The following is a 65913-nucleotide window of genomic DNA, read 5'->3' on the forward strand; positions in this document are numbered from 1 at the left end:
GAGGTAATTTATTCAAATATTCATGCACACAAATATTACAAGGTACTCGTAAAGAGATGCTGGCCTCCGAGTACAGGGTAACATTTAAAGTACCAGATTTTCAGGAGTTAAAAAGTTGACTCTGATGGTGTACGTCATGGTAATTCATGGACCGACACATTTCTTTCGAGAAGGATTGTTAACAAGACATATCTTACGTCTCGTGTGATCTGTTTTATGTAACACATTATGAAGCTAGGTTAAAAACTGATCCACGAGAATGAAAAGCGGTTGTTCAAAATCTGTGAGCCATTTACATAAATTCTTTGAAATTTTTTTTTTTTAAAGTAGGCTTGGTGGTAATCTCACCATTAATGTACATCATTTTTTGACAATGAAGTATTATATTTCCACCGTTCTGTCGTGATAGCCCGTTTCCCAAAGCTCTGACAAGTAGTTTTTTTTTATTTCTTGACATAAATGAAGATTATTGTTTTTTTTTTTTTTACGATTTAACAAGGCTCCTACACATTAATTTTGGAACTAGTAAAGGACCGTAAACTGGACAATCGGCTTCATAAAGAAAACTTACGAGGCTTAAACCCTCTTCTGGAGAGATTGAGAAATTACTTTTGTGCAAGTTTTATATTTATTTTGATATTTTGTTTATTTATTATAAAAAAAACATTTAGCTTTTGGCTTGTCGCTACAAAAACGTATACATACTTATGTAGTAAGGCCTATTCCTTCTCCACATTGTAAGAAAATAAACATTCAAATATTTGGAGTCGCGTGCCGTAAAAAGTCTCCAAAGTGATTCGATGTGTTGTCCAAGTGGTGACGAAGGAGATGATTGGAAAAACAAGAGTAAACGTTATGGGTTACTCTCCAGGGGGAACATGCGAAACATTGACCTCAAACCTTGCGTACTCAGCAGTTATTTCAGTTTAGAAGCGAAAGCATGGTATCTATGTATAAAAAATTGCTCAGGAGATAAGAAAATTTCATGGTGTTGAATGTAAGTATTAAAGATGTCAGGTTATTTTTACCTACCAATAACTTAAGACCTGTGATATATGATTGCCATTACAACTTTTTTTGCATGAATACATGCGTTCTTTGAAGCTGGATATACAAAAGTAGATGTTCATGAAGATAGGATGGTATGTGTGCTCCTTAAAGGGAAGTACTTGTGATTGCCTCCCTCTTGTGGGAGGTTGAGGTATGGGCTGGATCGTTTCTGAATAGATACCAAATATTGATGAATTCAAGACAATCTTGTCTAGGGGATGAGCTGCCGCTCTCAGGTATTTTGGGGTTCATTTCGATAAATCTAATTATTGCATTAGGATGTTTTATAAAGAATAGTGCGTAAGCGTGGAAGGCAGCGACTTCAATTTGTTGAGTGTTTTTGGTTCTTTTTTTTCGTGTTGTATTTTGTGCGTACGGGTTGAACGTATATTTATTTATTTATTTCCCTCAAAATTGAGGAGTATTTAAAATACAAAAAATAAATACATCAGCAAACAAGACCACTGATTTTAAACAAACAAAATCAAACATCAAACAACGAAACAAACATTAACAAATAAAACAAAACAACTGATTATGAATTAGCTTGATAATATAACTGAATAAATACGTAGAAAAAAAATAATCATACACACACAACAACATAAAATCAAACACTGTTCGAATTCTGGAGAAAAAAGGGAAGAGGTCAGGCACACAAAAAAAGTTTTTGGACTTGTGGTAAAAATTCTTCCTCTTAATCCTTGCCACTTCCAACGGCTTTTTAACTTTAAGTTTCAAAACTAATTCGGTATTCCTAACACAAATTGGAAAATCAAGTAAAAATTTACAGTATTCAAAATAGCAAACGCGAATTGAAGAAAAATCTCATATTTTAAAATCTCGAAAAAGAAGGCCAAGATAGAGAATATGCGGAAGGGCAACTGCGTTAAAAAGAGAATATAAAATATCACGACGATAGATACCTCGAAGTCGTATTATTGAGGCAAATGCATTTCTAATTTTGTCTTGAATATTTAAGATGAACATTAACTTCAAACTTCGAGCTGAAGCACACTAAGGTAACCCCAGATAAAGAACAGTATCAAAAACCGGAAATGAAGTACTCTTGTTGAAAATTAGTTCGACTCGGTTACTGTCATTAATTGGGAAATATTGACATTTTTAACACTAATGGAAAGGCCTCTATCTTTCAGTTTACTGGAAAGAATATTCGATTATACTAGCTTTAGAACGGCTCCACAAAATAGTATCATCAGCATATGCAATAAAAGACTCCCCCCGCCCCGAGAGATAAAGGCTGTGGATAGAGAACGAAGACATCCCGTGAAACATACATTAAAAATTTAAGGGGATAGAACTCCACCTTATCTAACTCCATGACCAACAAAAATTGGATAAGAAAAAGAATCAGAAGCAGCAATTTTTATTCTAAGCCCCCGATACCAGGATCTTCGAACTCTAACAACAGAAAGGGGGATCCCTACCACTGATAAAGGCTGAAAGAGCAGAAGCATGGAAATGCTGTCAAACGCTCCTTTTATATCAATCAAAAGTTTTTTAAAGCGGGGAACCAGAAGACCTTGACTCGTTGATAATTGTATCAAAAGTTGCATGGGCATGGTCACAGCCCATTTCTCTTTTGGGGCCTGCTTGATTAAGACCAACATCCAGATGTTCAAGAAAAAAACGTTATCCATAGCTCGAAGAGCTTACCAATTATAGAACCTTTTTTTTATCGGTCTATAAGAGTCACACGATCGGAGATCTCTTTCGCCGGATTTTTGAATAGGAGTTACCACCCCCACCTTGAAAAAGATGAAGGAACACTACCAGATTTGAGGATAAGATTAAAGAATTTCAAAAGAAGAAGTAGAAAAAAGTGGGAGCCAATTTGACATAATTTGAGTGGATTCCATCCACGTCTTGGAAAAACTGTGGCTTTAGAATGTGACATGCGCCCAATAACGAATTAAAGAAAAATAGAAAAATCATACAAATTCAAAGAACTATTCAATATTTGTTCAACACACAGAAGTTGCTTAGGATAGTCACAGGAATTCGACAGGTCACCAAAATTGGATTCCCACTCCACAAGCGAAGGTCTATTTTTTTAAAGGGTTTATTAATTCTTTTAGTTAAACGTAGAGCTTTCCAAAGTTCATTTTTATTCCCGTCAACCTCAGACGAGGAATCTATTAGCAGAATTTTATTACAACGACGAAGCTCCGACTGGAAAAGTGCTTTCTTTTCCTTCATGCACAGGAAACTGGGTGACGATCCCGCGGCTTTCCGCAATTTTTCAAAAACGAAAAACCAATTTAGATTCATGATTAGCATGAACAAGAGACGGATTTGCCGACCAAAAAGGTTTTTCTATATTTAGTTTACATCGTTTTATTCGACAAGTGTCTCCAGCATCGTATTTTAAGCAATGTAATAATTTGAAAATATAAACAATTAAGCTCAAACTCATTGTTATCACTGTGACAATTCAGGTTATCTGGAACAGCAACCTTACGAGCCAAAGATTCCACTTTATCACGGTATACCGGTATCAAAGTATTATCCCAAATAACTCTGTCAATTACAGAAAACTAAATTGGCAAGTTATCGCTTATTGGGAAATCCGGGATAACTTTTACCAGAAAAGATGGGGCAAAATTAGAAAGAACGTGATCAATATTACTCATACTCCCGCTCCAATGAACATAAGTAAAATCTGAGTGATTTAAATGATTGATTAAAATCTAAATGAAAAATCTGAAAATCTGAATGATTAAAATCTGAGTGAGTATTAAAATGTGGTATAGACGAAAATAAATTGTACTCCGCTCATTTATATTATCAAGATCACAGTTAAAATCCCGACAAATAATAATGCGTAAACTCGAATCTAATTGGGTAATAAAATTACTAAATCTATGGCAAGCAAACGTAAATGCTTCAAAAGACAGATAATGGTGATAATCTGTAGGCAAATAGCAATTGACTGAAACAGTCAAAAAGTTTGCAAGCAAGAAAATATTCATCAGCGCTAGATAAAATAGCACTAAATTCTTTAGGAACAAATGTAGCTACACCACCCGCTGGGCGGCATCTAATAGGGCTTGCAGGAACTGTAAATATATCGTGTAAACTTGAAAGGGAACTTAATATATTCAACGAATGGTCCAACAAATAGTGCTCTTGCAATCATATGATTCATCTATTTCCAGAAACAAATTCCTTTATCACTGCAAGTTTGCCCATATCTCCATTCGAGTTAAAGGACGTAACTGAAGTAATTGTATTCATTTAGAAAACTTCTTCATAGCAGGTCAGTGAAAACTATAGGATAGATCTTCGAGTTGCAGTTGGGGCAACAAATCACGTTATCGCAAGGAGTATCCTTGGTTAATCTATGCTTACCACTGCAAAGAGCGCACTTCAGAGTATCAAAATCACAGATCTTTTCAATGTGAGAGAAATTTTGACATTTAAAACTTCTATAGGAATCACCTTGTCTTTCTCAACTCTGAAGTACTCGTAACCAAACTCGATCCCATGGACGATGTAATACTTTAAAAAACCTTCAGATTCAAATGTTATTTTTACCGTTGTTGACTTTCGAAGCCGGTTGAACTCCAGGATCCCAGGCAAAGGGGTTGCGAGATAGATATATGTATATATGTATACAGAAATGTATAAAACAAACAATACAAGGGGTTTCGAGGGGGGCTTAAAAATATCCCCCGGGTATTTTTTCACTGAAATAAACCCCCTGGGTATTTCATTAATAAAAACTGGTTTTTGGAAAATACGTTTTTTGGTATCTTCATTGAAAAATGACTTTCTTGGTATTTTTTTTTTTAATGGAAAAAACCAACAAAATTGTCCTCCCTTGTAGATTAAAAAAAATATATTTTTCCCCTCTCCCCTACATTTTCGTGAATTGACGCCTCTTAACAATACAAGTTAGAGGTCTTCTCTGTCCCTATGCAATAGTCTCTGCAACGAAAAGGGTTTGTTTAGGTGATTTCAAGCTTACGTTTCGTGATGTTTATTAATATATCTGTGAAATATTGAACTTTTTAAATCAGGAAAAAATAAATCTTTCATTTCCTCAGTGTACATAGCATTGCTTTCATGAACCTGAGAACTTTACGGATCACTTTGACATATTTTATGCATTTTTCCGTTTTGTAAAGTGCAAAACTTTAGAAACACTTTGAAACATTTATTTGTAGAAAGATGAGCTTGTAAGTAGAGATAGGAAAGAAACTGAACAAGAAATGGCACCCGAAGGTTTTTTGGACATGCGCAGTAGCCTAATGGACGCAATTAGACAAGCCGGAGGAGCTGGGAAAGCAAAACTGAAATCTGTTGTTAAAACAACTTCTGAGGTAAGAGCCACGTTGCTATAATTTTTGTCCCGTGTATTAGCAAATAGTGAAATAAGCAGCACCGTTTGTCATTCACCGTGTATGACAAAAACTGATCACATGTGTAGAGAAGGTATTGTGTGAGTCGTGCTGATACGGCGGTAGAGTGGCTACCGGGAGATAGTTGTATTCACGCCATTGTTAGTATCGATGCGCCGAATCGAGTTGCTATATAATTTTTGATACCCTTTGAACTAACACTGTCACAGGGCTGAGACATTCCTCCAATTTAAGTTAAACCAGTTTGTTGGGTTCTATGAATAGGGAGAAGTCTAGTTCCAGAAACGGAGACAGCTCATACTTTACAACCTTCCTCTAGCAATTTTGAGATAGTTGTTTTGTGGACCTCTTCTATCTTCGTGAAGAGATTTCCCCTTGGCCCCTTAGGTCAACCTATGTATCACCTTGTTAATTTGTCTTTCTTTAAGGACATTTACAAATGTATGTCCCACTCATGAGTATGCTAACATCGGATCAGAATACTGCAAGCAATGTAATGAGTCAGTCAGTGGCTACCATTTCTTAAGAGATGAAATAATAGGCAATGGAAAACTTACGGAAAATTCAGCATCAATGTTTCAATGATTTTGGGCGGACTTTTGCTTTAAAACTAACAAATTAAAATGGCCTAGAATTTGTCATTCACTGAGAAAAAAAAACAACAATTTCTCTGTATTTTTCGTTGTCTGTTTCTTAACCACCTTTTGACGTACTGTTGGTCTTTTTGAGTGTTATTAATGAAGCTTGAAATCATTACTTAAAAAATCTGTAATTTCCAAAAAATTTGGAATTTCTTTGGCGATATTTTATTGAAAATGATTTTTTCCCCTCTCATTTCTGTATTCAAAAAAGTTATGAGCTATATCATCTTCCTCTCTCGCTTCATAATCTTCTGTAAATGGTCTTTTGCTAAAAAAAATCGACATTTTCAACTACTGTTTGAAAAAAGTGAGAGTTTTTTCTTTTATTCCTAGAGAGATTCTGTAATTAATGTCCCATTTCACTCCTTTTTTTGTATTATCATTTGGGTACCGACTAATGCTTGTTTTTCATCCTTACCTTTTTTTATGTTTATTTCTGTTTTAAGTTTTGTTTAGCAGAAACACATCCGGAGGCATTCGGAGGCAACATCTTTATAATATTGCTTGTAATTCGTCCGTTGATAATACAACTTGTCCGTTGAAAGGTAATATAAAAGTATTTTGATTTTAACTAGAGTTCAGTTTTCGAAAGATCGGTTGTTTGATTATAAATTCTGAAGTTTAAGCGGAGGAAGATGAATTGAAAAAAAAGAAGCATTAGTTTTTTGCCCTCCTTAATCAATGTAAATAGATTCAGGGCTGAGTCTTGGATTCTGAGCTGAAGTAGGGGGAGGGGCTTTTTTTGGTGGGAGGGGAGTGAGGAGTTTAAGGAAAATGGGTTTTTAAGCTGTTGTATAACCATGAGTATGTATTTATGTATGATTTTTTACATGCCTTTGCGTGTTTCAAGATCATGTCCTTGGTGACTTCAGGTTCATGTTTCAGATGTGTCGGCCGATTAGATCAAGGGTTTATTAGCCTGAAAGAAATGTGGTAACTATTCAATTTACGTCCTACCGTCTTTGAAGCTAAACACAGATCAAAGACAGTAAATATTTGTGTGTTGTTATTTTTTTCTCATAACTTTTTTTCCAAATTAAACTGTTAATTCTAGGAGCCTACTCAAGAAATTACCCGAGGTGACAAGTCGAAGTCTGCTGTTAAACCTGGTGGTGATTTAATGTCAGACCTCATGGCGAAGCTATCTACAAGACGAAAGGTTTATGTCTTTTTTTTATCTCGGTTCCTGTTTAATTTCTTTTTTTTAGCTTAATTTATAGTTCCAGTAGCAGCTGCTCACAACCAATTAGCATTTTATTTACAGGTGCCAAGACATCAATTTGGTTTCAAATATGATGTTTTCTAAAGAACATAGAGCTGGATTGCGCTCAAGACTCATCTTCAAATGCGAATCATGTCATGAGGAAGCCACAATTCACACAGAAAAACCCCTTGCTCCTAGAAGGCTTAAAAAAAAAGACTCAACGAAAACCGTAGTCAAAAAACGGAAAAGGACTGATTTTGATAGTGTGAATACTATCAGAAAGAAACACAAAACAGAAACAGGAACAGTAAGTGTCAACAAAGAGGTAGTGTTTGGTGCAATAAATGGTGGAATGACTCACGCCCAGGTTCAAGAACTTTTCTCTACCATTGGAATAAATACCCCGTCTCAAAAAGTCTTTACGAAATTTGAGAAAGAAATTTGCGTAGAATTGGAAAAAGTTCTCTATGACTATCTTATCGAAAATGGGAAAACCGAGCGAAGGATGGCACTGGAAGCAGGTGAGAAAATTCACCCAAATGGAGCTGTAGAGACATGTGTTATAGTTGATGGAAGCTGGTGTACACGAAGCTATGGGAATAGATATCGTGCACTCTCAGGCTGTGGAGTGGTGATAGGTTTCTATTCGAAGAAACTGTTAAATCTAGGAATTAGGAACAAATATTGCTGTACTTGCGTGAAATACAGGCATCAAGTAAATAGATCTGTTCCTGAACATACATGTTTTATGAACTGGCAGGGGCCCAGTACAGGTATGGAGTCAGATATATTAGTTGACGCATTCCGAATAGCAACATCCATGCACAATCTAAGATATACTCGACGGCGATGTTGCCGACGGCGATTCAAGTACCCATTCTGAAATTATAGCAAGGGTACCATATGGCAGAAATGTAGAAAAAATTGAGTGTGCTAATCATCCGTGCAAATGCTTGAAAAACAGACTATATAAGAAGCAGCATGAAAATGCCGAATGCAGAAGATTTCTTAGTGCCGCAATAATAAAGAAAATGTGTGATTTTGCCAGAAATGCAATTGTATGTGCCACCACAGAGAAGAAAAGCGTGAAGGATCTCATCAGTGCGCTGAAGGCAATTCCTCTACATTTTTCCCGTGGCGACCATAGATTTTGTCCTACACGCTGCTCGTTCTCCGGGAAAGTTCTACAGGTCAATCCTGAAGACACCCCTAGCAACATCTTTCTCAGCCATGTGTATTCAGCCTTTGATGCGCTGACCAGAAGGGCTCGTCTACTGATAGGAAACCACACGAGCAACCTGGCAGAATATTTTATGAGCATAGTTGCAAGGCTTATAGGTGGCAAAAACATCATGGTCAGCCAAAGTGCGCGATATACCACCCGTGTTAAAGCAGCAGGAATCCGATTTACGAAAGGTCACTCAGCTCGCCTTGAAATATTTCGAAGAACTGTAGGATCTACACCAAGTAGGCAGTTGAAAAAACTTGCACAGCAGCGGGCCATGACTACTGCTCGACGTAAAAAACTGTCTGCTAAAAAGCGCCTTTTCACTAATGCTTCCACAAAACTCCCTTCAAAAGAAATCAGGGAGCCAACCGGAGCAGACAAAAACTACGGCTCGAACGCAACTGCTCCGGATCTTGATTGCAGTGCGCTCGAAATTTCAAAAACAGATTTTTTGACTCGTCTCCAATGTACTGCAACAGATATCCTCAGTATCGAAAAAGCCACTAGGCTTCAGAGAAATTCTATCGATAATAGCTGGATAGAATACAGAAAAAACAGAATTACAGCTTCCGTAGCTGGTGCTGTTTGTAAAAGGCGGTTGAAGACTGTGGGCTCATTAGTTCGGCAGCTGCTGTATCCCAGAAACCGCCAAACAAAGGCAATGGAGCATGGTCAGATGTATGAGCCTGTAGCTATTGCAGCTTTTGCAAAGAAAATGGGTTGCATTGTGAACTCTGCTGGGCTTTTCATTCACAAGGAATATGGGTTTCTAGGGGTCAGTCCGGACGGGATAGCAATTTTTCCTTCGGGTGAGAAGACTCTTTTGGAGGTGAAGTGCCCTTTGACAGCAAAAGGGCTTACATTGGAAGAGTGGATAGCGCTTAAAAAAAATACATGTCTAGAAAAGAAAGTTAATAGTGAAATAAAGCTGAAAAGAACACATGACTACTATTACCAAGTTCAAATGCAATTGGAATGTTGTGACATTGATTTTGTATACTTTGTAATATTTTTAGGGGAAGAGGAATTATATTATGAAAAGATTGGTCGTGAACGTGAATTCTGGTCTAACAAAATGCTGCCAAATCTACAAAAATTTTATTTTGAGGCACTGTTACCAGAAATTGTCGACGGAAGGTTGCCAAGAAGTATGGAGATACGAGAACCGTTTATATAAATCCAACTGTGCTAGGTATGGGTAGTTATCATGTGTCATTACAGTCTTATCCGAATACAAATTCAGATATACAAATACTCAAGCAACAATCGAACTTTAGAATATTTTTTAATGAACCCGTATGGATAAGCTAAATAAAAAAAAACAAGTTTTTTTTTTAACTGAAAGTAAGGAGCGACATTAAAACTTAAACGATCAGAAATCACTTCGTATATGAAAGGGGCTGCTCCCTCCTCAACGCCCCGCTTTTTACGCTAAAGTTTTTTACTGTTTTAAAAAGTAGAATTGAGAGAAAGAGTAAAACTTTAGCGTAAAGAGCGGGGCGTTGAGGAGGGAGCAGCCCCTTTCACATACGAATTAATTTATATTCGTTTTAAGTTTTAATGTTGCTCCTTGCTTTCAGTTAAAAACATGTCTTTTTTTTATTTAATATCTGAACGTTTTTGAACTAATGCATGTTTTGATTTTGGCTCTCCACAGATGAATAATTAAAACGAAATTTCATATTTATATGGCTTTCTCATAATTTTGATAGAATCACTTTGAGAAAAAAGGAGCAGGGGAGGAGGCTTAGTTGCCCTCCAATGTTTTGGTTACTTAAAAAGGCAACTACCTTAAATTACCTTAAATCGCATTTGCCAGCGAGATAAGGTGGTAGATCCTCCTGTAGTTCTCGCTGGTGGTGAGTGATGTAATTATGTTGGCTTAGCTTCCCAGTCCAGCCTCCACTCGGCCCTCTCCCAGTCCCTGTCGACTCCAGCCTTGAAGGAGTGGGGTGTCTCAGCTTGGATGGTAGACTCGGATAGGCTATTCCAGAGGGGGACCACCCGAATGGAAAAGAAACCACGTCGTTCCCTTCTCCGACATCCAGGCAGGTGAAGCTTAAGACTGTGACCTCTTGAATTGTTAGCCAAAGAGGGGGTGAAGATCTGGTTCAGGTGACCGGATTTGAAAATTTTGCGTGCCATGATCACATCTCCTCTATATCTTCGATAGGTGAGGGTTGGAAGTCTCAAAGATCCTAGGCGATCCTGGTAAGGGACATTATTTAAGCCACGGACCAGTTTGGTTGCTCTCCTTTGGACACTTTCAAGGGCTCTTGTGTCCATTTTATTTTGGGGAAAGGCCAAAGTCAAGCCAAACTCAAGGTGGGGACGGACAAGGGATTTATAAAGTTTTATAACCACACATGACTTTCTGGTTACAAAAGAGCGCTTAATGAGTCCGAGAGCTCGATTAGCTTTTGCAACCTGAGCCTGAGTGTGGCTGTGGAATTTTAAATCTTTGTCCACAATGACGCCTAAGTCTCTTTCCTCGGCAACTGCTTCCAACTGATCACACCCTATATGGTAGGGATGGTGGGGGTTATTGTGCCCTAAGTGCAGTACCTTGCATTTTGTTGCATTGAATTGTAGGGCCCAAGTTGATGACCAAGAGGATAGCCTGTCAAGGTCCAGCTGAATGCAGGCTCTTTCTTCTTCAGTTTCAGCAGGCCCAATGAGCTTACAGTCGTCAGCATATAATGTTAAAAGGTTGCATAGATAAGTTGTACAGTCGTTAATATATATGCTGAACAATGTTGGCCCAAGGATGGTTCCCTGTGGGACGCCGCTTATAACCGGGGAAGTGGAGGAGAAAACTGGATCGCCATTATCAGTGTAGATCATGACACGTTGAGATCTGCCAGTTAGGAATGCTCCAACCCAATCAATCACATCCTCATGCACCTGATAAGCTCTAAGCTTCATCAACAGGTATGAGTGTTCAACCTTGTCAAAGGCTTTGGCTTGGTCGAGTACTTTTAATATTTTACGAACGTTTTTGCTAGTAAAAGATCTACGTAACTTACGAGTTAGCTTACGTAACGAACTTCTGTATTCTGTTAGTGTTAAATTTTAATGCTGCTCCTTACTTTCAGTTGAAAAAACTGTTTCATATTTATTTTTGTATTGTTCTATTTTGAAATAAGGCTAGAAAATCCTGCGCTCCCTTCATGGAAATTTTCTTCCCCATGACAAATTCCTCCATGGAAAGTTCCCCCAACATAACCCCCTGTTCTCAACCCCCCCCCCAACCAAAAATCCTCCTGAAAACGTCTGTACATTTCCCAATAACCATTACTATATAAACACCGATCAAAGTTTGTAACTTCTAGCCCCTTCCACGGGGATTCTGGTGGAATAAGTCGTCCCCAAAGACACAGTTATAAGGTTTTTCGACTATGCTGAATAAAATGGCTATCTCACAATTTTAATCGGGTGACTGTGGGAAAATAATTAGCGTGGGAGGAGGCCTAGGTGCCCTCCAATTTTTTAGATCACTTAAAAAGGGTAGTATATACTTCATTTTTTATATATAATTCACTTGTATATAACTTCATTTCCGTTGGAATGAGCCCGCTCGCAACATTCTATGACAACTGGTTCGATATAATCACCCCTGGAAAAAAAATCCATATTTTTGCTGATAGAAGCTTAACACTTCCACGGTAGGGTTCCCTGATAGAATGAATATTTCGGCCCTATGTCCAAGGGTCGTCTTCAGCAATACAAATAAGAAAAAACAACTGACAAGAGGATAATATAAATAAAAATAAAATGAACAGTTTTTCAAAATAGTCCCAGCATCCTTACCTCAGCGAAGTTCAACCAGGACTCTGGTTGAGGCGTTTCCTTTTTGCAATCAATGGCATCTTTTTAGCGGCTTCATCACGGTAGGGTTTATGCCTGTCCACTCTTAGCAAAATCAATTTTTCATTGTCAGCAATTGTCATATTGTTCAAAGTGCTGTTTTGGTGAAAGGACCAATTCTATTGGTGTCAGCTTGTAGGGATTAGCCATTTTTTAGGGAATAGTTTTTAAAAGTCCAGCAATTAACGGCTGTACGAGTGCAAAGAAGCTACTGCCTACTTGAAGGACACTTCCTTTTAAATTTCTTCCCCTTGTTTTTGCCTGCTATGGCACGCACTAGTGAACAATTTAGCTTTGTCTGTTCCTAAAATACTTCTAGCAGCAGAACATCACTCAGTTAAATTTAAACAAAGCTCTGATAAGAGATTAATGAATTCTTTGTCAACCTCATATTTGAGCGTAGCTTTCCTAAGCCTTGGTTTGGAATTACCTAGGACGTAAAATAAATGTCAGTTTTCTTGTAGTTTCTTCAGCATTTTGATGTCAACTAATGACCTTTTACTGTTCAATGGTAAAAATAGGGTAATTTTATTGTCAAAAATGTTGGTGACTACAGTCAAATGCTTGGTTGTTTTCTGATTGAGATACAGCACAATGTAACTATAGGTCTATTTTAAGCCTGATTGTGTGCTGAGAGTAGAAATTTCGATTCACAGGGCTATATTTGTTATTCAAACTTATGAGGGAATGTTAATCACGAACAGTCCTGTAGGTAATATATTTAGTACAATTCAAAGCAAGTGACCTCATAAATTTGTTCTGATGAAAGAGTTTGTGGAGGACAGCTTTTACAGATATTTTTTCATGATGAGATTGGACCTTGAATAATTGTAGCATCTCTTGAGACCATTCTTCAATAGATTCAGATAAATCATTTGGTTCAGTAAAATAGTTTGGTTCAATAACGTTAAATACATCAAGCCTTTGTATGAATTTTGTGTCTGGTGCAATGGTCTTTATTTTATCATACGACTCTTGCCACACGCTATAAAAATAGCAGATATTTTTCGAAGTTTATAAAATATTTTTTAACGATATTGAATGATTTTCGTTAAAAATCTTGTTTTGCCAGATATTGATGGCCCACAAAGAAACGATCTGAATGTAGAGTTTGCTCTTCTCAATTTTAGACTACAACTAACTCTAAAATGCCTCAATCCGTTGAATAAATATTAATTTCCTATGTTTGAGAATACAAAAATTAAGAATAATAAATGGTTTCTTTATTGACAAAAAATTCACTTCAAAAAATATAATGACATTCGAATATCACATTTATTTTTAATAACACACAGTAGGCACTTGGGAAAACAACAAACATTTTTATTTAGATAAAATAGACACTTGGGAGAAAAATAAGCAGCGACACGATATAAAAGTTCTTGAAAGAGGACCTTGGAAAGCACGGTGGTCTTCTCGGTGGCTAAAGGACGGAGCTGAGCAGTGGCAGATTCCAGGGAAATAATAGTATAATATTAAACACTTTTTATGTCAAGATATAGAAAAATTTACCGACACATAAAAAACAACAATAAAAACTCTGCCTTACACGGAACAAACATACACATGTAAAAAAAAGCACTGGTGGAATGAAAAAAAGAACCCCGTCCCACCTACTACTGAATTTATTCCAGACCAAGATGTTGCCTGTATTTGACACATTCATCTCGGTTCGAAGTAAAGTAGTGTCCATGTAGAACTTTCTCACCATCCGCACACACACTGACTTTGTCCGATATGGAATTGGGATTTTCCTCTAGTCTAATCATGTAGTTTTTAAATTTTAAAGAGCAAATTGCCCTGACTCACTCTTGGAACTAGATTATTTTCTACACAGTTTCTATAAACAGTTACACCAAAATTCTCCTTCACATAGAGTATCGGTACTTTCTTAGAGAGTGTGTGAATTTTCTCATCGTGTGTTTGCACAGAGTACACCTTCGAACCTGCAAACACAGCGTGGAAAATCATCACTCCGCGGCTCAGATTTTACAAATAAAACTTTATTTGGGCATGGTGCTTAACTAGCTCCCGGTCAATGGACTCTTTCCAGTGGGTAAAGTCCATTCGAGAGCTAATTTCCCAAATCATCGTATATAGTGTCTGTTTTAACTTTTAACAGTAGTGAATCAGTGTCTCCATAATATACTTGAGCTTCCCCTCCCTCAGCTATTTGAGCCTACACATATTTTAATAAAATTAAAACACGAGTTTATAAAATGGCCACGCCAGTGGCAATATTATTATTTAACGAAATTTTCTTTTTTCTTTTCTATGTAAAAGGACAATATTTAAGCCTATGCTGGAAAACAATGTAAAGCTCAGCTCAACAGTAATTTAAGCACATTCCTTTGAGTCGCTTACAACGTCACAGCAACTGCTATTCCGTACACTCTCGCACCTCTTACCGAAGGCTGAACTGAAAATGAGCTTAAAGATATTTTTTTTCAACCTTCGTTGTGTGCTTAAGAACTTTTGACGGAGGCATCACTAAAATTTTTCACATAGGGCTATTGGTCAGATTATTTGGCTTTATGAATCTTTGTGACCTTGAAACTGTTTCCTAGCATCCATCTCCAAAGAACTTGGTGTAAAAAAAAATTATTCTGTTTCGGACGAAGGTTGGCCATTAATTTTTGTTTTGAAGGTTTCCAGAACATACCCCCATCCTTTAACGTAGACTCAGGGGGTCCTCAGACACCGATCTGTTTTTACACAGGAAAATAAAATTCTTTACCGAGTTTTTATCTTACGGTCCTTGCATTCATCTTTCTTTATGTCAAAACTACAACACTGTTTTTCAAAAATGGCGCTCCTTTCAACATTGAGCTGTAAAATGAACTACCTTTAAACTACAACTCTATCATTCTAGGCTCCTCAACCTGGACCATAAAGTGATAGAGGACTTAAATACATTCAATAGTTGGAACATTTTTTGTTTTGTTTTGGGTTGAAATTTACCAGGTGTTTGCCCTTTATGAAGACTCATTTACCTACTCCTATGTTTCTTTACTCCCTCCCCCCTTTCCTGTGAAACGTGTGACTTAATACTCACTTCATGCTTGATTTATGTCTTGTTCTTGATCTCAAGTGGAGAAGACTACAATAGAAAGTCCACTGGTAAAACACGATGTGTAAATATTTCAAAAATGGTGTTTAGCTTCTCTCAGTGTAGGTATCTAAGAGTGCAACCCACAATACAAATCAATACCAATGGCTATGGGTTTCCTCCATAAAATTAATCTCCGAGCAGTCAATGCTACTGAAATTTAGGAAGGACGACTTATTTCTGGATAGTTATTGCCTCTAGTATAGACTCCGTGTAGCTAGTTGACTCAAGTGTGAGAATTTGAGAAGTATTAATTAGTTAAGCAACAACTTGATTTTAACTTCTTTTTTTTTCAATGGCTACCTTGATTGAAAGGCCATAAAAAGGCTGCTCTAAGGAACTTAATACGGCTTCAAAATATTAATTTTTTCTTATATGTTTTATTTACCTTTTATGTACGTTTGACCTTTTACCAAAAGGAAAAAGTTTAAGACTATTTAAATCTGAAGAATGAAAGAAGAACAAGTTTTAGCTTAGAATATGCCTCTCTCGACATGTCTTGACATTTACATTTTGAGGTTCTTATTTGGATTCTCAGCTAAACTTGAGCTTTATTTCGCATTTTAATGCCTATTTGCAAAGGTCATTTCAAGCCTTTCAAGCAGGAAAAACGAAGACTTAACAGCATTTTCCCAGGGCTTAGCTGGGATGGTAGATCCAATTTTGAAAGTTTTATCCATCTATGCAAAGAATTTTTATTTCATGTAAATGCAATCACCTGGAAGAGGATGGGGGGTGCTTAAAAGATATTTCCTTAATATGATTTTTTAAGCTTGCTCCACTACTCTTAAAAACTTTCCTAGCTAATAAAAGCCTCTAAACTAAAAATTTGTCCTGTATTGAATTTCAGGTTATTCCCCGACTTGCTCTTTCTCTGAAGCAAGCCAATGAATTCATCCTGAGCAGAACAATACTTATGAGTATGAATTCCAAAGTCAACTTACTTGCTAACCGAAAAATGTATGGTTCCTGTTGAGGTCAAAGCACTTGGCAATATCACTGTTGACAACACTGGTCTGGTGAGGAGAGGAAGCAGCATTGGATATGGTACTGTACTGATTACCTCCTTCGAAGGGTCTGATATCATTCAAAAGACTACAGTATTTGTTGAGGTAATTTTTCCCTTTAATTCCTTTTTTTATTTAATTTTTTTATTTTCTCTTCCTTTTTTTTTAATAAAATCTAAAGTTTGTGTACTGACTTTGGAGAACAGGCTGCTGCTTATCAGATTTTATAGGCTGATTTATAAATTTCAAATTTTTTTCTCAACCACAACTTTTGTGTTATAAAATTAGGTGGATTTGGGGTGTTTTAGTCTTAAAAATTGTTAGGGGAGATATTTTTTTCAATGGTCTTATGCCAAATTCAAATTACATTGTCTAGCATTTAAACCGTTTGTGAAACAATTTTTCAGTTTTCTTTATAGAATTTTTTAGGTAAAAAATATAATAATCATCATAATCATGGCATTGAAATCTTTTGGTGCGACGAAAATTCAATTTCCGTTCAGTTTAGAATAAAAGAAGTTCTGTACTCTTAAACGGTTAAACTTATCCAATTACCTTCAGCCTTATTTCTCCAATTCCAAAGGCCCCACAATTTAAAAAAAAATCTAAATATAAATCTTTAGGTAAGCTGCCTTTAAAGTCATTGTTGATTAGTATTATTAGTATTATTCCACTTACTATAGTAGAAAATCCACTTTTAAAGCAATTTGTAAATTCTTTTATAATCGCCAAAACCTTAGAAAAAAGAAAGGCATGCAAAACTAGAATTTAAATACATAATAAATGCATATTTAAGCAATTAAGCATCCTTTGCATACTTTGTTTGGGCTTTGGGATTGAGTTGCTCGATTTGTTTTAGTTTATATATGAGCAGAGATCCCATTTATTCTTCTTGGACAAAAATTGGTTGAATTAGTGGAAAGCTTATGGCGTAAAGAAGGATGTTTAATTTTATCAATCAGTTTTAGGACTATACTGGCAACATAACCTAAGGAAAAGCAAATAGGAAGCCAACTCAAGGAAATACTTTCAGTTGCTGAAAAAATATTTCGAAAATTGGCTAATACGTTGACACATTGACGCCAAATATATCAAGGAGGCACACTCGTGCCTCTATAAAGAGGCGACACACGACAATGTTAAGCGATCTTCGGTTCCAGTGGTCGCAGACGCATGGGGAGGGATGCATTTCGTAGCCCGAGCTCCAACTAAGAAACCTGCAAAATTTCATCCCCCTCCAACTTTTTCTTCATGGGGAAAATCTGGCCGAAAGTTTCGACCTGTCAACCCAAGCCCCCCTTTAACGTTGTCCGATCGGGCTGAAATTCACAAGTTAAGGTCCCCTAGGGCCCAGGAGCTTATCCGCGAAATTTCAGCTTGATCCGATAACTCCTTCCCTGTTTTCCAGAAACCACGCATAGCCACTTAAAATTCATTTACTTTCTTTTTTGCCACGCCTACAGGTCACATCCGACATCGGATCTGGGTGTACGAAGACTCATTCGATGCGGAATTCTCCGAGTAAGTGCCCATGAAAGTTTCGTGGGAAAATCTTAACCCCCCGAAAGTTTCGACCCTCGAACCCCCCCCCCCCACCCCTTTTAACGTTGTCCGATCGGGCTGAAATTCACAAGTTAAGGTCCCCTACGGCCCAGGAGCTTATCCGCGAAATTTCAGCTTGATCCGATAACTCCTTCCCTGTTTTCCAGAAACCACCCATTAGCTATTTAAATTAACGGATTTCTCTCCATAAGAGCCCATGTTAATTTGAAATTTTTAAAAGCTATTGAGAAGTTATATTTACACACATGCAAGTTATTAGCTCAGCTGGTAGAGCGTGAGACTTTTATTCCTCGGGTCAAGGGTTCAAGTCCCTTACGGGCGGTTTTTTTTCACAACACCAAAAAAATTTTGATAACACCTGGACAGCTTATCATTTGAGAGATAACAGAATATTAGCTTCTTATGAGCAAAAGAAACATTTCGGTCATTCTATCTATTTTTTTTTCTATTTTATACAATGATTTAAAAGCGGGGGGGGGGGGTTCCTCTCCTAATTCCTGTACGAGGAGTACAGGAATTATTAAATTACATCCACCATGGATTGTAGAAAAACGTACAGAATTAATATGAAAAAAAATTAAACCTGTACAAAAGAGTCTTTAAAAGCGGGGGGTTTGCCTCTCCTAATAGTCTTCTTATAGTCCTAATAGTCTAATAGTCCCATGTTAATTTTTGAAATTCTTAAAAGTTACGAATATCAACATTCAAGTACATCAAAATAATCAGCTCGGCACGGCGAGAATGACTGCAAGCATCATAAAAATCCAGCTCCATTCCAGAAAATTTTTTGATAACACCTGGACAGCTTATCATTTGAGAGATAACAGAATATTAGCTTCTTATGAGCAAAAGAAAAATTTCGGTCATTCTATCTATTTTTTTTCTATTTTATACAATGATTTAAAAGCGGGGGGGGCGGCAGCCACCCAAGTTCCTCTCCTAATTCCTGTACGAGGAGTACAGGAATTATTAAATTACATCCACCATGGATTGTAGAAAAACGTACAGAAATAATATGAAAAAAACTTCGTTTTCTTAAAGTGTTAAAGAGGCTGCGTCCCAAAGTCGAACCTTAAAACGTACAGGAATTAGAAGAGGCAGTTGGGGGGGGGGCTGCCGCCCCCCAAACCCCCAGCTTTTAAAGACTCTTTTGTACAGGTTTTTTGTTTTTTTTGCTAACCCCCAGCTCTTGGCTTCGGAAAGGCCCTCTTTTAATTAACAAAAAATTGAAATGAATGAATAATGGAATAACTTCGAAAAATGTTAAACACAAGAGGACAGGAGAACCATTGCGCCGAAACTAGTAATTAGTAACAATGAAGTCCCCCCCCCAAAAAAAAAAAACCTGTACAAAAGAGTCTTTAAAAGCTGGGGGTTTGGGGGGCGGCAGCCCCCCAACTGCCTCTTCTAATTCCTGTACGTTTTAAGGTTCGACTTTGGGACGCAGCCTCTTTAACTCTTTAAGAAAACGAAGTTTTTTTCATATTATGTTGAATCAGGTCCTGGTCCCCAAAGGTACAATGTTGGAATTAGCTTTCAATTTCCGCCAAGTTGTGATACAATCTGATGAGCGTATTGGATCTGGATTCTTAAATAGCCCAAGTCCCGAATACTAGCTATTACCTTCAACCAAATTTAATAACCATCTGACAGCCTATTTTGGTGGATATCATGGTGAAAATGATTTGGGTACCCTTTCTGGGGAAGGTAAACAGGAAGAGTGTGTGAAAGAACAGGTTGTCTACCCCCCCCCCCCCCTCCATTGCCCTTCCTGGCTGAAGGGCCATGAAACGGAGATCAGCACTGCCGGTAGGGATTGTAAAATCCAATGACCTATTCTTTACCCTTTTTTCTCTCCAATAGATATTACAATATATATGTATGTATATGGATAAGGAATGGTTGAACTTCAAGGTTGTTTAAAGAACATGAAACTGAACCAGCGACTGGAGTCTGCATCCCACGAATTCTGGATCATCTTTTTTTTTATTCATTTTTAATGATAAGTTCCTCTTTTTAACCTTATTGTCTATGCTTTGACTATTCAGTGAATTGGGTGATTTTTTACAGGAATGTTCTATTCTGTATGAGTTGTTCAGTGATTTGCGATTTCTTTTCTCATCGTCGTCGGATTTTTTGCTGTAAAAATAAAGTCCCTCCACTTTTGCAGAGACACTGATCTATTCTTTTGAGATTTTTTTCGACATTTTTGTCTATGCGCTAGTAATGAAGAGTTAACTTCAAAATGAGAAGTTGAGTGGTCTTTAATTAATTTGCTTGCTAATAGTAAAGGCACTTGACCTCACACTGGGATTAAAACCAAATTATTCTACTAATTCCAATGTAGAAGTGAATCCCACCATTGAATCCTGACAGAAAAATAAAGAAATTTCGTCCCGTTCACGTCTAAAGAGCTTATTTGAACAATTTCACAGTTCCGAGATAATTGTCAAAAAAGGAAATAACAAAAATGAACATGAGGTGAATTAGAAAGAAGAAATGATCATTTTTTTCTTTTTTTTTAATTGACGTTTGATTTGATTGGAATGATTTTCAAAATAAAGCAATGCACCAAGACATGTTTGGTTTCAATTTTTTCCTACTGGGTAGTTTTTACGTCCAACATTTTCAATAATAAAATAAACTAGCAGTTCTACTGATTTAAAAATCAAAATGGAAGTAGAGAATCCAAGGATAAACCGTCAAATTTAAACCAAGCTTTGTGGATTATAATACTTGTATTCTGATTACAACTTTTTGGAGATATTGCCAATTTGAAGAAGGGGGGGGGGGGTTAAGCTCTTGCTTCCAGTGTCCAGACCTATTCAAGGAGGAATGTGTAGTAGGAGGAAAGGGATTGTTGATCCGGTGGTTCTTGTCAACAAGGTATCTTTCAGAGGAAGAGATTGAATCCCAACAAAACGTGCAGAAAAAAAGATCTGGCACCTTGGTTCAGCCTTTTGGATGTATATGCGCAATTCAACCGTTGCAAAGGGGTTTCTAAGTTTCTAGAAATGCCTAATAAATAGTTTTTTTTGTCTTTGGAGACAACATGAAGTGTCTATTTTTAAGAACCTTTTACTAGATAAGAGGAAAGATTTCTTGATAACAGTTTTTAAATTATCAAACACTACATTAAGTGATAAATTAGTATACATTGTCGCAAAATCGAAAGACTCAATTCTTTTAGCTGAAACCATTGTTAAAGAATCTATCACCTGCAGTGAATTATTAACACTCCAATATGGATTAAAATTCGAAAATTTTTAAATACCAGAACAATAGGTTTTAAGTTTCTTTACAATTTCCTTTAAAATTAAAGAGAGGTCAGTAGCAGCAATGCGGGTTGGACATTTAGCTGCTCCAGCAATAAACCGTGGTTTAGGGGGATTCTTATGAAATTTTACAGTCCAATATAGGAAAGGGAACTTTTTATCAGTGTCATTTATTTTGATATTAAAATTTTTAAAAAGTATTTCTTCCGACTTTTCAATTAAATTCTCATCCTCTATATTTACCTTTTCGTAAACATTAGTTGTGCATAACTCCCTTTTTAAGATATCACAATACAGCTTCTGACAAATTATGGCAAAATTATTATTAGCTTTATCCACTGGCACAATAACAAATTCATTCTTTAGATTAGCAATTGCTTGTTTAATCTTCGCATTATAAAATAATGATTTAGTGTTACTATTTTTTAAGTTAGAATATATTTTATTTCTAATTCTACTAATAATTAAATCCTTCCAACTTTGAAAAGTCTCTTTATTTTTATTCTCTTTCTTACACCACTTATCAATAAATAAATCAAAATCATTTCTAAGCCATCAAGAACACTCGATGGTTTCAGATGATGAGAAAGACGGAAATTAGCCCCTTTATTCATTATAATTTGACGATCATTTTGCTTTATTATTGACAAGTCCCCTGTTATAACATGTTTGTAAGTAGGATTTACAAATGGGCCAAGTTGCTTACAATTACAAACCGGTTTCCAATGTCTATCACCATCTAATCTTTTTAGTATTAAATTATAATTAAAAATAATTTGCCCAATAGTTTTTGAAAATTTATAAGTTAAAACTGGACTATCATTATAATTCAAATTACTAAGAAGGGCCTGTTTCAATTGCCGCTGATTTAAAATTTCTGGTAAATTAATATCTTCAATCTGCTTACAAGTAAAATTAATGACAGAGTTTCCCTTCTGAAGCCCGAAATGACATGTTAATGATATGACATGTTGTGACATGAAATGACATGTTAGCAGAATCATCACGAGCCTTTGAGCAGCTGAAGACTTTTCAGCATAGAATGTCAGAAATACTTCGTCAAAGGAGATGCACAAATGAAAGACTAGCTCAGTCTTCAGAAGTGGTAGTCCAAACCCGTGATGAGCTTCGATCGTTTTGACATTATGTAGACGTTTCCCGGAAACAGCTAACTAAATACGATCGACATGAGATGATGGATATATTTATTTTTATGGCACTTGGTATTAACCAAGTGACATATAGCAGTCGCCAATTCTGTCGGTCTGTCGGTATGTCTGTCTGTTGGTCCCAGTTTTGCTACTTTAGGCACTTCCAGGTAAGCCAGGACGATGAAATTTGGCAAGCGTATCAGGGACCAGACCAGATTAAATTAGAAATAGTCATTTTCCCGATTTGACCATCTGGGGGGGATTGGGGGCCGGTTAATTCAGAAAAAATAGAAAAAATGAAGTATTTTTAACTTATGAGCGGGTGATTGGATCTTAATGAAATTTGATGTTTGGAATGATATTGTGTCTCAAAGCTCTTATTTTAAATCCCGACTGGGTCTGGTGACATTGGGGGGAGTTGGAGGGGGGAAACCTAAAATCTTGGAAAACACTTAGAGTAGAGGGATCGGGATGAAACTCGATGGGAAAAATAAGCACAAGTCCCAGATACATGATTGACATAATTGGAACTGATTTGCTCTCTTTGGGGTAGTTTGGGGGGGGGGGGGGGCGGAATAACTCTTAAAAATTAGAAAAATGAGGTATTTTCAAGTTACGAACGGGTGATCGGATCTCAATGAAATTTGATTATTAGAAAGATATCGTGTCTTAGAGCTCTTATTTTAAATCCCGACCGGATCTGGTGATGGGGGCGGGGAGTTGGGAGGGGGAAACCTAAAACTGGGAAAACACTTAGAATGGAGGGATTGGGATGAAACATGGTGGGAAAAATAAAGGCAAGTCTTAGATAGATGATTGACATTAACGGAACGGATCCGCTCTCTTTTGGGTAGTTGGGGGGGGGGGGTATTTCTGAAAAAATAAAAAAAATGAGGTATTTTTAACTTACGAACGGGTGATCGGATCTCAATGAAATTTGATGTTTAGAAGGATATCGTGGCTCAGAGCTCTTATTTTAAACCCGACCGGATCTGGTGACATTGGGGGGGGGGGAGTTGGGAGGGAGAAGCCTAAAAATTGGAAAACACTTAGAGTGGAGGGATCGGGATGAAACTTGGTGGAAAAAAACACGAGTCCTAGATACATGATTGACATAACCACAACGGATCCGCTCTCTTTGTGGTATTTGGGGGGGGGGGGTTAATTCTGAAAAATTAGAAAAAATGAGGTATTTTTAACTTACGAACGGGTGATTGGATCTCCATGAAATTTGATTTTTAGAACGATATCGTGTCTCAAAACTCTTATTTTAAATCCTGACCGGATCTGGTGACATTGGGGGAAGTTCGGGGTGGGGAGACCTAAAATGATGGGAAACGCTTAGATTGGAGGGATTGGGATGAAACTTGGTTGGAAAAATAAGCAGAAGTCTTGCATACGTGATTTACATAATTAGAACGGATCCGCTCAATTGCGGGGGGGGGGGGGGGTAATTCTGAAAAATAAGAAAAATGACGTATTTTTAACTTACGAAGGAGTGATCGGATCTTCTTGAAACTTCATATTTAGAAGGACCTCGCAACTCCGATATCTTATTTTAAATCTCAACTGGATCAAGCGTAATTGGGGGGTGGTAGTTGGGGGGACCGGAAATCTTAGAAAATACTTAAAGCGGTGAAATCAGGGTGAAACTGGATGGGAAGAATAGAAACCTGTCTAAGATACGTGACTGACATAACTGGACCGGATCTGCTCTCTTTGGTGGAATTGGGGGGGGGGGGGTAATTTTGAAAATTAAGGTATCTGTAACTTACGAAAGGGTGACCAGATCTTAATGAAATTTGATATTTAGAAGGATCTTGTGCTTTAAAGTTCTAATTTCAAATTCCGACCTGATCCTGTGACATTCGGGGGAGTTGGAGGGGGGAACCGGAATTCTTGGAAAACATTAAAATTGGAGTATTTATATCTTACGAATAGATGATCGAATCGTAATGAAATTTGATTTTTAGAAGGAATTCATGTCTCAGAGCTCTTATTTCAAATCCCGACCAGATCTTTTGACATTGTGGGGATTTGGAGGGGGAAATCTTGGAAAAACACTTGGAGTGTAGGAATCGGGATGAAGCTTGGTGGATAGAATAAACATATGTCCTTGATACGTGATTGACAGAATCGTACTGGATTCGCTCTCTTTGGGGGAGTTAGGGGGAGGGGTTCAGTGATTTGGCGAGTTCGGTGCTTCTGGACGTGCTAGGGCGATGAAAATTGGTAGGCGTGTCAGGGAGTTGCACAATTTGACTTGATAAAGTCGTTTTCCCAGATTCGACCATCTAAAGGGCAAAAGGGAGCGAAAAAATTAGGTATTTATAACTTACGAGTGGGTGATAGGATCTTAATGAATTTTGATATTTAGAAGGACTTTGTGACTCAGAGCTCTTATTTTAAATCTTGACCGGTATTAAGCCTCTTAATTTCCTTTTAAATCAATCTATCAAACAGTTCGTGGTAACGAACTGTAGTAAGGAGCGACCCGGCTCAATAGTAACCAAAACTCTAAAAAACGGAATTTTGATACCAATAGCTACATCAAAAGAATCGCATTTTAATGCTGGTTTTAAATATATAAGTTTCATCAAGTTTAGTCTTACCCATCAAAAGTTACGAGCCTGAGAAAATTTGTATTATTTTAGAAAAAAGGGGGAAACGCCCCCTAAAAGTCATAGAATCTTAACGAAAATCACACCATCAGATTCAGCGTATCAGAGAACCCTACTGTAGAAGTGTCGAGCTCTTATCTACGAAAAGGTGGAATTTTGCATTTTTTGCCAGAAGGCAGATCACGGATGCGTGTTTATTTGTTTTTTGTTTTTTTTTTTTTTTTTTTCCCAGGGGTGATCGTATCGACCCAGTTGTCCTAGAATGTTGCAAGAGGGCTCATTCTAACGGAAATGAAAAGTTCTAGTGCCCTTTTTAAGTGACAAAAAAATTGGAGGGCACCTAGGCCCCCTCCCACGCTAATTATTTTCCCAAAGTCAACGGATCAAAATTCTGAGATAGCCATTTTATTCAGCATAGTCGAAAAACCTTATAACTATGTCTTTGGGGACGATTTACTCCCCCACAGTCCCCGTGGGAGGGGCAACAAGTTACAAACTTTGACCTGTGCTTACATATAGTAATGGTTATTGGGAAGTATACAGGCGTTTTCAGGAGGATTTTTTTGGTTTGGGGGAGGGGTTGAGAAGAGGGGGATATGCTGGGGGAACTTTCCTTCGAGAATTTGTAATGGGAGAAGAAAATTTCCATGAAGGGAGAGCAGGATTTACTAGCATTATTTAAAAAAAAACAATTAAAAAATAAAAGTGAAAAAGCTTTTTCAGCTGGAAGTAAGGAACAGCAATAAAACTTAAAACAAACAGAAATTATTACCCATATGAGGGGCTCACCTCCTTCTAATACCTCGCTCTTTACGCTAAAGTATTTTCGGTAATTTCAACTACTTATTCTACGGCTTTTGTGATTCAGGGGGTCATTCTTAATGAATTGGGATAAAATTTAAGCTTTAGTGTAAAGAGCGAGGTACTGACGATGGGGCGAATCCCCTCATATATGTAATAAAAACATGAGAATACAAAAGTTCTTTACGTAAGCTAATTTATAAGTTACGTAAATCTTTTACCAATAAAAAGATTCGTAAAAAATTAAAAGTTCTAGTTGCCTTTTTAATTAACCAAAAAATCGGGGGGCAACTAGGCTTTGTCCCCCGCTCTTTCTTTCTCAAAATCATTCGATCAAAATTATGAGAAAGCCATTGAGCCAAAAAAAAAAAAAAATATGCAAATTTCGTTTTGATTATTCCTCTGCGGAGAGCCAAAATCAAAACATGCATTGATTCAAAAACGTTCAGAAATTAAATAAAAAAAACAAGTTTTTTCAACTGAAAGTAAGGAGTGACATCAAAACTTAAAACGCACAGAAATTACTTCGTATATGAAAGAGGCTGCTTCCTCATCAACGCCCCGCTCTTTACGCTAAAGTTTTTTACTGTTTTAGAAAGAAGAATTGAGAGAAAGAGTCAAACTTTAGCGTAAAGAGCGGGGCGTTGATGAGGAAGCAGCCTCTTTCATATACGAAGTAATTTCTGTGCGTTTTAAGTTTTGATGTCACTCCTTACTTTCAGTTGAAAAAACTTGTTTTTTTTATTTAATTTATTCATAGAATTTTGTTAGAGCTCATACCATATGATCTCTTGGCTCTTAACTCTTCTCGTCTCGTCACAAGTGCCACATGAGCTCTTAGCTCTTGTCTTCTTAGCATTCGCATTCTTTTTGGCCTGTTGTTTTTACGTTATTATGAAAAGATGTTTCCGATAAAAAATATAATAGTATTACGGGGGTGGGGGTATATTTTGTGGATGATTATATTACGGAATGCTTATTGCGGAAGGGGATTATTGCAGGGAATTAGTGAGTGAAAGATTAAGGTAGTGATGCACTGTTGATAATATCCAGTATTTTCGACAGGATAATCATATTAGAGGTTGATGTGTCTTATGATGTTTCCTTTATCGCATAGATTCCCTACTGAGCGTTTCGAGAAGTTAAGAGAATACTACCTGGTATCTGGATACATACATAAGCAAAGACTATGTAACACACATTACCTTTATTTTGGTACTTAAATGCAATTTGTCTGATAAATGCACTTAAATAGATTGAGCACTCAGACAAGCGTAAACTCAGGTTTAGATATAAATCTACTGCTTCAAAATCCCCTCAAAGCTATAACTTAACTGTGTACAAAAGCTTTCTGTCCTCACATATATATTTTGTGGTTACGCTTTGTTTGACCTCCCTCTAAATAAGTATATCACAGACCTTATTTTCGTCTTCATAAGATGTTGTCCTCTTATGGAATTGAAAAGACATATGGTGGAATATATTCAAATTCATGCAATTAACATTTGCTTTAAGTCACGACTTTGCTCTTTTCATCTTGATAAGATGTTGTTTTCTTAGGGAGTGTATTCGATATGCAAGTCCCAACTGAAGTCACAAAAAGTTAATCAATTCTAAAAGGCTAGTTTTTTGTCATACTTGTTGGCTAATGTATCTAAATCTTCAAGAAAGAATTTTTTTTCTCACTTTTTCGAATTATGCACGATCCGGATTGCGGCGGTAACTAGCAGCCAGTAAGCAGGTGTAGTTGCTGATTTATTTTCATGGTAAATTTGAGAACATTGACGAAAACGGGGTACTCCCCTGAAAACTTCATAGTTTCAAGCAAGAGAAAAGAAAAATCGCGGTTTTTAAAATTAATTTCTGATCGTTCTCAAACAGTGCAGAGAAATCCACGCCCCCTCCATGGAAAATTCAACCCCCATAAAAATTCCCTCGATGGAAATTTTCTTTGGCGTAAAATACCTCTCCCTCTAAAATTTCCCACGGACAATTCTATCCGGGCTGAAAATTCCCCTGGAAAATTTATTGCAGCCTACTTTATTTAAAAAAAATTTGTCTTCTATTTAATTTTTGATCGTTTTTCAAATCATGCCGTAAATCTCACCCTCCTTGGAAGTTCTCTATTATACAGTCTCAACCCCCCCCCCCTCAGTATAAAGTTTATTTCACGGAAAATTCCCCCGGGGAAATTTCTCCTACGGAAATTTCCTCTGCAGAGAATGTCTCTTCCGTAAAATACCCCCACGGGAAAATCCCCCAAACGATTCCAACCCTGCTGGAAATTTCTCCCGGAAAATTCTCCAGAAACAAAATGGCAAAAGAGAGAGTAAGACAAATAAATAGAGTTTCGTCAAGGAATTTTGGGCAAATTCGAGAGTTCTTCTATTTTGTCTAGGTTCTCCAAGGAAAAATTATGTGAGTGAATTATTTTCACCTCCCCACCCCCTTAATGAAGATATTAATTAGCTAATTTATTTTTCATCTAATAGGCCTCGTCAGATTTTTTGTGTTTATGGCCTCCCTCGAAGCAAGGCTTACACTGTTTCCACCTCCCCCTCCTCTGGAAATGGACGGAAATGGTCTTTATGTAAAAAAAACTTCTTGAGAGAGAGAGAGATCGGTATATTTAAAAACTATCGTAGCATAGAGCTAAATTCAGTTTTTTTCACAAAAATCACACACTACAACTCAGCATTAAAACTGATGTGAAAAAAGGCACAAATGAGTTTGCGTATCGATTGGTTCGTACTTTAGGGGGTACAAGTTTATTTCGTAATCGAGTTCGGCTATTGGGAGGGGCTGGTTCGGGTAGTAAAGATCGGTGGCTCTTATTGGCTAGGATGAATTTTCCAAATTGGTGAATAAGGTGTTCCAGCCGGACTTTAAGTGGAGATAAATTTAATTTAGCGAGGGCTTGATCGTAGGGTATGCCACGGTCTTGGAGTATAATCCTTGTTGCTCTTTTCTGGACGCACTCTATGTCGCGTAATAGGTACGCTGTGCGGATAGCAGATGGACCCCACACCGGGCACGCGTACTCGAGCAACGGGCGAACATAACACGTGTAGGCATGGAGAAGGCTTTTAGTATCACACCCAAAACGCCTCATTTTGGTAAGTGTCTGAAGGCTTGCATTAGCCTTGTGGACGGTTAAATTAATATGGGCACTGAAACTACAGTCACTAGTGAAAGTTACTCCTAAGATTTTTATTTCGTTCACAATCGGGAAAGGGACTAGAGGCATATCTATATTCCGCTTCAGAGGGTTGAAACGAATTATCTTCGACTTGGTTACGTTAATGGTAAGATCATGACTTGAGCATTCGGTCTTTAGCTGATCAAATAACTGGTCTGAAAACTGATTAGTTATGATAGTGTTTTTGACCAGGTTGACCCTGTTGTCTGTGACCCTCTTAAAAGAGCTCATTTCTGTGTTATCGACGCCCAATTGCTTGTTGTTGCTGCTGCTGCTGTTTTTTTTAATGTTTTTAGTAAATATTTCTTACGTTTCTATGGTAGGCAATAAGAATGCTCGCTGCTTTTGCTTTCTAATTTAAAAGGCCTCATAATTTTATATGCTTATAGGCTCTGCTAAAGTTTGTATGACAGTGCTTCTACTCCCTCTCCTTGAAGGAAATGAACTAGATCCTTCTCTAAAAACGATCTTTTTGGTTTTGGTATGTTATTGACGCCCAAGTGTTGTTTTTTCTTCTTTTCACCTTTATTCGATTATTATTGAACAAAAATACAATCACTTAAACAGCAATGTTCCAAATATAGGATTGGCAATCGGGAATAGGCCAAACATTTTTTCTAGGTTCACCAGGGGAAATCATTTTAGTAAATTATTTTCGATCCCTTGCACAATACATAACGCTTACGATTTTTCCAGAGAACCGGAAGAGTCACAGCAATATTCTAAAAAATGCCTATTTTATTGACAATAAAAGTCATCTTTTACAGTATAGTAAATTCCTTCTTTTATTACAGTATAATAAAAGTCATATATACCCTGGCCATAATGCAGACTGAGATAAATAATTATGGGTTTGGGTCTTGTTTTGAGTATTGCTTCAGTCGTGCCTGGAGAACGGATCTGAATAGTTGTTATAATTTTTATTTCTTGGAATTTTCTAAGCCCTTGGTAAGTGACTATGCAATTGAGATTGCAAATAAGTTCTCTTAGAGTACGACTGTCATCTTTATTTGTTTAAATTAGAATATAGATAAAAGATAAGCGAAAATAAATAAATCGATAGGTGATCAGTGTGATTGGTTGAGTTCCATTGTCGTAGACAAAAAGTTCGACCTTTCAGGAAGAAGAAATCGACAAATTTTGGTCGTGCCTGAAGTATGGATCTGAGTGGTTGTTTGAACTTCATTCTTTTCATTCAAGCCATTTTGTATGTTATTCAGTTTAAAAGAAATTGTAATTAAGATCTTTCATGGTTGGTCGGCCATATGTTTTTTTAAAGAAATTGGGCAATATTTCCCAAATATAAATAAATGTATTGGTTTTGATGTGATTGGTGGGGGTAGACGAGAAGTTTGAGTTGTAAGAATCCTAAAATATATAAATTGTAATCCTTCAGGTAAATTTTCCAATCAACGTAATACTGAGATGGCCTAGAAATAGGCATGGGCTTGGAATCAGAATCTCATCCTGAATAATATATATATATAAATATATATATATATATATATATATATATATATATATATATATATATATATATATATATATATATATATATATATATATATATATATATATATATATATATATATATATATATATATATATATATATATATTAGAAAATGTACATTTGGAATGAATCCATGCATTTTGAGCTATAGCATCATTTTGGGGTGGGGGAGGGTAAGAGTACAGTTGCCTCCCCCCCCCAAATAATTTGGAGAAAAATAATAACTCATGAAATAACTTTAAAATTGTTGCTCATTTTAAGCTTCAAATTTGCTCTTTACCTCAACCAGCAATTTTTTTAAATTAATCCCAGCTCGTTTTTCATGCAAAAAAGGCGAAAAATAGTGATCCATTGTGCTTGCTCATTAATATTTATACATATGTACCGCATGTGAAGTCTCATCATTAAGGAAATAGGTCATCTACTTCTTATGAAAGATTAAATATAAAAAAAACTATTTTTTTTAGCTGAAAGTAAGGAGCGACATTAAAACTTAAAACGAACAGAAATTACTCCGTATATGAAATGAGTTGTCCCCTCCACAACCCCTCGCTCTTTACGCTAAAGCTTTTAATTGTTTTAAAAAGTAGAATTGTGGCAAAGAATCAAACTTTAGCGTAAAGTGCAACAACTTACTTTCAGCTAAAAAAATCAGTTTTTTTTATTTAATTTCTGAACGTTTTTGAATTAATGCATGTTTGGTTTTGGCTCTCCGCTCTTAAATTATTAAAATGAAATTTGTATATTAATTCTTTTTTTGGCTAAATGGCTTTCTCTTAGTTTTAATCAGACGATTTTTAGAAATAGGGGGTGGAGAAGGAGGCCTAGTTGCCCTCGAATTTTTTGGTTACTTAAAAAGGCAACTAGAACTTTTAATTTTTAACGAACGTTTTTATTAGTAAAAAATATACGTAACTTAAGAATTAACTTACGTAACAAACTTTCATAACCTTATATTTTTATTATGTATACGAGGGGGTTTGTACCCTCGTTAATACCTCGCTCTTTACACTAAATCGTAAGTTTTGTCCCAATTCTTTAAGAATGACCCCTGAATCAGAAATGCCGTAGCATAAATAGTTGAAATTACTAAAAATACTTTAGCATAAAGAGCAAGGTATTTATCTCCTCCTAAATACCTCGCTCTTTATGCTAAAGTATTTTAGAACCCCTCATATGCGTAATAATCTCTGTTCGTTTTAAGTTTCAATGCTACATCTTCCTTTCATTTGAAAAAACGTTTTCATGTTTATTTTTCATTGTTTTCTTATAGTAATGCTAGAGAATCCTGCGCTCTTGTCATTGAATTTTTCTTCCCCCATGACAGATTCCTCCAAGAAAAGATCCTCCAACATAGCCCCCTCTCCTCAGCCCCCTGAATAAAATCCCCCTGAAAACGTCTGTACACTTCCCAATAACTATTACTATATGTAAACACTGGTCAAAGTTTGTAACTTGCAGCCCCTCCCCAAGGGATTGTGGGGGAGTAAGTCATCCCCAAAGACATAGTTATTATGGTTTCCGACTATGTTGAACAAAATGGCTATCTCAAAAGTTTGATCCGTTGACTTTGGGAAAAATGAGCGTGGGAGGGGGCCTAGATGCCCTCCAATTTTTTTGGTCACTTAAAAAGGGCACTAGAACTTCATTTCCGTTAGACTGAGCCCTCTTGTGACATTTTAGGACCACTTGGTCGATACGATGACCCCTGGGAAAAAAAAAACAAAAAACAAACAAATAAACACGCACCCGTGATTTGTCTTCTGGCAAAAAATACAAAATTCCACATTTTTGTAGATAGGAGCTTGAAACTTCTACAGTAGGGTTCTTTGATACGCTGAATCTGATGGTGTCATTTTCGTTAAAATCCTATGACTTTTAGGGGATGTTTCCCCCTATTTTCCTAAATAAGGCAAATTTTCTCAGGTTCGTAACTTGATGGGTAAGACTAAACTTGATGAAACTTGTATATTTAAAATCAGCATTAAAATGCGATTCTTTTTGATGTAGCTATTGATATCAAAATTCAATTTTTATAGTTTTGGTTACTATTGAGCCGGGTCGCTCGTTACTACAGTTCGTTACCACGAACTGTTTGATTCGTTACCACGAACTGTTTGACTTGAATTATGCACGCTTATCCTAGTCTTGACAAGTTTTTTTTTGCAGGGGGGTAGGAACTAAGGTCCTTGGGGAAAAATTTGGGCCTGGAGAGGGGAGTTGCCCCCCGCCTTATTTTAAATAACGCCCCTGCAGTGGGGGCAGCCCCTCTTCCTATCTTCATAGAGCTCAAAATGTCAAAAATGTTTTCAAAAAAAGGGCGAAATTATTTTATGGGTCTTAAAAAACAATGTAGAAAAGAAAGATACTCTGAAATATTATCCATCCTCCAGAAAAATACCTATTCCCCCTCCATGCGGTAAGCCGCTATTTACACCATTTTAGAAAGGAACATAAATTGCAAGGACCCAGTTTTGTGGTTCTAAGGACCCCCATTACCATCTATCAAATATTCAAAACATCAGTTTCCTTCTTCAGTAATAAAGCCATTTCGTACAGTTTACGAGCACTACAGAGAGTTTTATAGGGGTTTTATCCTTGGGAAAAATGTGACAAACCTAATCATGGAGTTTTGTGGCACTATCATTGATTCTAATTGTGAAGTTTATAAGCTATAAACCTAGTTGAAGGTGGGAAGACTTTGGCAACGTTCGTCGATTTCTTGGTCATCCTTCGAGAATGTTAAGAAAAGGATTTTGTTATGGGTTATGAATTTAAAAATGGAGTAGTGGTTTTGAAAACTTTTACCTTTATTTTTTATATCAAAATCTTCGAGGAAAAAGTTTGAACCTATAATATGTATATCTCAAGCAAGGATTGGTATTATATTTCACCAAAGTAGTGCTTTCTCTCGTTTTTTAGCATCTTGGTGGAAGTTAGAACTTTGACTCTTCAACTAAATAAGACTCCTCAAAGTTTTGTACAACCACCACTTCCATAAAAACCATAAATGTCCCCGAGGCAGAACTCAAAACACTTTCTTCCATGTTTTGGGTGTTTTTGTTTCAACTCCGAAAGCCTTGTTATTTGATATCTGGACAACTTTAAATGAAATGGCTGTCTCAAATTTCTATTAAATGCATTTCTGGACAATACAACGTGCGTGTGGGGATGGAGGGTAGGAGTGGGTAGCTGCCCTCCGATCCCGTTGACTCTTAAAAAGGAAAGTAGAACTTCTGATTACCCATCGAATGAGCTCCTTCCGAAGTTTATCCAAAAAATCGATGAAATGAAAACGGTATTGCTAAAAATTGCGTAAGTAAAGTATTTTTTCCTAAAATAAAGCATTTACATGTTTATATGATTTTTGTACTTTTACACTTAGTCATTTTGTATGAATGTTTTATACGTATTTATTTTGTTTTCGTTAAATTTGATGCTAACTGGTTGCTTTGGAAGTGGTTTACAAAGAGATTTTTTATCTCTTTAGATGAAAATTAGATGCACGGTGCAATTAATCTACGGTATTATAGGTAAATTCCCTGTTATATAAATAATGAGTGTTTTTGCTTTCGAAGAATTATTTTAAGGTAAAATCTAGTCTGCACAAATAGGCTAAGGTAAATAATTAAAATAATTTTCTAAAGCATCAAAATAAAAATATAGAAAAAACGATAACAATATTTCGAATAGGACCATGAAAAATAACAAGTTTTTTTCATTAATAACAGTAAAAGCCTGGATATTTCGACTTTGCATCCGGAAGCCTTTATCAAAAGGGGGCGGGGATCAAACAGAAGTAGGCCAAACTAGGTTGTAACTCTGATATATCACAATGCAGTAAAGTAACAGTAGGAGCACAGTTAGTAGTTGGTTTGATAATGGAACCTAGCAAAATGAAATAGGCCCAGTACATATACCAAAAAAAAATAATAGATAAATATAACCTAGGTTAAAAGAATTATAATTAAATACAGGTCATGAATGGTGGTGACATGATACTGCTTCCTAAACCCTCCCATACATTTTAAAACACCTGACGGAACAAGTCTCTAGCAGTTTAGGGCCAAACAAAAAGTCGAACGCTAGATGGCGCTGCTGGTATTTCCCTTCGGGACTAGCACCAGTTTCCTCTCAAGTATCCCATATTCTATTCTCAACAATAAAGACAAGACTACACATAGGACACGTCCAACTACAAGCTGGCCTGATTTGGCCTAAAAATGCAACTCTCGTCTAGATTTGAAAATGTTAACTAATCAACCAAAGAGTAAGGGTAACTTATAAGAGTGAGAACTGGCGCTAGTGCAGACAAAAAACTATCAGCACCATCTAGCGTCAGGCAAAACTCGGCATTTTCCCAGTGTAATAATAATAATTAACTAATTTTAATAATCAATTTAGTCATTGTTCTTGGTAAAACACGGGTATTCATACCCTAATTAATGAGGATGACAGGTGGTTTCGTATTAAATCGGGATTTAAGCAGGTCTTTGTTCTATCCCTCTTCATAGGGATCATTTTTATGGACTTCGAAGATGAAGATTAGCTGGATGTTTTCCAGAAAAATTGCCTACAGATTGTTCTGGGCACCCGGCTGACTCACCGTATTTCAAACAATAGACCGCACAATAAGTGTAGTTCAATCCCGCTTTCTAGGGCTATATTGAGAGAAACGTTGAGATGGCTAGGGCACGATCTGCGGACAAAGGATGACAGATTGCCGAGGATTGTACTTTTTGGTCAACCCTCTAGGGCTAAACAGAAAGCAGGTTGTCTGCGGTTGGAATGAGACGATGTCACAAAGAAAGATTTAAGGAAAATGAGAACCTCATGGGAGGGTGTAAAGAGGGGGACTTTGAACAGATTGGGACGGAGGAAGAGCGTGCGTAGCTGTGTTGGCCTCAGGCGGCTACTTGCTGCAATGAATTGTTAATAGTGAGTTGTTAGTAGAATATTGATAATGTCTGATTTCAGTTCCTGGCGAAAAATAATTACTAAGTTTAAAAAATGTCAGGTGTTGCCAAACGCTAGATAATGTTGATAGTTTTTTGTTGTTGACTCTAGTGCCAGTTTCCACTCTTTTAAGTTACCCATGCTTTTTGTATTCAAAATTTATTATACAAACTTTAAAAATATTACACCCCCTGCAAAGCATGTGCAGTACTGATGAAATACTTACATTGAGCTCTGTATCTTTTAGCGTAAAGTATGAACAAATTTTTGTTAGTATTGCCACTGCTGCTACTACGTCTGCCATCCATGCTGCCACTACATTTCTGTTGTTGCTCACCACCCATATCGTTATCCTGTAATATAAGAACATATTTAAAATTCACAAGAAAAAACTGAACAAAAATAAAAGGTCCAACCATCTACTTCTATAACCGATGAATTTAAGTAGCTCCTCATCAATCACTAATCTTCAGCTATGAAAACAGTTATATAACATTCTGCAACAGGTACTTAAAAGTTGCAGCCAATTCCTGAGTTTCCTGATTAAACGTCCAGTTTAATCAAGAAATTCCAGTTTCCTGATTAAACATAAAATAAACGGTTCTAATTAAAACGGTAACGGTTGATACGTTCCCAAGATCTTATCTTACCCACGCTAAAAATGGTAGATTTTATTGCATGAATCGGTCACGTTTGAAACCATGATCATGTGCTGGACACTATTCTCAACAGTCTTCAGTATTCACAGGTGATATGAAGCTGCCACCAGAAGTTGACCCGTCTTGGATCCTACTGTCTTCTCCAAAAACTACTGTCCTACAGATTCCAATGATTTGTAGGACCGGGCAAAACTTCCTAGACAGGCCTTATTGAGCCCCAAGAGCTCCAATATCCCCTCCCTCAGCTTACAGTAATAATAGAAATAGAGACGGTTCTCTGCAACCACATATGACAAAAACTGGCTGAGTGGTTAAACTTCTATAACCGATAAATTTAAGTAGCTCCTCACCAATCACTAATCTTCAGCTATGAAAACAGTTATATAACATTCTGCAACAGGTACCCAAAAGTTGTATCCAAGCAAGTTTATTGATTAAACATGAAACAAGAGCTAAGAGCTCATATGGCACTTGTGACGAGGCAAGAAGAGCTAAGAGCCGAGATGTCATATGGTATGAGCTCTAACAAAATTCTATGAATCATTGATTTAAAAGGAAAATAAGAGGCTTAATGCCGGTCAGGATTTAAAATAAGAGCTCTGAGTCACGATGTCCTTCTAAATATCAAAATTCATTAAGATCCGATCACCCACTCATATGTTATAAATACCTAATTTTTTCTAATTTTTCCTCTCCCTTTAGCCCCCCAGATGGTCGAATCTGGGAAAACGACTTTATCAAGTCAAATTGTGCAGCTCCCTGACACGCCTACCAATTTTCATCGTCCTAGCACGTCCAGAAGCACCAAACTCGCCAAATCACTGAACCCCTCCCCCCAACTCCCCCAAAGAGAGCGAATCCAGTACGATTCTGTCAATCACGTATCAAGGACAGTTGTTTCTTCTATCCACCAAGCTTCACCCCGATTCCTCCACTTCCCGATTCCAACTCCCCCCAATGTCAAAAGATCTGGTTGGGATTTGAAATAAGAACTCAGAGACATGAATTCCTTCTAAAAATCAAATTTCATTAAGATCCGATCATCTATTCGTAAGATAAAAATACCCCAATTTTCACGTTTTCCAAGAATTCCGGTTTCCCCCTCCAACTCCCCCCAATGTCACAGGATCTGGTAGGAATTTAAAATTAGAACTTTAAAGCACAAGATCCTTCTAAATATTAAATTTCATTAAAGATCTGGTCACCCTTTCGTTACAAATACCTCAATTTTCAAAATTACCCCCCCCGCCCCAACTACCCCAAAGAGAGCACATCCGTTCCGATTATGTCAATCATGTATCTGGGACTTGTGTTTATTTTTCACATCAAGTTTCATCCCGATCCCTCCAATCTAAGTGTTTTCAAAGATTTTAGGTTTCCCCCCTCCAACTCCCCCCAATGTCATCAGATCCGGTCAGGATTTAAAATAAGAGCTCTGAGGCACAATATCATTCCAAACTTCAAATTTCATTAAGATCCCATTACCCGCTCATAAGTTAAAATGCTTTATTTTTCCTACTTTTTCCGAATTAACCGGCCCCCCACTCCCCCCCCCCCCAGATGGTTAAATCGGGAAAACGACTATTTATAATTTAATCTGGTCCGGTCCCTGATACGCTTGTCAAATTTCATCGTCCTAGCTTACCTGGAAGTGCCTAAAGTAGCAAAACCGGGACCAACAGACAGACAGACCAACAGAATTTGCGATTGCTATATGTCACTTGGTTAATACCAAGTGCCATAAAAAAAAACCTGAAAACGTCCGTACACTTCCCAGTAACCATTACTATACGTAAACACAGGTCAAAGTTTGTAACTTGCAACCCCTCCCACGGGGAATGCAGGGGAGTAAATCGTCCCTGAAGACATTGTTATTAGGTTTTTCGACTATGGTGAATAAAATGGCTATCTCAGAATTTTAATCCGGTGACTTTGGGGAAAAAATGAGCGTGGGAGGGGGCCTAGGTACCCTCCAGTTTTTTGATCACTTAAAAACGGCTCTAGAACTCTAGAACACTTAAAAACGGAAGCCTAGTTGCCCTCTGATTTTTTGGTTACTTAAAAAGCCAAATAGAACTTTTAATTTTTTACGAATCCTTTTATTAGTAAAAGATATACGTAACTTATAAATTATCTTACATAGAATTTTGTATTCTCATGTTTTTATTACATATATGAGGGGGTTCGCCCCCTCGTCAGTACCTCGCTCTTTACACTAAAGCTTAAATGTTGTCCCAATTCATTAAGAATGACCCCTCAATTACAAAAGCCGTAGAATGAATACTTGAAATTACTAAAAATACTTTAGCGTAAAGAGCGAGGTATTAGGAGGAGGTGAGCCCCTCATATGGGTAATAATTTCTGTTTGTTTTAAGTTTTAATGCTGCTCCTTACTTCCCGCTGAAAAAAAATTTCATATTTATTTTTTCATTGTTTTTTTTTAAATAATGCTAGTAAATTCTGCGCTCCCTTCATGGAGATTTTCTTCCCCCATGACAAAATCATCGATGGCAAGTTCCCTCAGCATATCCCCCGCTTCTCAACCCCTCCCCCAACCAAAAAACCCCCCTGAAAACGTCTGTACACTTCCCAATAACCATTACTATATGTAAGCACTGGTCAAAGTTTGTAACTTGTTGCCCCTCCCATGGGGACTGTGGGGGAGTAAGTCGTCCCCAAAGACATAGTTGTAAGGTTTTTCGACTACGCTGAATAAAATGGCTATCTCATAATTTTGATCCGTTTACTTTGAGAAAATAATTAGCGTGGGAGGGGGCCTAGGTGCCCTCAAATTTTTTTGGTCACTTAAAAAGGCCACTAGAACTTTTCATTTTCGTTAGAATGAGCCCTTTTGCAACATTCTGGGACAACTGGGTCGATACGATCACCCCTGGGGAAAAAAAATAAACACGCATCCGTGATCAGCCTTCTGGCAAAAAATACAAAATTCCACATTTTTGTAGATAGGAGCTTGAAAGTTCTACAGTAGGCTTCTCTGATACGCTGAATCTGATGGTGTGACTGTCGTTAAGATTCTATGACTTTTAGGGGGTGTTTCCCCCTATTTTCTAAAATAACGCAAATTTTCTCAGGCTCGTAACTTTTGATGGGTAAGACTAAACTTGATGAAACTTATAGGCTATATTTAAAATCAGCATTAAAATGCGATTCTTTAGATGTAGCTATTGGATCAAAATTCCATTTTTAAGAGTTTTTGGTTACTATTGAGCCGGGTCGGTCCTTACTACAGTTCATTACCACGAACTGTTTGATATATATAGTTTCTCTCTTATTCTTGTATTGTGCTGAAGACGGCCCTTGGACATAGGGCCGAAATATCCACAGAACTTATTTCCACTGTCTTGAAAAGATTTTCCCTATTGTCTCTACTTTGTATTTGTTTGTTATAGAAAGGCAGTGTGGTCTTCGTTGCTATTTTCGTCTAGCTTATGAGGAATTTATAATGAGGGAAGAGAATTTCCATGAAGGGGGCGCAGGATTTTCTAGCATTATTTAAACAAAAACAATGAAAAAATAAATAAATTAAAAAAATTTCACCTGGAATTATAGAGTAGCATTAAAACTTAAAACGAACGTAAAATATTACGTATAAAAGGGGGTTCGTCTCCTCCACAATACCTTGCACTTTACACTAAAGTATTTTTAGTAATTTCAACTATTTATTCTACGGCCTTTATGATTCAGAGGTCATTCTTAAAGATTTGGGATAAAATTCAAGCTTTAGTGTAAAGAGCTAGGTATTGACGAGGGGGCAAACCCCCTCATATACGTAATAAAAACACTTAAATATAGAAGTTCGTTACGTAAGTTAATTCGTAAGGTACGTATGTTTATTACTAACAAAAGCGTTTGTACAAAAAATAAAACAAATCTAGTTGCATTTCTAACTGACCGAAAATTGGAGGGCAGCTAGGCCTTCTCCCCCACCCCTTTTTTTTATCAAAATCACCTGATCAAAACTATGAGAAACCCGTTTAGCAAAAAAAATTAATATTCATGTGCAGTGAGCCAAAATCAAAACATGCATTAATTCAAAAAGTGCAGAAATTAAACAAACAAAAAAGTTTTTTTAACTGCAAGTAAGGAGCAACATTAAAATTTAAACGAACAGAAATCGCTCCGTATATGAAAGAGGTTGTCCCCTCCTTGACGCCTCGCTCTGTGCGCTAAAGTTTTTTGTTGTTTTAAAGAGTAGGTTTGTGAGAAAGAGTCAAACTTCTGTGCAAAAAGCGAGGCGTCGAGGAGGGGACAACCCCTTTCATATATGGAATAATTTCCGCAATAAATTGCTCCTATGATGATCCGTACCAATATGGCTGCATACAAGGCTGTGGCACAGCAATATATCTAGAGCAAATGTATCACTTAATTGTAAGTAAGTAAGACGGCACTAGACCCTTAAGGTCCAAACTGGCAGTGCTGATATCCGTTTCATGGCCCTTCAGCCAGGAAGTGCAATTTACAACAAGAGAAGTAACAAAAAAAGGCTTTCTTACTAAACTCAAAAAAAAAAAAGTTCAAAGACGAAGCAGACCTCTGCAATTTGTATTGAGTATTGAGTATTGTATTGAGGCATTGTATTAAGTATTGTATTTGTATTGAGTATTGTATTGAGGTATTGTATTGAGTACTGAGTATTGTATTTGTATTGAGTATTGTATTGAGTATTGAGTATTGTAGTTGTATTGAGGCATTGTATTGAGTATTGAGTATTGTATTTGTATTGAGTATTGAGGCATTGGAACGCAACAATGGCACCATCTGAAGCAGAGCTTTGAACTGTCTACTAATATTAAACCTCGTCAAATTAGCCCACCCCAAGAGGTTCGACCGCGCATACAGACACCTGATGAAATGATGTCAAAACTGCACCGAAAGTGCCTCCCACTATCTCCATGACATCAAAATCGTCAAATTCATTCGCCTCCAGCCTTTTGTACACGCAAAAGGACAACCTGACGAAATGACATTGAAAGTGCAAAGAAGAGATAAACGTAAAACGAAAAACTTAGCTGGCTTGTATATCTCCTATCAAGATTGACCTGGAACCTCTTAATGGTTTCAGGAAATATGAAGTGCGATGGAATCAGGAATCATTCTCGATTACCGAATCAAAAACCTCGGAAAGAGCCTCCTTGAACCTAATGTACTACTATATCTCGACCACCACCATCAGCAAGGATGCCATTCAAAATACAGCAGAGAACCACCCGCCTATATCTAACTCGTCAGAAACCTCCAGTGTTTTAATCACGTATTGCGATTTCCTAAGAGACGATACAGATGCAGTGCTTGAAGTGCCTCCGGTTATGTTCGTGGAGGACCGAGCCAAAGGTTGCTAATTTCAGGTTCAACCTCCTCCGGTCCTCCGAGTCCTCCGGGCGGTATCAAGAAATAGAGAAATCGAGAACCGCTGCCCCCCTTTATATGGATCATTTAGATGGATTTTATCTTGAGGAGGTTTGTCTTAAGCAGCACAGGAAAGGCAATGGGAGACCATGGAATCAAATGGGGAGAGAGAACTTTCCTAGACTTAGATTATGCTTATGATATAAGCATTAGATGAAAGTATGAGCAAAATGAATGAACTTTTAGAGGTTTTGCGAGTTCAGAGATTTTGCGAGTTCAGAGAGCTAGAATAGGTTTAAAAACCAATGATAAGAACACTAAGTCAATAAGGCTTGGAATCAGTGAAGATGAAAAGGTGACGTTGGGTAACGAAAAAATTGATCAGGTGGACAGCCACACTTACCTTGATAGCATTATTAGCAAAGACTTTGGGAGTGGCGAAGATGTTAAAAATAGAACAGCCAAGGCTCAAGGTGTTTTTTTTTTACATTTAAATAAAGCCTGGAAGAATAAGTCTACAAACCAAGATTACAATTTTGGAAGCTACAGTGATGACAGTGGTCAAATATGGCTCTGAAGCATGAGTGAACCAAAAAGCAGACGAAAGTTTGCTAGATGTTTTCCAGAGAAATTGCCTACGGTTTTTTCTGGGTACCCAGCTGACAGACCGTATTTCAAACAGTAGGCAACACGAAAATTGTGGTTCAATCCTACTTTCTAGGGCTATGATGAAAGGTTGAGATGGCTAGGTCACGTTTTGCGGATGAAGGATGACAGATTGCCGAAGATTGTCCTTTTCGGCCAACCGTCTAGGGTTAAACAGAAAGCAGGTCGCCTGCGCTTGGGATGGGAGGATATCATCAAGAAGGAACTACCTGGGAGGGTGAAAAGAGGGAGGCTTCGAATAGGTTGGGAAGGGGGAGTAGCGTGCGTATCTGTGTTGGCCTCAGGCGACTCGGTACCGCAGTGAGTTGTTAGTAGTGGTAGCAGGAGAACGGCTGTCGATCATCAAACTACCAACTACGCAAAGATCCTCACGTAGCCTAAAATGTCGCAAAATGTCTTAATATAAGCAGTAACCATAATAAAAAAAGAAAAGGGCCTTTCCAGATCCCCCCCCCCCTCCGCTGAACCTTAAGATGTTTTTGTAGTGTTCCTTGAAAAAGCAACGAATCCCCAAAGATTTTGAACAATAAATTTTTGCCCCCCCCCCTCCCCCAACTGTAAAGATTGTAATAAAGTGAAACTCAGGAAATTTAAAGATTTAATCAACCTTGCAATCTAAACAATATGTACGTTTAACCTTTGGTAGTCTAAAAGTTGGTGCGTTTCATGAGGCAAATTTAAAAAGAGCTTGGGGAAAGTGCAAATGTGCCTCGTTTTTTTTTCCACTTTTTATAGCATTTTTTAAAGTAGTTTTTTGCCAAGCAGAAAAGACTCGAACTACTAAATTTCAGCAGTCACATCAATTTCATCCCGAAAATTGATGTCTTGATTTCACTTATCGGTATCCGTATAAAAATGAAGATAAGCGAATTTTTGATGTTTTTTTTACCCCCTCCCCGAAATAAATCCCGGGCACGGCCATGCCAAAGGGTATGAGTTAACAACTCTTACTTCAAAGCAGAAGACTTAATAAAGAAACTTACCCGGTCTCGTTGAAATGTCTTCCTTTACTTGGTTTGTATCCTCTTCTTCTTCTGATGAAACAGGAAGAACTTTATTTTTCCTTCTTGTCCTTAGTTTTCGCGGTTTCCATGAGGGTTCATCTAAGTTAATTGTACCATCTAAAAGTAAATTTATCTTAAAAAACTGCAGTGCGTACTTTTCAGTCAGTAATTGCTGTAATTCAGAGAGAAAGAAAGAAAAAGAAGGGCAAAAATCAAAGAGGGAGACAAAGTATTCAGAAACAAAAACAGTTAATTAAATTATTTTCTTTTCATCTTCTTCTTGCATAAAACTCTTATGACCTCGCCCTCCCCATATCCCTCTTCCTCCCTACCTCTGTCCAGAGGCAGTTTTTGGGGAGGGACAGAGGGGGCACTTGTCCATGGTGCAGAAATTTTAGGGACACAAAACTTTAAATCAATCATGTAACGGCTACAATAACGTAGTCCTTTTTTGTATATTTTGTAGACGGCACAGTTCATAAATCGAAAATATTAATACATTACTAATTATTTAGTAAAATGAAAATAAATAAAAAATGATAATTAAATTAGAGTAATTAATAGTAATTTAAATAAGTTAAACAATACAAAAAAAGTATTAATCAATTAATAAATTTAAAATATTTTGTTAATAAAATCAAAATTCTGTCAAAATTTAGTTTGCACTAATCAAAATTTTGCCCCAGCCACAAGAGATGCGAGAACCAGCACTGCCCCACTTCCAACTGTACGAGCACGATCATACTCACCTTGGCCATACATTTCTATCTTTCCCAGCTGATACCAAGTTCCCTTAAAGAAGTAAAAAGAAAACATTTCTGTTTTTGAGTGGAAGAGGGGGTAGAAAAAACATTTATATCCTGGATTCTAAAAAGGCACTCACTTAAAGCTTCAGCAATATTTCCCACTAGGCTAGCATCATCTGGTCTCCTTAACTTTGCTGTTGATCTTTCGAATTGTAGAGTATTCTTTATTTTATTTGAAGCCGCCTACAAAGGAAAAAATGAGTGATTCAGAAGCCAATCGAAAAAATACATATTTTACATTCTTTCAGGCATCAGCCAGAGGGCATTATTTTTTCGTCCACTGTGTCCCTGACATAACCAAAATACTTGACTAACCTAAAAACAAGATTTATTTCTAAAAAGTATTAAAATTCATTAAAAAAAATAATAATTATCTAAATAATGAAAATAATACAAAGGAAACAAAGGAAAAAGCCGCCTACAAAGGAAAAAAATGAGTGATTCAGAAGCCAATCGAAAAAACACATATTTTACATTCTTTGAGGCATCATCCAGAGGGCATTATTTTTTCGTCCACTGTGTCCCTGACATAACCAAAATACTTGACTAACCTAAAAACAAGATTTATTTCCAAAAAGTATTAAAATTCATTAAAAAAAATAATAATTATCTAAATATTGATAATAATATAAACAACAAAATGATAAATAACATATAAAACTGTAAATTTAATAACATATATGAATTTCATAACGTATCTACATATGATGTAAAAACTGCACAACATAATATAAATTTGATAATAGTATATAAAACTAAATAATTTTTTTTTGGATAATATTTTGACAAATCCCAGTTGAACATGAAGCGTTTTGCGTTCTCCAGGTTGGCGAAGTATCTAAGGTTGGCCACTAAGGCCCAAACTATAGTTTATGCTCTTTAACATCCATATATTTAATCAGCTTTTTGAGTGTGGCTTTTAATATAAAGCACCTTTTTAAGGCAAGTTTTTCTTTTTCAAAGAAGAAAAATCATCACCCTGCATTCACCGTCAAAAAATCTAAGTCACAAAACTTCTCTTTCTTCCTTAAAAGCGTGTTAGTTCGCCAGAAATCCATAAGTGTTTTTTCTTTTTTAGCCAATTTCTTTTTCATTAACCGCCTTATTTAATCCCAAAAATCTTAATAAAATTAAAATCTTATTTCAAATTCTACAACTATATAAATCTAATGTATTTGTTCTAAAAAGAATATAATATATTATAATATACAATAACATAACCGGGTATAATATCAAATAATATACTGTATAATAACAATAATACGCTTAAATAATAACAGTAAAATAATAAGAATAGTTTAAATAGTATAATCTAAAAATATAATCATGAAGAATAATTGATGTAATATTTAATAATAAAATAATATGATAAAAATAATATTTATAATTAAACAGAATTTGAAATTTAATAGAATCATTTTCTTATCCCGATTTATTAAACCAAAGCTACATCAACCCATGAAAGCTAATATAAAATCATTATTACTTTTGAGCATAAACAACTGCGTGTAACAGGTTAATTCCTAAAATCCTTCTTAATTTCAAGTCCAATTAACAGGTTGGAACAGTTTAAGAGTGCCTGAAGTTTGAGCTTGATAGTTTCGAAAAGTATTTGAACTTAACAAAAGGAGGTTCAAAACAGCAGTTATCTCCATTTGACACAAATATGAATCATTGAATGTTCGAGTTGGGCTTTTCATATAAACTAGGAAGTTATAAAGAGAGGATTATTCTTTATAACACTGAATCATTATGACAAAACTTCACTTGTTCTGTTTTATGTAGCAACTGGTATAACTATTCTCTATTAATTTTTTATGGCACTTGGTATTAACCAAGTGACATATAGCAGTCGCCAATTCTGTCGGTCTGTCTGTCGGTCTGTCGGTCTGTCTGTCGGTCCCGGTTTTGCTATAGGCACTTCCAGGTAAGCTAGGACGATGAAATTTGGCAAGCGTATCAGGGACCGGACCAGATTAAATTAAAAATAGTCGTTTTCCCGATTTGACCATCTGGGGGGGAGTGGGGGCCCGGTTAATTCGCAAAAAATAGAAAAAATTAAGTATTTTTAACTTATCAGCGGGTATTTGGATATTAATGAAATTTAATGTTTGGAATGATATTGTGTCTTAGAGCTTTTATTTTAAATCGCGACCGGATCTGATGACATTGGGGGGAGTTGGAGGGAGAAAACCTAAAGTCCCGGTTCTGCTACTTTAGGCACTTCCAGGTAAGCTAGGACGATGAAATTTGGCAAGCGTATCAGGGACCGGACCAGATTAAATTAGAAATAGTCATTTTCCCGATTTGACCATCGGGGGGGGGGGGAGTAGGGGCCGGTTAATTCGGAAAAATAGAAAAAATGAAGTATTTTTAACTTATGAGCGGGTGATTGGATCTTAATGAAATTTGATGTTTGGAATGATATTGTGTCTCAGAGCTCTTATTTTAAATCCCGACTGGGTCTGATGACATTGGGGGGAGTTGGAGGGGGGAAACCTAAAATCTTGGAAAACACTTAGAGTAGAGGGATCGGGATGAAACTTGATGGGAAAAATAAGCGCAAGTCCTAGATACATGATTGACATGATCGGAACTTATTTGCTCTCTTAGGGGTAGTTGGGGGGGGGGGGAGTAAGTCTTAAAAATTGGAAAAATGAGGTATTTTCAACTTACGAACGGGTGATCGGATCTCAATGAAATTTGATGTTTAGAAGGATATCGTGTCTTAGAGCTCTTATTTTAAATCCCGACCGGATCTGGTGATGGGGGCGGTGAGTTGGGAGGGGGAAACCTAAAACTTGGAAAACACTTAGAGTGGAGGGATCGGGATGAAACATGGTGGGAAAAATAAACACAAGTCCTAGATAGATGATTGACATAAACGGAACGGATCCGCTCTCTTTTGGGTAGTTGGGGGGGGGGGGGTTAATCCTGAAAAATTAGAAAAAATGAGGTATTTTTAATTTACGAACAGGTGATTGGATCTCCATGAAATTTGATTTTTAGAAGGATATCGTGGCTCAAAGCTCTTATTTTAAATCCTGACCGGATCTGGTGACATTGGGGGAAGTTTGGGGTGGGGAGACCTAAAATGATGGGAAACGCTTAGATTGGAGGGATTGGGATGAAACTTGGTTGGAAAAATAAGCAAAAGTCTTGCATACGTAATTTACATAATTGGAACGGATCCGCTCAATTGCGGGGGGGGGGTAATTCTGAAAAATAAGAAAAATAACGTATTTTTAACTTACGAAGGAGTGATCGGATCTTCATGAAACTTCATATTTAGAAGGACCTCGTAACTCTGATATCTTATTTTAAATCTCAACCGGATCAAACGTAATTGGGGGGGGGGGGCAGTTGGGGGGACCGGAAATCTTAGAAAATACTTAAAGCGGTGAGATCAGGATGAAACTGGATGGGAAGAATAGAAACCTGTCTAAGATACGTGACTGACATAACTGGACCGGATCTGCTCTCTTTGGTGGAATTGGGAGGGGGGAGGTAATTTTGAAAATTGAGGTATTTGTAACTTACGAAAGGGTGACCAGATCTTAATGAAATTTGATATTTAGAAGGATCTTGTGCTATAAAGTTTAACTTTAGGTTCTGACCTTCTCACAAGTGCCAAATGAGCTCTTGGCTCTTGGCTCTTCCGACCTCGTACCATATGAGCTCTCGGCTCTTCCGACCTCGTCCAAATGAGCTCTTGGCTCTTCCGACCTCGTACCATATGAGCTCTCGGCTCTTCCGAACTCGTCACAAGTGCCATATGAGCTCTTAGCTCTTGTTTTTTTACCTTTTAGTTTCATTATCCTACAACAATGGTTCATTAAACGAAAGCCGTATCAAAATTCAAAAGCACATTCTATAGATTATGAGCAAGCGTTCATTTCTGTCAATAGAAGAGCTTTTGAAAAGCTTTTATTCTTGTATGCTAAACCAGACAAATACACTAAAGTGATTAGTGCTATGTACAAGAATAACACAGCTGCGGTTAAGGTAGGAAATGAAGTTAGCAACTGGTTTTGTATTGAATCATAGGAGCTTGAAGCTTCTACAGTAGGGTTCTCTAATACGCTGAATCTGATGGCGTGATTTTCGTTAAGATTCTATGACTTCTAGGGGCGTTTCCCCCTATTTTCTAAAATAACGCAAATTTTCTCAGGCTCGTAACTTTTGATGGGTAAGACTAAACTTGATGAAACTTATATATTTAAAATCAGCATTAAAATGCGATTCTTTTGATGTAGGCATTGGTATCAAAATTCCATTTTTTAGAGTTTTGGTTACTATTGAGCCGGGTCGCTCCTTTTCGTTACCACGAACTGTTTGATTCCGTTGCTATCACAAATCTACGCACCATGGGTGCGCAAAAACATATTCTCCTTTTAGTGATCAATTTTTTACAAGCCCGCTATCAGTGCGTTTACAGTCTTTTCCCAGGAGATACCGACTCCGAATGGGTCGAGCTTACATGCGGAGCCCCACAAGGTACTAAGCTCGCTAGTCTACTGTTTTTGGCAGTGATAAATTTCATCCTTTCCGGCTATGAAGAAAGATTTAAGTATGTAGACGACTTGTCAGTCCTACTGATGTACATTGTTGAGAAGTTTGAGGCTGTCCCCCAATTCTGTAACGAAATAATCAACAACTTCAAAGATGAATGTACTGCGAACAGCCTCCAAATCAACGAAGGAAAGACTAAAATCCTTCGTTTTAATCCCCTGAAGAGAGACTGTGTGCCCTCTTCCTCCTTATCCTAGTGAATCTTCGGCAGTAGTGCTTGGTGTCAAGTTTAGCATCGACTGCTCTTTCAGCCTCCATGTCGATATAATTATCAACAAGGCAAATAGTGCGATGCGGACACTTATACTAATGCGTCGATTTGGTTTTTCAATGACACAACTAAGGATAGCCTATCTTACTTACATTCGACCAATTTTAGAGTATGCATGTCCCGTATGGGGCCCACAAGTCAATAACACTATTTACCTAAGTGACCAGCTTGAGTCAATACAAAAAAGAGCAGTAAAAGTAATATTGTGCGATGCTTTTACCGAATATAAGTTAGCATTATCCACTTTACAAATTCCCTCTCTTCAAGAGCGTCGTCTCAGTTTAATCCTTGAATTTGGCCAATATCTTCTCAGAAGTGATAAATACAGATCGATACTACCACCAGTTTTAGTGAAACATCGAAGTACTAGGTCGAAGAAATTTGACACCATATTATCCTTTGTGCTTTAGATGTTGCTCGTGCTTTCGACTCATGCATTTTTTCCCAAGTTTTATTTGAAGCGCATAAAAGAGAGGGTAAATTTTTGTATAGTAAAGTGCCTTTTGTATATGTACCATCACCTTAAGGCGAAGTTAAAGGGGGGATCTTCCCTTTTTGATATTTTGAAAGGAGTCCGTCAAGGTGGCCTTACCTCACCTTCTTTATTTAACAACTCTGTTTTAAATGCCCAAAATTCTGTTAATTTTAGTTGTATTCACCGTGGATTTAACTTGTCTTTAATAACTTTTGCAGATGACGTTTTGAATCTAAGCCGTATTTTTAGTGGATGTGAAAACGCGTTTAATCAGCTTTACAATGAATATAAAAATATTGGACTTTCTTTCAACATAGAAAAAACTGCCATTGTAGCTTCCAATTTTAAAGAGACAAATGACCCTATTTTTTTTATCTTTAGCTAATGTTCAAGTCCCCCTTTCTCAAAAATTAGTTTACCTTGGAACGCCTATTGGAAAAAATATGAAAGAAACTGTGAAATTACCCCTTGAAAATTTGAAGAAAAAACTGAGAATTGCTTATGCTTCAATTGTATCTAATATTAAACATATTGATAAATTAAATCTTGCGAAAATTTATAATAGCCTAGTTGTACCTCATCTTCTTTCTCTTTGTCCGGTTTGGAAGTTTTTTAGTGAACCTCAGAAACTATCTGTTCGTAGAGTATATTTTCGTTATGCTAAATTCCTTCTCAGTTACCCTCCTTGGACTAGAAATAGTTACTTAATGAACAAATTCCGCCTAGTTTCTCCTACATCTATTATTGATAAAAGGCTTCATGATTTTCGTTCTTCTATGTCGATAGTGTCTCACCCATGGTCAGCATTACTTATTTCATTGTTTGTTTGTGTTGATTTGTAGCTTTTTTTTCTCTTATTACTCCATCTTAAGGGCGTTCCGCCCTCTTTTTTATAGATGGGTTATAAATAAATTGATTGATTGATTGATTGATTGTTATTTGATAAGTTTACGGGACCACAACATCTATGGTTTTAATGTGGCATATTATCTTTTTTATATATTGCTAAGCTTTTGTGTTGTTATTGGACATATAGCCGCCATCTTTTCTCGTCATTTTAAAATGAGGCAAGACTATGGCTTCCTCTGTTTTGTTTTTTAATTTATATATGAAAAAAGATAATAAATAGTTATGTTTGAACAGATGTAAATATGTCTTATTTTGTTTCAGTTTGAATATGTATAATCGAAATGATAATGCTTATGGTGACGAAAGGAGAAGATGGAATGCAGATGATCGCTACACACAGTCGAGTAGATATCAAGATACAGGAATTTCCAGTGGCCTCAGAGGAAATGACTATCAAAGCCGTCAAAGTCTAATGTCCACAAATTATGATGACATTCGTTATTTTAATGCAAATTCGGGAAGAGTAGCTCTTCTTCAAGAAAACGAGATGAGGAGGCAAGAAACTTTGGAGCGCCGATCTGATTCCTATGGAAGTGGAGGTCAATATGGAGGCTTCAGAGTGAGAGGTGACCGCCCTAGAAAGTCCGTTTATGATGAAGGTCCTTATCATAGACAGGAAACTGAGAGATATCCTCCAAGAAGAGAAGAACCACTAAGAGGAAGAGGGTTGCTTGGGGAGCCTGAACAGCAATTTCTTCGACCTCAACCCAACATGGTCCATCAAATGGAATCTGAAGCCAAGCTGGCTTTGGCTAATACTCTGATTAATGCCCTTGTTCAGAGTCAGCAACAACCTGTACTTCCAACCCCGGCACCTTGGATGGCCCAACCACTTATGGTAGGTATAATAGTTTTTTTATTGTTGCTTTTGCAAATTGTTACTAAAATATTAGAGTTTGGATCCATTTATCCAAAATATATTTTTCAAAAACTGCAGCACCGAACCTTCTGAGACCTCTCCCGACGTACTATCCAATATTTTTCCCAGCTATCGGCCAGGAGCCGTCCTGACCGAGTGGATTGGTGCGCTGGATTCGGGATCCTTTGTCTGAGAGGACGCTGGTTTGAATCCCGGTGTATCCAATTCTTCAGTTTGGGATGGGGGTCAGTGGCGTGACCCTGTAAGCTTAGCCAGAGTTGGCCCTGCTCTAAATGGGTACCTGGAGAAATCTGAGGAAAGTAAACAGGAAGGGTGTGCGGAAGCACAGGATGGCTGGCCCCCAACCCCCCATGGAACTTCCTGGCTGAAGGGCCAAGAAACGGAGATCAGCACCGCCGGTAGGGACTGTAAAGTCTAATGCCGTATCTTTTACCTTTTTTATCAAATATATTGTACAACTTTCCAATATGTTTACCCCTAGCAATTTATTTCCAATATATTTGTAAATCCAAGCATGATTAACACTGAATAACTTGAAAGAACCTCAACACAACTATTCCATTTTAATTCAAATATTAAACGGAATTTTCCTCCTCCACTATCTATTCGAAGCTTATGTTTATTTGTATTTGCTTTAAATAATATAATTATCCAGGTAAATGCCTTCAAAGTAATTGGTAAATATTAAAAAAAAAAAAATCTCGAATAAACTGCCCAGCACTGATTTACAGATATAACTTTAGATTACCCATGCTTATTAAAATTTTTGGTTTTGGTAGGGTTTCCTAGGTATCATAATATTGCTAGGATGTCATAAATTGTGTATGCACATTTATCTCACCGTGGGAGGGTGCTAAAACGCCAAAAGCAACATTTTAAAGTCACAATTTTTATGCGCGAAAGTTCGGACAAGTCCTATTGTGAAACGCCCCTTCCCTATTTTTCATCCGTGACTGTGCCCTCACGTATTTGGAACTAGAAGAAACTTTTAGTTCTTCTTCTCTTCTCTCTCTTTCTATTATGTTCTTTTTCCCTTTTCGACTTGTTTCACCCTATTCTTTCTAAAAAAAAATAGATGGAAGGGACAAATTCATTTATCTTTTATTGAGCATCTTTTCAATTATTACTGGTATATATAATATATATATATATATATATATATATATATATATATATATATATATATATATATATATATATATATATATATATATATATATATATATATGAATTTTCAAATTAATCCCAAATTTAAGCTTATAATGTAAAGGCATCAGAAAAAAATGTTACAAACATTTTTATTTAAAAAAAAAAGTGCTATAAACATTTGAAGAAACGCTATAAACAAGTGAATCATGTAATAAATATATGGAATTAAAGAAAAAAATATTTAAAATATTAAGGTTTCATAAGGGATAAATTAGCTCATAGCCTAAACCCATCCCCCCTTGTCTATGCATCAGTCGTCTTGGTCAGTGTTATGCTAGATCTGTTCCTTCGAATTTTTTATTCGAATTTGAATAATCGGTAGGCCTTTCTAAAGACAATCTGAACTACTGTATCCTTTACATTTTCTAATATTCTTAATTAAAAAAAAATTTAATGGCCTGTGTATTTATTTGCTATTAAGTGTTAAATCTTTTCCTTTTTTTGCAATTTGACTTAACAAAAAAATCTCATTCTAAAATTCCATCTATCCTTTTTTCTTCAAATTTGTTAAGAATTATTTTTCAGTCTGTCGGGCATTCAAGTCCTTAACGTTCTTAGCCTGAGTTCTAGAGGCTTGAGTTTATTGTAGAGTAAACACCATCTATTGGTAGTGTGGGACTGTATCCGCTTTGAGGCTTATCTTCATTTTCGTCTTCACTTAATGTCTTGAATCCAGTTATAGCTACTTTGGAGAAGTTCCCTCAACTTGCAACAGGCTTTATGACTGCGCTTTTTTCAAGAATGTTCCCCCTACCCAATAAATTTCGATGGTACGCACTCAGGTTTGTAAAAATTCACTCGCTTAAAATTAGTATGTACCAGTAATTCCAACTCACGAGATCGTAGTTATATTCAAAAATGTGCTCTTCAATATCCAAGGGGTATGTTCCCTCTCCCAATTAATACCCAAAGTATGTACTCAAAAAACCCTTTGTCTTATTCAGATATTAATTCCAGAATGCATCACTTTTTGGAGGGGGAGTTCGAGGAAGACGCGATGAACCGCGCTATCGGAGGGATGAAGCTCGTGGTTATGGGCAAAAGATGACAAGAAAGGTAGTTTTTACTATTTTCCCAGTGGTTTATCTATATTTTTCCCTTTATTTGTTTTTCTTTTCAATACTTTACCCTCAGCATTTCCTTGAATTCATTGTCTTTTTAAAAAAAGCTTTATGAACATAATTTTTCAAGAAAGTTGATGTATAATATATATATATATATATATATATATATATATATATATATATATATATATATATATATATATATATATATATATATGTATATATATATATGGACAGGCAGTCATGTCGTCAATAAGTATAAGTCGTCATTTACCAAACAATAGAAAAAATAATATAGACAAACAATTCAGAGGCAACACCCAACATAAGGGCTCATCAGGAGAATACACTGGCCTATATAGGGTTTCGCCACTCTAAATTCTCTACCCAGCACAGTGTTGTGGCTACCACAGAATATCCATGGCATCCCGCGTCAGGTATCACCCCCAAAATACATGCCTATGAGAAAAAAAAGCAAATGTAAAACAACCAAGTAAAACCAAAACAAGCTTATCCTGTTAATATATCCCTCCCTTTAGCAACAATAGGTAAACTAAATATTATAGATTTTACCAAATCACAAATATTAACACATTGCAAAAACCTGAATGAACTAAACAATTATAGAATTCATCTTTACCATGGGGCTAATATATATATATATTTCAATCTTCTATATATTCTATCATTTTCTTTAGCGTATTTACGGGGTTTGGTCTAAAACAGGAGTTCTATTTGGAGAGTGTATGGAAAGTATTTGTATAAATATACAAGTATAAAGTATAAATATACAAACTGAGAAATGCGACCAGAAAAGCAACCATAAGATATGAGGAGTCGATAGCACTAGAGGCAAAAACCAATCCAAAAAAATTTTGGAGATATGTCACTTCAAACAACCCAAGCCGCAGGTCGATCCATCATTTTACCTCCAGCGATGGAACCAAAATAACCGACCCATTGGTAATGGCAGATACCCTCAATCAATGCTTCTCGTCAAATTTCTCTAAAGACCCTGGATGCCCCCCACCGGATATGCCGACCACCCACATCAAACACCCTATGCCACCGATCCAGTTCACAGCTTGTGATACTTACAAGCGCCTAAAAACTTTGGACCCATCCAAGGCAAAGGGACCCGATGGCATCCATCCTAGGTTGCTGAAGGAGACCGCAGCTGAAATAGCGGAACCCCTGACAAGAATATTCCAGATGTCAATAGCTTCCAAAACTATTCCCTCTGACTGGAAAACAGCAAATGTCATGCCAGTTTTCAAAAAAGGACAGAAAGATAAACCACAGAATTACAGACCCATCAGCCTGACTTCTGTCCCATCAAAAGTCATGGAAGGCGTCTTAAATGATGCAATCGTTGCACATCTGGAAACTAACAGCCTGTTATACGATGGACAACATGGTTTCAGGAAGGGTCGCTCTGTGGAGACAAACCTAATTCAATCATATGACATAATCACCAAGATGATTGAGGAAGGCCTTCCAGTTGACGTACTCTTGCTGGACCAAGCCAAAGCTTTCGAGAAGGTAGTACACTCGTACCTGGAAAGGAAACTAGAGTTCTATCAACTCCACCAAGATGTAAGGGAATGGATTATCCAGTTTCTCAAGGATAGAATACAGAGGGTGATGATGTATGATGAGGAGGGGAATCAAATCATGTCAAACCCAACTCCAGTGCTCAGCGGAGTTCCGCAAGGAACTAAACTGGGACCTACCCTCTTCAACATGTTCATCAATGACTCAGCCCAGTCAGTGCAAAATGACCTTAAACTGTTTGCAGACGACTCGAAATTGTTTGGCCCAGTCGCAAACAACCAACAGTGCGCAGCTCTGCAGGCAGATCTGCACACCCTCAACAACTGGTCCTCTTCCTGGTCCCTCGAGTTTAATGCTGAAAAGTGCAAAGTCCTACATCTTGGCCCTAAGAACCCAGGAATGACATATACAATGACAGATCGTACTGGGAAGCTCATAACTTTGGAAACTGTCACCGAAGAAAGAGACCTTGGGGTCATTGTTGATGACAAAATGAAATTCCATAGTCACAGCAAATACCTAGCTGCAAAAGGCAACAGGTCCCTTGGTCTCATCAGACGTAATATCACCAGTAGATCTCCCGGGACAATCAGGAAGCTATATACAGGACTGGTCAGACCGCAACTTGAGTACGGAGTCTCTCTTGCCGTTCCCCACTATGTCGTGGACAAGAAGATCCTTGAGAGCGTTCAGCGGAGGGCTACAAAACTACCAACCAAATGTAAGAACCTCTCGTACCCTGAACGCCTCAAGAAACTCAAGCTCCCAACCCTGACGTACAGGAGGAAACGTGGAGATGCAATCCTGACCCACAAGCTGCTGGAGAATGGTGTCACACCAGGGCTTTTTAATAAGTCGCTCTCTAGCCACACCCGGGGCCACACCAAGAAGCTCCAGCAACAAAGAAGCTCACGGAGAGAACGTTCCAACTTCTTCTCAACTCGTGCTGTTCCACTGTGGAATTCCCTTAGTGAAGAAACAGTTCAGTCCAAAACTGTTGACAACTTCAAAAAAGCAATTGACCGAGACTGGGCAGCGATGGAGTGGAAACTACACTGGGAGGCCAGTGGATCTACTCAACGGAACTAGACAACGCACTTCCACCTCCATCACTCAACCGGCGAATCTACAGGATGTTCACCCAACCTTATTCGCCGGCCAGTGCGATTTAAGGTTAAGGTAGTAATTTTTGAAAGTTTTCTGAACAATTGCCTGATACTCTGTGCATATAAAGTAGTAATTCTACCAAGTTCTATTGTCAAATCGAAGCGGGTGTTGTAGGAGGGATATGATTCAAAGGGGTGCGGGGCTTAAAAAGTGTCAGAAGCATCTCGTTTTGACCATTGCTTCTTTTAGTGGCTAAATTATTGATCAAGTCAGTCTTTCTTGTTAAATTGCAAACTTGTAAAACCGAAAAAAACGTGGAAATTTGCAAAAAGACGAAAAGAGAATAAACAGTTGCTTAACTTTACTGTTAATTTGTCAAAATTTTTCACACATTCCCCCCCTTCCCCACTCCAGTTTGTTTTGGTGCTACGTTAATTGCTCCTTTATAGTGTCGGTTACTTTCGAAGTACTTGCGTCTGATTTTCTGTCTTATAAACATCCCTCTGGAAATTATTTTAGAGAGATTTGTTGTGCTGGGATGCTACTTGGAATGATTCCTCAAGAACAATCCTCAAAATACTGGGGCTCTTTTTCTACAAGCCCAGCCATATATTCCCAAGCTAAAATAGGGCTACTATTCATGCGGTCTTTCGGTTTTCTCGTCATATATTTATGCACCTGTTTGGTTTTTTTTTGTTCATTTATCCTTTTTTCACTTACACACTTGTTTAGCTTTTATCATTCTGATTTTCACCGTCGTCCAATTATAAACTCAAAAACTAAAGTACGACTGACGATATTTTCAATTAACCCTTTCGATATTTTATATCATTCTTAACATATTTACACGCCTTTTCCAATTTTTGATTTCTAGTTTGCCGTTTTGCTTCTTTCTTTATGCTTGTTCATCTTCCGTCGTTCTGATCTTCATTGTTCTTCTTTTGCCCAATTAGCTATATACTCAAAAGCTAAACTACGACTGGCAAGTATTTTCTAAGATTTCTGGTTCCCCTCAACTGCCCCCCTCCAATTAAGCTGGATCCGGTTGAGATTTAAAATAAGAGATCTGAGTTACGAGATCCTTCTAAATATGAAGTTTCATGAAGATCCAATCACTCCTTCGTAAGTAAAAAATACGTCATTTTTTCTTATTTTTCAGAATTACCCCCCCCCCCCCCGCAATAGAGCGAATCCGTTCCAATTATGTAAATCACGTATGCAAGACTTCTGCTTATTTTTCCCAACCAAGTTTCATCCCAATCCCTCCAATCTAAGCGTTTTCCATCATTTTAGGTTTCCCCACCCCAAACTTCCCCCAATGTCACCAGATCCGGTCAGGATTTAAAATAAGAGCTTTGAGACACGATATCCTTCTATTATCAAATTTCATGGAGATCCAATCACCCGTTCGTAAGTTAGAAATACCTCCTTTTTTCTAATTTTTCAGAATTAACCCCCTCCCCCAACTACCCCAAAGAGAGCGGATCCGTTCTGGTTATGTCAATCAAGTATCTATGACCCGTGTTTTTTCCCCACCAAGTTTCATCCCGATCCCTCCACTCTAAGTGTTTTCCAAGTTTTAGGTTTCCCCCTCCCAACTCCTCCCCCCAATGTCACCAGATCCGTTCGGGTTTAAAATAAGAGCTCTGAACCACGATATCCTTCTAAATATCAAATTTCATTGAGATCCGATCACCCGTTCGTTAGTTAAAAATACCTCATTTTTTCAATTTTTCAGAAATACTCCCCCCCCCCAACTACCCCAAAGAGAGCGGATCCGTTCCGTTTATGTCAATCATCTATCTAGGACTTGTGTTTAATTTTCCCACCATGTTTCATCCCGATCCCTCCACTCTAAGTGTTTTCCAAGTTTTAGGTTTCCCCCTCCCAACTCCCCGCCCCCATCACCAGATCCGGTCGGGATTTAAAATAAGAGCTCTAAGACACGATATCCTTCTAAACATTAAATTTCACTGAGATCCAATCACCCGTTCGTAAGTTGAAAATACCTCATTTTTCTAATTTTTAAGAATTACTCCCCCCCCCCAAAAAAAAACTACCCCAAAGAGAACGAATCAGTTATGATTATGTCAATCATGTATTTGGGACTTGCGCTTATTTTTCCCATCAAGTTTCATCCCGATCCCTCCACTCTAAGTGTTTTACAAGATTTTAGGTTTCCCCCCTCCAACTCCCCCCAATGTCATCAGACCCGGTCGGGATTTAAAATAAGAGCTCTGAGACACAATATCATTCCAAACATCAAATTTCATTAAGATCCAATCACCCGCTCATAAGTTAAAAATACTTCATTTTTTCCGAATTAACCGCCCCCCCCCAGATGGTCAAATCGCGAAAACGACTATTTTTAATTTAATCAGGTCCGGTCCCTGATACGCTTGCCAAATTTCATCGTCCTAGCTTACCTGGAAGTGCCTAAAGTAGCAAAACCGGGACTTTAGGTTTCCCCCCTCCAACTCCTCCCAATGTCATCAGATCCTGTCAGGATTTAAACTAATAACTCTGAGTCACAATATCATTCCAAACATCAAATTTCATTAAGATCCAATCACCCGCTCATAAGTTAAAAATACTTCATTTTTTCTATTTTTTGCGAATTAACCGGGCCCCCACTCCCCCCCCCCAGATGGTCAAATCGGGAAAACGTCTATTTCTAATTTAATATGGTCCGGTCCCTGATACGCTTGCCAAATTTCATCGTCCTAGCTTACTTGGAAGTGCCTAAAGTAGCAAAACCGGGACCGACAGACAGACAGAATTGGCGATTGCTATATGTCACTTGGTTAATACCAAGTGCCATAAAAACGGAATTTTGATGCTAAAAGATACATAAAAAAAATCGAATTTTCATGCTGATTTTAAATATATAAGTTTTATAAAATTTAGTCTTTGTCGTCAAAAGTTACGAGCCTGAGAAAATTTGCCTTATTTTGGAAAATAGGGAGAAACACCCCCGAAACGTCGTAGAATCTTAACGAAAATCACACCATCGCATTCAGCGTATCAGAGAACCTTAAAGCAAAAATTTCAAGCTCCTATCTACAAAAATGTGGAATTTCGTATTTTTTGCGAGAAGACGTATCACGGGTGTTTATTTGTTTTGGCGTTTTTTTTTTTTGTTTTTTTTTCAGGGGTCATCATATCGACCAAGTGGTCCTAGAATGTTGCAAGAGGGCTCATTCTAATGGGAATGAAAAGTTCTAGTGCCCTTTTTAAGTGACCAAAAAAATTGGAGGGCACCTAGGCTCCCTCCCTCGCTCTTTTTCCCCAAAGTCAACGGATCAAAATTTTGAGATAGCTATTTTGTTCAGCATAGTTGAAACCCATAATAACTATGTCTTTGGGGGTGCCTTACTCAAGCTCAACTTTGACCAGTGTTTACATACAGTAATGGTTATTGGGAAGTGTACAGACCTTTTCAGGGGGATTTTTTGGTTTGGGGTGGGGTTGAGGGGAGGGGGCTATGTGGGGGATCTTTCCTTGGAGGAATATGTCATGGGGCAAGAGAAATTCAATGAAAAGGGCGCGGGATTTTCTAGCATTACTATAAAAAAAAACAATGAAAAAATAAACATGAAGAAGTTTTTCAATTGAAAGTAAGGAGTAGCATTAAAACTTAAAACGAACAGAAATTATTACGCACATGAGGGATTCTATAAATACTTCAGCATAAAGAGCGAGGTATTTAAGAGGAGATAAATACCTCACTCTTTATGCTAAAGTTTTTTAGTAATTTCAACTATTTATTCTACGGCCTTTCTGATTCAGGGGTCATTCTTAAAGAAAGGGGACAAAACTTAAGATTTAGCGTAAAGAGCGGGGTATTAACGAGGGGACAAACCCCCTCACATACATAATAAAAATATAAGAATATAAAAGTTTGTTACGTAAGTCAATTCTTAAGAAAGCCATTTAGCCAAAAAAAGAATTAATATGCAAATTTCATTTTAATATTTTATGTGAGGAGAGCCAAAATCAAACATGCATTAATTCAAAAATGTTCAGAAATTAAATAGAAAAACTAGTTTTTTTTAACTGAAAGTAAGGAGTGACATTAAAACTTAAAACGAACAGAAATTATTCCGTATATTAAATAAGTTGTCCCCTCTGCAATCCCTCGCTCTTTACGCTAAAGTTTGACTCTTTGCCACAGTTCTACTTTTTAAAACAATTAAAAACTTTAGCGTAAAGAGCGAGGGATTGCGGAGGGGACAACCCATTTCATATACGGAGTAATTTCTGTTCGTTTTTAAGTTTTAATATCGCTCCTTACTTTTAGTTAAAAAACTAGTTTTTTTATTTATATAATTTAAAGACAATTCAAACCTTACAAAATAGAGCTTTAAAGTCAATTTATTTTAATAAGCTTATTGCTAAAGAAATTTTTCTTAAATCTCAATTAATAACAATAAGACAAACTTGCCAATTCCAAACTGCTGTATTTATGTAACAGTATAACACCCACAGGACTAAAACAACTTGTCGTTTTTCATTTATCATTATATTATCATGCTTATCTAATGTCGTCATCTACACATTTTTCTCTTATGTCAGATATTTGTCACACGCAAAGAGCAGCTTTTCTATAAAATATGTTGGAGTGAAATTATGGAATAGTATCCTACTGGAAATAAAATATTCTGTTTCGATTTTGATGGTATAAGTTTATTGCAAAGTTAAATTGATAAAAATAAAAAAAGTGAAACCGCACAAAAATGGTGTCTGCAATAGGAACGGCTCCATTGGAATTTCCATAGACGCAATCCATAAGTAGGAGTTATAATCCCCTCCCCCTTCCCGCCTTTAAATATAAGGGAAACTACTTATTGCTTGGGAAGCAGTTATTTGTCTCCTTTATAATTCCCTGGCATCACGCTGGTTCAATTTTTTCTACTATTCATGCACAAATAGTTCTTTTGATAATCCTCTTATGTAGGTCAAGGTTACACGTCACTTTATCCTTAACCAGTTATTGCGAAACCTTGAATTATAATGAACTAATTTCCATCTGATGAGAGCGTGAATGGTCGTTGGAAAGGATTAATAAGAACAAACTGAACATTTGGTATATAATGATGCTAATAGCAGAAAATACAGCAATTCTAGATTTAATTTATCGGTAGTTTTGATTTTTTTCCAATGTTCCAATTATAATAAGATATATCGAATGTAATATGTTTTCAGTAAAGCGCAAATGACACAATATGCCTTAGACCTTTTTCGTTAGGGGAAGGGGGCAGTAGCTAAATTCCTGATTTAGCGATTTTTGTTCGTTTTAAGTTTGACTTGAAAAGTTGGACTTTTTAATTTTGACTCTATTTAGTTTTTACTTGAATCTAGATAATTTATTCATCTATATTACTACCTGTCATAATGGTTTCTATGATTATTTATCTCATTTCTGTTCGTTTTTGGTTTCATTTATTCGTTAATCCTAATTTCTAGTTGTTTAAAGTTTGAATTATCATAGCACTTATTCTTACTATTGTTTATTGAAAACCCGTTCTCATACAAAAAAAAAAAAAAAAAAAAAAAAAAAAAAAAAAAAAAAAAAAAAAAATGATGCACAACAAAAAAGAAAGATAAAAAAGCAAAAGGGTACTATACAACAATGACAATGTAACTAGTGCAGAAGGAGTTAGTGCCAAGTACGTTTTGAAATCTTTTCATTGTATTTTTCTATACGTTTAGCAACAGCTATAGTTGGATCCGTTATATGAAGATTAATGATGAGCTTTGACCTGCATGTCCAAATTGGATATATCAGTAGGTTTTTTGTGGAACTGAATAAAGTAGAGTGGGGATTTTCGATTTATCGGTGTTTATAAGAATCTTCCTGAAGAGTGCAATGTAGAGAATATGGGGAAGAGCAGCAGAGTTTTAAACCTATTCTTGCACCTGTACTCGCAAAGCCTCTATAAGTTCATTCATTTTGCTAGCATTTTACATCTAAGATACTTAAAAGTTGGTATAAAAGATAATTGGTTGGTATAAAAGTTGGTATAAGATAATAAAAGTTGGTAAAGTTGGCTAAGTTGGTGTGCGTGTGAAAACGGGTTCAGGCGTTTACCTCCCTTCACCCACGAAACACCCTCCCGCAGAAAATACCTTCCCCCCATGGCTGGTTATCTCCAATCACTTTGAATTTATGGAAAAATGACTAAAAACTCAATTTCTGATGTAATGAGCACCTTCCGAACTTTCTGCGACCCTGAAGGCTGGTAGGACGAAGGGGGTACGATTGGATGGAGGTTGGGATGAGGAACGTTGGGATTTATTCCTATAAAAAGGATTTTTTTGGAATGGTATAAATAAAATAAGTAAATCTCACTTTCTTCTGTATTAACTATGTATCAAACAGTTCGTGGTAACGAACTGTAGTAAGGAGCGATCCGGCTCAATAGTAACCAAAACTCAAAAAAATTGAATTTTGATATCAATAGCTACATCAAAAGAATCGCATTTTGTTGCTGATTTTAAATATATAAGTTTCATCAAGTTTAGTCTTACCCATCAAAAGTTGCGAGAGAAAATTTGCCTTATTTAGGAAAATAGGAGGAAACACCCCCTAAAAGTTGTAGGATCTTAACGAAAACGACACCATCAGATTCAGCGTATCAGAGAACCCTACTGTAGAATTTTGTATTTTTTGCCAGAAGACAAATCACGGGTGCGTGTTTATTTGTTTGTTTTTGTTTTTTTTTCTCCAGGGGTCATCGTATCGACCAAGTGGTCCTAGAATGTCGCAAGAGGGCTCATTCTAACGGAAACGAAAAGTTCTAGTGCCCTTTTTAAGTGACCAAAAAAATTGGAGGGCATCTAGGCCCCCTCCCACGCTCATTTTTTCCCCAAAGTCAACGGATCAAAATTTTAAGATAGCCATTTTGTTCAACATAGTCGAAAACCATAATAACTATGTCTTTGGGGATGACTTACTCCCCCACAGTCCCTGGGGGAGGGGCTGCAAGTTACAAACTTCAACCAGTGTTTAAATATAATAATGGTTATTGGGAAGTGTACAGACGTTTTCGGGGGATGCTTTTGGTTTTGGGGATAGGTTTGAGGGGAGGGGGCTATGTGGGAGGATCTTTCCCTGGAGAAATATGTCATGGGGGAAGAAAAATTCAATGAAAAGGGCGCAGGACGAATCTGGTCACGTTAGAAAAAACGTCAAATTCAGAGCTTAATATACAAATCTGGGTGTTCGGGGCCTCTCTATTATGGAGTATAATTTGAAAATAGCACAACTATACGAGCGATAAAACATATATACCACAACCATAACTCAACTAACGAAAGAACTGCTAAGAGATAACACAACTATAAAGCAAAAACTGGTGAAAACTAACGGGAAAATAAACGAACTAAGAGGTGGAAGGGGCCCAGAGAAAAAATATAATCCTTTTCCAATTTTGAGCCTAACTTCCACAAAGGAGTAATAATGTCAGAAGCCCCGAAATACCGAATTATTTTCTTTTCGAACAGTTCGTGGTAACGAACTGTAGTAAGGAGCGACCCGGCTCAATAGTAAACGAAACTCTAAAAAACGGAATTTTGATGCTAAAAGATACATCAAAAGAATCAAATTTTCATGCCGATTCTAGATATATAAGTTTCGTCAAATTTAATCTTTGTCATCAAAAGTTACGAGCCTGAGAAAGTTTGCCTTATTTTGGAAAATTGGGGGAAACACCCCCTAAAAGTCATAGAATCTTAACGAAAATCACACCGTTATGTTCAGCTTATAAAAGAACCCTATAGCAAAAATTTCAAGCTCCTTTCTACAAAAATGTGGAATTTCGTATTTTTTGCCAGAAGACAGATCACGGGTGCGTGTTTGTTTTTTTTTTTTTTTTTTCCCAGGGGTCATCGTATCGACCAAGTGGTCCTAAAATCTCGCAAGAGGCCTCATTCTAACGGAAATGAAAAGTTCTAGCACCCTTTTTAAGTGACCAAAAGAATTGGAGGGCACCTAGGCCCCCTCCCACGCTCATTTTTTTCCCAAAGTCAACGGATCCAAATTTTGAGATAGCCATTTTGTTCCGCATAGTCGAAAACCGTATTAACTATGTCTTTGGAATGACTCATTCCCCCACAGTCTTTGGGGGAGGGGCTGCAAGTTACAAACTTTGTCCAGTGTTTACATACACTAATGGTGATTGGGAAGTGTACGGACGTTTTCAGGGGGATATTTTTGGTTTGGGGCGGGGTTGAGGGGAGGAGGCTATGTGGGTGGATCTTCTCTTGGAGGAACATGTCATGGGGGAAGAGATATTCAATGAAAAGGGCGCTGGATTTTCTAGCATTACTATAAAAAAAAACAATGAAAATATAAACACGAAAAAGTTTTTCAACTGAAAGTAAAGAGTAGCATTAAAACTTAAAACTAACAGAGATTATTACGCATATAAGGGGTTTAAAGAATACTTTAGCATAAAGAGCGAGGTATTTAGGAGGAGATAAATACCTTGCTCTTTATGCTAAGTGTTTTTAGTAATTTCAACTATTTATTCCACGGCCTTTCTGATTCAGGGTTCATTCTTTAAGAATTGGAACAAAACTTAAGATTTAGTGTAAAAGGCGAGGTATTAACGAGGGGACAAACCCCCTCATATACATAATAAAAAATATAAGAGCATAAAAGTTTGTTACGTAAGTTAATTCTTAAGTTACGTATATTTTTTAGTAATAAAAACTTTCGTTAAAAATTAAAAGTTCTAGTTGCCTTTTTAAGTAACCGAAAAATTGGAGGGCAACTAGGCCTCCTTCCCCACCCCTTATTTCTCAAAATCGTCTGATCAAAACTAAGTGAAAGCCGTTTAGTCAGAAAAAAATTAATATGTAAATTTCATTTTACTAATTAATGTGCGGAGGGCCAAAATCAAAAATGCATTAATTCAAAAACGTTCAGAAATTAAATAAAAAAACTAGTTTTTTAAACTGAAAGTAAGGAGCGATATTGAAACTTAAAACGGACAGAAATTACTCGGTATATGAAATGGGTTGTCCCCTCCGCAATCCCTCGGTCTTTACGCTAAAGTTTGACTCTTTGCCACAATTCTGCTTCTTAAAACAATTAAAAACTTTAGCATAAAGAGCGAGGGATTGCGGAGGGGACAACTCATTTCATATACGGAGTAATTTCTGTTCGTTTTAAGTTTTAATGTCGCTCCTTACTTTCAGTTAAAAAAAACTAGTTTTTTTTTATGTAATTTAGCTTAGAAATCAATGTTGTTTTATTGCTTGTCTTGCGCTGGTGCATATTATTTGTGATTGAATGCTTGCTGCAACGTTAAAATAACAGTGATGACAGTGGTCAGACATGGCTTTGAAGCATAGTTGCTCTGAAAAGTGGATAAAGATTTACTGGATGTTTTCCAGAGAAATTGCCTATGAATTGTTCTGGGCACCTGGCTGACTGATTGTATTTCAAACATGGGCTGTACCAAAAGTTTGGTCCAATCCCACTTTTGAGGGCTATAATAAAATAAAGGTTGAGATGGTTAGGCTATGCTCTGCAGATGAAGGATGACATATTGCCAAAGATTCTCCTTTTCAGACAATCATCTTTGGCTAAACAGAAAGCAGGTTTTCCTTGTCTGAGGTGGGAGGATGTCATAAGGAAGTGTGCAGTTGTATTGGTGTCAGGTGGCATGGTGCTGTGGTGTGTTGTTAGTAGTAGTAGCATGGCTCACAGCTGAGTGTTATTGTGTTTTCCATGAGAAAAAGCCCATTCAGTGTGGTTTTCAATGTTTTTGTTTCTGGGGGGAGGGAACT

At 37.0% G+C, this 65913-nt stretch overlaps 2 protein-coding genes across 2 annotated transcripts; both read left to right on the top strand.

Annotated features, from left to right (window-relative positions):
* Nucleotides 1–1438: 1438 nt before the first annotated feature.
* On the top strand, nt 1439–16600 carry LOC136037934 (WASH complex subunit 1-like). Its single transcript, XM_065720801.1, has 3 exons — nt 1439–5396; nt 7131–7235; nt 16335–16600. Exons 1-3 carry the CDS (start codon nt 5286–5288, stop codon nt 16458–16460), a joined length of 342 nt encoding a protein of 113 aa, XP_065576873.1. The 5' UTR covers nt 1439–5285; the 3' UTR covers nt 16461–16600.
* Nucleotides 16601–29987: 13387 nt separating this feature from the next.
* LOC136037501 (uncharacterized) lies at nt 29988–53566 on the top strand. The gene is made up of 3 exons (XM_065720219.1): nt 29988–30049; nt 50563–51139; nt 53348–53566. Exons 2-3 carry the CDS (start codon nt 50570–50572, stop codon nt 53564–53566), a joined length of 789 nt encoding a protein of 262 aa, XP_065576291.1. The 5' UTR covers nt 29988–30049; nt 50563–50569.
* The last annotated feature ends 12347 nt before the right edge of the window (nt 53567–65913 follow it).

Source organism: Artemia franciscana, chromosome 17, assembly GCF_032884065.1.
Source record: "Artemia franciscana chromosome 17, ASM3288406v1, whole genome shotgun sequence".
NCBI lineage: Eukaryota > Metazoa > Arthropoda > Branchiopoda > Anostraca > Artemiidae > Artemia > Artemia franciscana.

Coding starts and splice junctions, on each gene's coding strand:
- LOC136037934 (XM_065720801.1), top strand. CDS start 5,286: ATGGCACCCGAAGGTTTTTTGGACATGCGCAGTAGCCTAATGGACGCA. Junction 5,397..7,130: donor TTGTTAAAACAACTTCTGAG/GTAAGAGCCACG, acceptor TGTTAATTCTAG/GAGCCTACTCAAGAAATTAC. Junction 7,236..16,334: donor AGCTATCTACAAGACGAAAG/GTTTATGTCTTT, acceptor ATTGAATTTCAG/GTTATTCCCCGACTTGCTCT.
- LOC136037501 (XM_065720219.1), top strand. CDS start 50,570: ATGTATAATCGAAATGATAATGCTTATGGTGACGAAAGGAGAAGATGG. Junction 51,140..53,347: donor GGATGGCCCAACCACTTATG/GTAGGTATAATA, acceptor TATTAATTCCAG/AATGCATCACTTTTTGGAGG.